The sequence below is a fragment of the Gallinula chloropus genome (genome assembly GCF_964237585.1).
Source record: "Gallinula chloropus genome assembly, chromosome: 10".
Lineage (NCBI taxonomy): Eukaryota > Metazoa > Chordata > Aves > Gruiformes > Rallidae > Gallinula > Gallinula chloropus.
The window spans coordinates 19,704,468-19,772,000 of NC_140095.1; the positions used below are offsets into that span (position 1 = coordinate 19,704,468).

Sequence of the window (67,533 nt, forward strand, 5' to 3'; positions counted from 1 at the left end):
AAAATTAAATGAAATGCTATTAAGAACCCTTACAAAAAGCACATGGTGGTATGAAATCAATTCTGGCAATAAGCAAACCATAGAATCCCAGAGGTACTGATGATTTACAAAACTCCCCACTCTTGCCCTGGGCTGTTTCAATCACAACCCGCTCGCTCACCAGTGCAGGACTGCAATCTAAATGCCTTTGCTGCTACCCAGTCCAGACTAGGTACTTAGCTTCTTCCCTAGCCTGTATTTTTCACACCTTATATTCATACCATTAACCCAAGCCATGCCCTCACACCTGCATCTTTACTATGATTTTTTGCTCCCTGTTTTACTCAGTAATTCCATTTACTCTGCAGAATGGCATTAGCAGAGCAGCTCTGGATTTCTCAGGATCCCACCAAAAACCAGTTGACAAGTCAGTAAACATCTCTGCACCACTGAAACACCATGTCTTAACAAATCTGCTTATATGTTGAGGAGTTCCTTCATGTTAAAAGTCTTTCCAGCTCTTCTACTAGTTTTCCAGACAAAAATTATAATTCTTCCACTCTGGCATTTCTCTATATGCCACAGGTCCCCATTTTGATATGCCAGACAAAGGATTATTGCATCAGGTGGCAGATAAATACTGGGAACTGATGCGGTGCTGAAAGCAGGGACACTGCTTGAATAAATACTACACAACAAAGGAAAAAGAAATCACATGAACACTTACAGAGTGTCTTTCAAGAAAGAATCAATAGGGTTTGCAAGGAAAGCTCTCCAACTGAGCTCTGTACACAGCTACGGAGAGGAATTACAGCACTGACACTATGATATACTAAGAACTGTGACATGATCAGCATGAAGCATGACCCACAATCTCTTTTTGTAGGACCAAACCATGCTGCCTTTAAACACCTGAAGATGCAGCAAAACTGGTATCAGAGAGAATCATGTGAGAAATTTGGTTTTGTTCCAGTAGCTACCAGGTATTTTCTGCAGATAGCAATAGAGCTATAGAATATCCTGTTGCACACATTCATAAATGTTCCATGGCTTTGTAAACAGCTGGTTTGCCACTCAAAATTATTTGTGGCACAGGATAAAAAATAAAATTGACATACATGTCACTGAGACACCTTAATGCCATAAATTCAGTGATACAGCTTTGAAGAGTAAATACCTTGCTGCTTTAAAATGAATGTTTCTTTTCTTCCTCATCATACGAATCTTTTCTTAGGCATCAGGACTATATTTAGTATGCATTACTGAAAAATTATTAGCAAAATAGATGATTTTTACCTAAAGACTAGAGCCCTGCGGAAATAAGGTAACACTCATTAAAACTCCCTCTTTTAAGCCAAGGAGTATCCAATTGAATATTCCACAGCATATTAACTTCCTCAGCCTATTGCTTAACTCCACTGGGACCAGCAGAGCATTATTCACTTCCCAGTTCAGAGCCTAATTCCCCCCTGCTCCCACAAAACCGGTGAGATTATCCACTGAAGTCAGAAACAAAATTCTTGTACAGTAACTGGCAGTGAGATGAAGTCCCAAGAGCCTCATAATGAAGATACAACTGTTTTGAATATCCTTATGTATTAAGCTTCTGAAAACTCCCTATAAAATAATAAAAAGAACATAAAAATATTCTGCATGCTACAGGTCAGCCAATACAAAGTTTTTCTTAAAATAAAATGTTATCCAAGTACAGTATGTAGATTTATGTTACATCAGGCCAACCTCTGCATCTCTGCACCAAGAATACCAAACCAGGCCACTTAGTTTCCCATGGGAAATACTTCAAGGCATAAGGTCCAGCGCTGTCAGTGCTACTGGGTTCTGCTTTCCTCAGGGCTTTAGGCCTGGTCTTTAATCTCATTTTGGTCTTGCCCCTTTTCCCCTCTTTAACTAGCCTAGCTCTCTAGATTTGATGTCCTCAAGTTAATAGTTATTCAGAATTTGGACAAATTAATGATATATGTGGCAATCTGACCCTCTGCCCACTTGCAGGTCTGTCTTTGGTACAATGTTCAATCACACAGGTGACAGCAGGTACCCGCTCTTCCCATTTTCTAGACAATTCCTGTGAAAGCAATGAGAAGGACATTTCTTGACCAGTACAGTGTGTTTTGTCAAACAAGGAGGACTGGATTATTTTGAAATTATTCATTTTACTACTAAAATAGCCTCCCTTAAACCATGATTTAAGCCTTTTGGTTTGCAAAGAATGCTGATTATCAGTTACTTCTATTTTTTAGAACAGAGTTGTTTGCTATCAAGGCAGATGAAACTCTACAAATTCTGGGGTACTTTTGATTTGCAGGTCAAAGGAACAAAGGGAAATCTTAATGTGTAGATTTACAAAAACAAATATGCAAAGCAATACAGAAAAAATAGAAATAAATCAATTCATGTTGACTGTTCAACCTCATGAGTGGCAGCAACTTCTGTCTCAAGTGATCAGAAAGTGTCAAGGAAAAAATAAAAGGAAGACTAAGCCACTGGGCAGCAATAGGAAATCTCAAAACTCTTGAAATGAAGGACAGGGGAGAAGTGATAATTTCAGAGGAAACTACTTTCAGCGTCCAGCAAGGCAGCGGACACAAGGTCCTCATGCCAAAGGCATTTGCAAACACATGTGCTGTTGTACAAGTAAAGCTATACATGTCTATATGGTCCTAAAGCATAGAGACCATACCTCAGGGTCTCAGCTGCATGTTTGTTAATGTAGTTGTCCGTGAAATCCAGACATGAACAAAAAGTGATGAGTTTTTTAGTGTCTTCACTAAAGTCCCCCTCCACAGCCCACTGAGCTATTTTGACCGGTGTTCCAGAGATACCTGGAAACTGAAAATCAACAACCATCAGTTTCTAAGTAATAAAAGGAAGTATAATGGAAGTTCACACAATATCTTTGCAGCTGTGTTATTCAATTCCATGCTAAAGCCTTATTATTTACCAACAATGTCCAAGACAGATTACATCAGTTATAAATCAGAAGCGAGAAGGGGAGAAAAAGACACTGAAGCACGACCAGCAATAGAAGATATTTAAGTATAATAAAGGCAAACTCAGCAAACCCAGATTAGCTTTTCTAGGCTCCCTTAATCAGCTAATTCATTGCAAAACAAACATAAACTTGGCCCATATTCTTTCTATTTAGCAACCTGCAGGTCTGTAACTCTCTTGGACAAAATAATAGCAACAATAACATCATGTTTCTGTCCCTATCTACTGTCACTTTTCAGTACCAAACAATATTCTTACTAAACTTGACCTTGATTTTACCCAATTTATATCAATGCAACACAATTTAAACATAAGTGAATTCTCTCCATGGTGTTCAGTCATCATAGCTATTCTGGACTGAGAAGTGGTAGAATGGTAGACACAGGGATATAATAGGGTTTTGGTCAAAACTGTCATTTTTCCATATCTTATGTATTTTCCATATCTTGTATCTCCATATTTTGTTATTCAAGATATACTCAGAATTTATGCTAATATGATAACTACAGACGAGGCCTTAATCTCGAGGCTTTTATTTTATCATTCTTTTTTAAACTACAGCTTTCCTCTTTGTTTTTCTTTCTGGTCTGGGCAAGTAAAGCTCCTTTTTGTATTTTCTACTGCTCTTCTAAATACCAACTTGCAAATGGTCCTAGTGTCATACACTAAGTTTTTTAAAAATAATTTTCAACTCTCAATGCTTTAAGCATCAACACCATCTTTTGTATGACGCTGTAGGAAGGAGAGACATGGACTGCAGATCAGAGCAGGACCTCTGGAAATGACAGATTATCTCTTAACTTCTGCCTATCAATCAGAAACAATCTCACCATGCCTGAACTGCCAACCTTAGTGGCTCCGTGGTTAGTTACGCACTGTTCCTTTAAAATGCAAATATAGCTACTCTGCTTTGCAATTGCTTGTGATATAATAAGAAATGACCGATATAATATATAAAATATATTATATTTATTATTCATATATGGCTTGTTAATTAAGAAGGTGTAGCAACTCCAGGTTTTAGTAAAAAGATCTGATTCCTATCTGTACTACAACTCAGGAGTCACTGAGTGTAGCTGATACCAACAGTGTATTGGTTTGCAGACATTTCTTTCCCCGTTTGAATGGGATGCAGGAATGGGTCTAACGTCCCCTGCCAGGACAGTAAGGGGAAATTTCTCCATGTGACTTCCTTGAATGAACTGGAAAACAGCAAAATGGAAGACTCATGGGCTGAGTTCTGGCTGAACGATGCTTTCATCACCCCTCATGCAGGTTTGCTCACTGCAGGGCCAGAAGGCTCCAGCCAAGAGAACCTCACAACTGCTATAGTGTCCTCACAGCCAGGACATATACATAACATACCTGTTAGGTATGAAGGATGAGAACTGCTGTACTTGTATTTGGATTTCTATTTCTTCCACATCATCTTCTGCAATATCACTGTATCATTGTCTACTCAGTTAGTCCTAATTTGATGTTTCTCCTTCCTCAACAGCAAAATGCTGTCCCCCAACACATGCACAGTACTTACTCACAGACAGGAGGGTTCAGCTCTGCAGCATGTCAGTAACTGTGGGGTTACTGTGACTCCCATGGTCCCCCAGCCGGGCAGCTCAGGCACTGCTGGGTTACGTACCTCAAGGCATCCCCCAGAGACACCAACAGGCTCAAAACACACAGCCAAACACTAGCCATCATTACTTGTTTGTAGCAGCTGTAATTTAACCATCTTTCCTTTCATTTTCTTTATTGAATTTTATTCTGCTGATTTTGGATTCTCTCCCTATTTCTCAAGATCTTTTTTCCCTGTTATCCTAACCCTCTTCTCCAGAAGGCCTCCAGTCCTTCCCAGCTTGATTGACTCTTAATTTTATAACCATACTCTCTATTTCATCCTCTACTGTTTGTAAACTGTGGGGTTTTTTTCCTATGTTAAATAGGTCCACGGGAATGTAAACAAACACTGAATGCTGGAAGGAAAGAAATCAGGAGCTTTAGAAATCTAATTAGCTTTAAAACCTTGGCATGCTGACTTGGCCAAGCATGTGGTAAAAAGAACCGCAGAAAGCTTAAATAAAAGTCGAACACATCCCTTCTGCATTCTCTGGACTGGTAACAGCTCTGGTCAGAGGCAGCTTATTACTTTTACAGGGAGAATTTTACTAGCTACACACATGCAGCATCTGAGCTTTCCCTGTTGATTCAGAATGGCCATAAGTCAGGCATTAGCAGCTACCAGCTGCGGCAGGGATCACTTCAGGGGGGAGGTGGTGGTTCCCAGCCTGGCCATCAGCACCCATCTCCTGCCCCGCACTGGGACAGCCTCTTGCTGATTACATGACAAAGCTGATCAAGCCACTTCTCACAGCAAGGTCAAGTTCCACCAGAAAACAAATTTCTTGCCAAACAACGCTCACTTTTGCAAAAGCCATCTTCTTGAGAACAGATTGGGAGACGGGGTTTGATGTTGTTGAAGCATCCTGTTTTTCATGTTTCAGAACTCTTCCGTTATCATTTTGTATTTTGCAATGTTTTTCATCACTACAGTGATTTTTAAAACATGGGAATTTTCTCTTGTGTGGAATGTTGGAAAGTTCAGATTTAACTCCAGTCAGAGTGACTCTAATTGGCACCAAAATGGAATCATTCTCTCCTCTGACTGAAGGAAGGTATGTCTGCCTTCCAAGGTTACCTTAACTATTTACATTTGAACAGTCTCTAACTAATCTTCAAAATACTTATTACCAATTTCTAACTATTTCTACTTTGTGATATTCAAAGAAGATTTCAGAACACCCCCACTCACTGTTTCAAGTTTTAAAACAATTTTCTACTTACTATGCATAAAGACAATTAGTTTCAAATTGTATGGCTTTTCTTTAATCTTAAGACAATGACAAAACCCCGTGCAGTGAAGCTCTCCTATCCCATTATCATTTCAGGACAGATTTTTATTGTAGTTACTTTGCTATTAGTGGAATATCAACTGACACACAGCAAAGTACTTAAACAACTCCAGACCATTTTGTTTCAATAAGAACAAATGTTGTGTTCCAGTAAACAGGAACAAAGACTCACCCTAGGCTGGCTCTCATCTAAGCAAAACTGCATTTGGAAGATTTTGTAATGTGATTCTTTGGAAAAGGCAGAAAATATAGCATCTGACAACCCAAAACTTATCCATAGGGACTTTTCCTTCTCAAATCCAGAAAATTCACAGTACTCTTCCCCAACTATCACTTAATCTACGTATCAAATACTTGATTGTGAACAGAACTGATGATTCTGTGAGTAATTTAGATAATTTATATCAAATACAGAATTTATTAGAAATGGATGTTTACTTAATAGGAAGTCAATTATCACAATGTAAAGTAATTAGAAAAGAGATTAGCCTTGGATTTAAAAACTAAGACATAAGGAGAGTAGAAATAAATATTTAAAAATGAAGAGGAAGAGAGAAAATAAGTAACTGGAAAGCGAACACGCCTGGGTGGAAAAAGAAAAAACAGTGATATTAAGTAGAAGACAGTAAAGGGGAATGTGGTTAATTTTAGGTAAGTAAATCATTAACACTTTAAAATTTTCCTCCCACGGATACAACTAATAAATATATGGCATTCATGAAAATACACAGGCAGAGAATACTTGCTCCCATGAAGACAGCTGAGATAAACATTAACTATTCAAATGCCCCCATCACTGCAAGCTGCAGCATATTATGCCCTTTCACTCAACAGTCACTAGACTTGTGTCCAGAGTACTGCATCCAGTGAGTCCAGTGGAGGCAGCCAAAATGATCACAAGGCTGAAGCACGTTGTGTGAGGAAAGGATGAAGGGATGGGACTTCAGCCTGGAGAAGTGAAGGCTTCAGGAACCTCATGCGGTGTTGACCATGATTAGAGCAGGAGGCTGGACAAGAGTCCCCGTAACATCCCTTTCCACTGCAATAACTCTGTAATTAGTTCTTAGCCTTCAGTCCTTTGACGTATAAATATATATATTCCTTGCCTGATGGGTGAAGGGAGGAAATACAAGCACACAATGGAACCCTGTGGTATTTCACAAATGACTGTTCTCACAAACAATTGTAGGTCACTTACACATAGTTGTTATTTCCTCTGTGTGGCTGGAAGTGGCACAGCGAGCAGGATACCACAGGTGTATCAAAGGCAATTTCAAAAGTCTTAGCTATTATCTAACATGTTATTCTTCAAATTTAAACTCCAGCTAAGGACCCTAGTATGTGACCACCTTGCACAGGCACACAACTGGAGCAGGGTTTCTCCCTTCACCTGGAAGTAGTCAGAGGAGTTTTGTCTGGTTGGTTGGTTGCAACACCAGGTCTAATTTTGATATGAAGTTCTTTCTTCCATAAAGTGGAAACTCAAAAATATCTTGTGTATTACACTTTTCTCAAGAAGCTCGCCAACTATTACATTAAGGATCCTTAAATAGAAGGTCTTAACTTTCCCATCCTCCTTTCTGTGCAAATACAGCAGCCAGTTGTGAGGTAGCACAGGAGCAGATATTTCGATGGAAGAAAAATAACAAAGCAGGAAAGAACATGAGAGAGTAGTCTGGGTGTGCATGCACAGGGTTACATTGAATCTTCCTTCAGTGAAAAGTTTTCCTTAATTAAGGGTATTGGGATCAAGTCGGTCCAGATTTTCCTGCTGCTCACCCTGCTATTTTAAGGACTCTTGTGAAGTCCACTGAAGTCCTTATGAGCCTTGACAAAGGCATTCAGACTGACTCCAGTGGACTCTGAATTTTAATATCTCAGTGATGTTCTGGACAGATATTCTGCAGAATATGTGAAGACAATTAATACAGCAAATTGTTTCCCACAGTGTCTCTGATTTAACCAAGGGCACTCTATTTACATTCTGCACAATAAAGCATTCATTATAAAGAACCAGTCAGACCCTAAATGAAATTAGTGTTTACTAGACAACATACTTCTTAATTCCTTTTTTATTATATTTGCTGTTGCTCAATGTATTTCCAATCTGAATAGCTCTATCAAGTCTGGTGAGCACAGTCAAAAAACAATCAAAATAATCAAGTTGCTGAGTTTCTGAAATATTTCCTGTTCTCCATTTGTGCTGGACACCGGCTTTGCTAAAACTTCACTGCTGTCAAAGGTGCAATCAGAGGTAAAATTGTGGTGCTATGTTTAATAAATCACAGGGTTTAGTGCAGAAAAATAAAATGGAATAGAAAATATACATTCCCTTACAGTAAAGCCGTTAAACATGAAGCATCAGGAGAGCAATCAGTTTGAGTCGGGAAGTCACCCTGGCTACCCCCAGCACAAGTAAATCACTGAGGAGATGCAAAATTTTCCACCCATTTTGAAATGCAATCTAAATCAGTACAGGGAAATACTTAATCTGTTTATCAGACTGTGATGGGAAAGTAGTTGGAGATTAGGGGAGGAAATAATAGCCTGATGTTTAGAGTGTATCTGGTAGGCTTAGCTTTATCACTTTATCGAGGTACCAAAATACCCCGAATTCATTTGCTCCTGACAGGTTTATTTTGAAGTAAAGCATCTGTACAGCTAAATAAAAGGTATTGTTGTTAATTCCAAGAACAAGGTAGGGGAAACAGTAATGTTAAAAATATACAAGTTAATCAAAATATTTTTCATATCTTTATATGGCAAGAGGCTGTAGAGCTTTGCATAACAGTCACCAAATTAAACTATATTTAGAAGTACATAGCATGTATAGCAACGTCCATGTAAACCACCTTCTGGATACTAAAGAACAGCTTCTCTCTCTGTAGAAACCACAGGCTGTGATTCCATCCATTGAGGAGGGACTGAACATAAAAACTCAGAAACTTTCCAAAGTCCTGAAGAGAATAAGTGTCCAAATAAGTATCTGTCTCGGACATTCCGTTTTTCTAACAGTTAATCCTCTACCGAAATAATGGATATATTTACCAAGGGGATCTAAGACTACAGTGTCAGTAGGATTCCAGTACTGCCAATGTAAAACTCTGCTGGGCTGCCAAAACTTAAGCCAGAAAATGTACTTGATTCACATAGTTATACTCTGCAGAGTTAATCAGGGAAAGTAGGACTAGAAGGACTCTGAAGAGGTCATTCAGGGCATCCTCCAGCCCAAAGGCTGGAACAGCTGCACATAAATCAGTAGATGTGTGTCTACTATGTTTTTAAGAGCCTTCAGGGTTGGATTTTTACACCCTTCTAAGGTAGTATGTTCCAGAATTTTCCTGTCTTGTATAATGAAAGTGCTTCCCAATGCACAAACTCAGTTTGCGTTGCTACAATCCAAATCACTGCACTTCATATGGAAAACAATTGAATTTCCTCCTTCTTTGCCAGTAACGTTTATGTTTTTTAAGAGAAATTGTCATGTCTCTCCTCAGCCCTTTGTCCTTCACCATGATGAAAGCTGTTTTACAAAACTACTACATTTCAGACCATCTCTAGCTTTTGGTGGCAGAAGATCCCTTCATTAGCCATGGGTCTCTTCCTAGGTGGAGTTCTGCTACTGTCATGTAGTCATTGCACACAGCCTGTGCTATGGGCACAGCAATGTATCTGATCATTTGCAGCTTCTGTTAATCTCGGGAAATATCCTTGAATGCTGCTTTTCCTGGTGGTGGTGAAGGTAGCAGGACCCACCAAATACACCACTTGAACACGCTGTACTACCTGCTGTGAATTCTAGTGCTTAAAAGAGTCGTGCCAGGTCTCATACCTCTATTCCTGGTACAATAAAACCTTTCCAGTGAAAATTTCTACTGGTGGAACTTATTTAGCTTATGACCTTTAGACGATTGCTTTTACCTTCCCCAAATCAGATTGCCCACTGGTAATGTGGGGAGGGTGGCATAAAGTCAGGGTGACTGGCAGACGAAAAGTACTATGTGAGAGCAAATTAGCTGTGCTCCTGGGTATGCACTTACTCCCACTAGGACCACAGTGACCTCCCTTACTGCTAGGGCCTTCTTGGATAATCACCTACCACCTGGTATTTGGAAAAAACCTAGGAAGTAATGATGCTTTATACCATAGACAAAATACATAGATTAAATTCGTCTCACCTCAAAGCAGTTGCACGTAACTATATATATATGTATAAAAGGAATGAGAGAGGAGTTAAGAATTCTATCCAGATTTAATACACCAATAAACCAGCATGAAATAAGAGCTATTAACACACCAGTCTATAATATAATCAGTGGCTTATTTATAAAATTAATATTCCTCCTTCAGAAAAGCATACTTCCTGCCCTTCTTCTGAAAACTTAAATCTACTAGTTTGTGTATAATAAAGAGTCAAGCAACACTTGCATTGTGCTGTTTGCAGATCCAGGATAAAGTAGAGAGTGAAGTAGGGTTTAATGATCAGCGTTTTCATAACTCCGTGACACTTATTCCTGAATTTCTTTGTTTCACAACTTTTCTACTATCGTAGCTAAATGCTGCTGATGATTTTTAAATCACACTGCCACATCACTTTCCAAACTGGTGTATTTCAGGTTTTCCTGTTCATGCCTCAGTTAGGGTCACGATAGCCTTTCAATGGTTGAGCAGGGCTCAGTCATTTCTCTAGGACCAGACCTGAACACAAGGTACCTCCATCAGTAGGGCTGCTATGAAGACATTCTCTGCTCTTTGTGTTACTGCCCTTTAATAAAAAAGGGCTTTGAAAATGCTTGCTGCAGCTGCTGAAAATGGCCTGCTGTCATTTTTTTTTTAAATGGCATTTGAAAAACAGATTATCATGAAAGATAAGAATAAGCCCTTTACCTTTTTTCCTTAAGGAACACACATGTCTTGAAGCAGTTTACACAGAGCAGCCATTTTTCAGCACTCAGCTTTTTATCTTTCTCCCTACTCGGTCTCTTAGTCTTTACTGTATGTAGTTATATTGGGTTCATGTGCATGCAGTATAGATTATACCAGCACAGTGCACTTTTCTGGTGTGCTTCCCAGATTTCTTCTCTATAGCTGAGCTCATTTTATTTGTCCTTTGGGAATTTCACAAAATCTGTCTGTAAACTTCCTTAGCATTTTTTCTTATTTTATTGAAAGCTATATCATTACATTTATTCTGTTCATATTCAACCTGACTTAAAAGATTTAAATCTGGTAGAGGAATGTCCTGTAGATTTTGAATTGTTAGAGTATGAGAGGAAGGCAAACCAACCGGTCTGGCAAAATGCACCACTGCTCATTCCACATTCATACATTAAAAAAAAAAATGGGAGCTCTTTAGCCACTTCACGAGGTTTACTGGGCTCTAAGAGCTAAAAATCATTTACAGTTCAAAAGAGTTCCAAAAAGCAACTTAAGAAATTTATCAGTATGAGCTCCAACAAGTTCCTTGTTGTACTTAGTCATGCTGTGTACTTGTTTTACGTCACAAAGCTTCTCTTTTCCCCAAACTGAAGGGAAAATATTAGCAATTATTATTTACAAAAAGAATCCTGCAAATATTTGCAATTGTGCATGCAGGAGATTTTAGACCATCTTCTTCATCTTGTGCAGTTATAAACTTCAATCAACTTTTTCTAAAGCTTCATTAGAATTTGACACCTATTTAATGGCTTAATCCATAGAAGCACAAGACTTGTCACTAAATCTTTCATCAAAGGGTATGTGACACTCACAAGACACAGTTAAGTGCTTGCATTAATTTCATTTATCTCTTGAAAACATATCAAATACAGTTCATAGTTTCTCAGATGTTAGACATGCTGTACTATGTACTTTCTGCAGTATCAATCAGAACAGATGTAGGATCTCCATCAGATGGGCAGAAGTGGCATTGGTCAAACCTGACAAATCATTAGCAGCAACAAAGCAATAAGGGATATGGGTTCAATGCAGAACAAGGAGCAAAATTCAGTGAAGTGCAGGAGTCATGAAAGAAATGCTATGAACCCTGTAACTTAAAACCTCCGTTTTAACTTTAAGGGCTAGTGTGGTGCTTAGTTCTGAGGCAACAGGTAGAGCTAGTGCTGGCACCATCCCAAAACAGTGTCGGGGTAAAAATCTATTACTTTTCATTCACGTGTTCTTTCTTGACTCCTATTGCCTAAGTGCAAGGGACAAAGTCTCTCAGCTATCTAACTGATGCCATCTCAGCATCTTATTTTCTTTTCTGAGCCAGCTCAGAGACTAGCTGACACACTTGAGCCAGTTGAGCAGTGAATGTGTAAGGAGTGACACATACTTACCTCCCTTCCACTTTCTTGTGAGTAAGGAGACTCAGACCCTGCAGTCAGCACCAGGCCAGAATTGTCATCTAGATAAACAGCAGTATCTGCTCTGGCATGTAAAAGCTATTTACCCAAGAAGCTAGGAAGTGGTTTTGCATAGTTTGGAGGCCCAAGCCATGGCCTCTACATTGCTATGAGATGGGAAATATGCCTAGAATCATCTCCCTCCCCACTAAGGCATCCTGACAGTCACAACTCACTCAGCTGCTTTCACAGCCCAGGGACTCTGAAACCACTCTGATGTAAAAGGTCGCTCTTCTCAGAGATGTGACATTCAGGCTTGAGTGCCACCTTCCATTTGAAAAACTCTTCAAATCTAACTCCAGTTCTTGACATAAGAATTCTCTTCTCAGTCCCTGCTCTCTGATTAATTGAGCCAGACACAAAGGTGTTTTCCCAGCTGGGTAACACAAATGCCTGTTTTGCTTTAAACAATTCATACATTCTTTTATAAAGCCCCTTTTACTAAATTTAGCTGATCAACTGCATGGTTTTAATCCTAAAAGTACATGAAGTGAATTTTCCAGTATGAATTTTTCATATGAGCAGCCTCTTTAGGGAAATTATTTGGTTGTGAACAGAAGAGGAAGTATTCATAAAATAATCTCTTTGTTTGGGTTACACCATTATTATGAATGCCTAAGATACAGGAAGTACCACAGTGAACTTCAGGTTTCAAGAGTTTATACTGTTCAAATAATCTAGATAAATGAGGTGATGTTTAGGAGCTGCCAGAGAACATACTTGAAGTCATAAGGTTTGTCTGAACACACACCTTCAGAGAGGCCTGGGAACAGTTAGATCTTTTTCAGCAGAAGTGACATTTGAAAGCTCTTTGGAAAAGGCACAACTTGACTCCACCTGTGCACTGTGCAGCAGCTTGGACAATGGAGGTTTGATCTTTCACTGGGATGAACAGATATTAGAGCCACAGATGTGTATATGTGAACACAAGGACTACTTCTTGGGTTTTAATTCTACATTAATTCTGTGATGCTTTAGCTTTCAGATGTCAGAGAGCATTCCCTTACTATCTTTAAAAATAACAAAAATAGCCTTTTATTACCAAAAGACCATAAAAAGAATATAACATGCACTGAAGTATCTTAATAAACAGATTCCAGCAGTGATCTGATGGGACATTTACCCTTCCCAAAGGCAAGTAAACCAGTTATCTCAGATATTGTCTCTGCTTGTTTCTTCTGGACAGGATCTCTGTTTTCGGCTCTGAAGCCCCCTGAAACAATCTTCAAGGTGATTTTTTGGCTTGGCTACTTTAACAGCTGCTTGAATCCAATCATCTACCCTTGCTCAAGCAAAGAGTTCAAGAGGGCTTTTATACAGATCCTAAAATGCCAGTGCCACCGTCGAAAGCAGTTAGGATGGTGGGCCTACAGCTACAGGAACTGGAACCGGTGCTCATTCGAACACCCTAGGAAGGACTCTCTGGAAGACAGCGGGAGTTTCCTAAGCGGCAGCCAGAGGACATTATCTTCAGCATCTCCCAGCCCTGGCTACCTAAGCAAAATCACTCACCCTCATATGGAGATGTGCACATTCCAGGAATGGAAGAACCCCGGCTCTTTCCTGAGCCCCTTACAGGAAGGCAGCAGGCAAAAGGACCCATGCCAGTTCTTTACCTTCAATCTCTTAACAGAGCGCAATGGGCACGTTCCTGCTGATAGCCAAGCTTCCAGCAGTGGGGACCACGAGGCCACCTGTGACACGCTGAATGGCAAAACCGACTGTAAAGTAAACATGACACTGGAATGAACAGATCGTGAACGGTCTGTTCTCTTGGTACACTAACCTGTTTGATGTTTAGCCCAGGTGAAGAAATGGACCTTTGCACAGTTTCTCAATATAGCACTGGAAGGAAGCCAGTGAGGAACAGACAGGCTCATGTCACAAGAGTGGCAACATGCAGGGGGTAACCTTATCCCCAGTTGCCAGAGGCTACTGAAGCAAGAACAGAATGCAGGGAAGGCATTGCATAAACCCAGGGAAGTGCACATCCAATTATTTAGCTGTCATGGAAGTGCTGTGGAACAGCCAAACACATATGTATATAGAAAGAATGTATAAATATGGGGGTGGGCATGGGAAATGGGTATGAATGTGTGTGTGCACATGTGTGCTAGCTGCATGTATGGATGCCTGAGTGTGGAAGTGAGCAATGCAGTGTCATTTGTACCTCTCCAGGGTACTAGCTGCCGCTGATTTTGCCTGTAATTTCTTATTGTTGTTGTACTTCACTGTACATTAGCACTTTAGAAATGGAAAAGAATGTCAAAGATTAAAGTAATTTCACAACAATTTAAATACTTCCACCTATTACTATAGGACAGGAATTCATCCACATTCCCTCACCATGCTTTTCACTTCAAAATAAACCACTTGCAATGGTTAAGTTTGCCATTGCAACTCCTAGGATGCTCTTGAATCTCTCTGCAATTGCTCCCTTTCTGTGATTCCCTTCTCACCAACATCAGTAACTCCTCTATCCTTCACCATGTTCTTTTTCAAAATTTGGAAACACCAGCAATGACAACAGCTCATGATCTACGTTTCAGTACACTAGGGAGTGTCTGTAAAGACACATGCTACCAGAGCACCTGATTTCTAACAGCAAAGTGCATAAATCACTCCATATACCTCATAAACAGTATCATGGACACAGCACAAAACAGCACTGGCCGCTGGACGCCCATAACCCAGCCTTAGGACAAATATGCTGAGCCCCTGGTTCTTTCAGCACACTTTGAAAACAGTATTGCACATTTAGAGGCTGTAACTTTGCCACTTAGATAAGAATATAAAGAATCAAAAGAATAGTGTAAGTTTAACTGTCATAAATATTTTTCAGCTCCATAGTATCATATAGCAACAGAAATCCTGAGAATATCTTCTAGGACATTTTAGGTCATGTTTGGAAGTTATTTTCATCTCCTGCAATTAAGTGTGAATCATGAAACTAATGACTGATTTTTTTACATGAAGTGGTATAAGCCGTGAAAATTGGTATTTACTCCTTCCTCCAACTGAGATCTTCCTTATTAGGAATTTCAGTGACATTTTTTTTAAAGCTTGAAACAGAGAATGAACCATAAACAGATGTACTAAAACCACAGAGGGACAATGTAACAATGCCAGGTCCTAAGGGAGACCCATTTCCTTTTGTTTCCTTAAATGTGTATTCTCTCATTAAGTTGATGGGGATGTATGTGGCTTGTGGTTAGATGAAGTATTCCCCAATTTAGAGAGCAACTATAGGGAAATTATGTTCCAAGGTCTTCCCATGGTCATATCTTATGCTAAGAACCAGTATATTTTAAGACTTACCCTGATTGAAGTTATGGCAAATGTCCTATTTTAATAATTCCATTTTGATTGTGGGGAAGGTCATAGCTTCCTCTTAAAAGGATGATTCTTATAAAATATAAAAGTATTATAAAACAGAAAAATAACTCTTGTTGCTCATTTATTGAAGCTGACACAAAAAACTTGCAATATACTAGTATGAAGCTATCCTCTTTGTGCCGCTAAATGCCAGGGAACTAATTTTTGGAGGGTGTCTACAGTAATGTCTGAATTTTGTAAAGAAGCTTCAAAATCACTTTTAATTAGAAATAAATTTCTTTAATCACCTGACAGCACACTTCAGCTAAATTTTGAGTCACACATCACTTGTATAAAGTAAATCCAAGTAATGTTATCCATATTTGAGAATTTCTAAGTCATACTGCAAAGCTTCAGAATAAATACCATTCCATTACTCTAAAGCCTTTAACTATGTAGCTCTCAGAGACCGATCATTCTTTTAATTAGTTTCTAGCCCAAACAAAGGCTGTGTAATCTCTGATTATCATTTAAGCTCCTTAAACAAAGACATAATTCTCTAATTACCTATGAATTCATATAGGCTTTTATCCCTTACTGAAGTGGCCTATGAGTACTTGTCATCTTTGTACACTTTTACATATAATGTTACAAGAACTGAAGAAAGTTCCCTTACTGCATTTTTTTTTAAGTCTGTGAAAGAGGAATTTCATTTTAGTACTGAAAAAAAGTTCACTCTAAACACTGTAATTAATCAGAAAGGGGTCACATGCATTAACATCATGCTAGTCCATGACATTTTGAATATCTAATGCCTCTAAACTTATGACTGGTATACCAAAATCATCAGAGAGCCAAAAACCCCAAGACACACGTCTTAAAAAGTGAAGAAGAGAATGCATTCATTCCACAGGCAGAGAGTAATACTTTTCCCCAAGAGTTACCCTGCTCTTCTGAAAGCTTGAGTCTGGAAGGCTGCTGGACTCCCAGGAACAGCAACACAAACTCCTACACCCGTGCTAACTTGCCTTCCCCCACAGCCAGCCCCAGCTGGTCTCCCCATGTCCTGCCCAGCGTGGGAGGCTCATCTCAGCTGCGTGCAATATATCTGTGTCTCAAGAGCCATAGGATCTCTACACTGTAGTGCTTCCCTTCCTCAAGCTCAAACCCTGCAAGTATTGTAAGGGCAATCTCCCTGAGGACATGACTAGGTTGTGCTGCTTTGCCAAGGAGACAGGAAACTAAAAGAAGCTCTGCTTTGGGATTTCTGATGCTAAGGAAAAAAGAAGGGTGGGTGGGGTGGAAACTATTCACCATGTTGAAGCTGGAAAAGAAGAAGTTGGAAATAATCATAGGCAATCAAAACAAATATATTCTGCCATTTCTAAGACAGACATTTAGATCAGGTCCATTTTTCTTTGCATATTCATTAGGCCACATCCTAAGGAGCCATCTCATAGAAACCTTAGCGTCAGACAGATGAAGGAATGACAAACTGTAGGCTCCAGCACAGCAAGCAGGGATAAGAGCAAGAAGTGAGATGAAGTTCAGGCAATACTTCAGATATCATTTTAACAAACTGTGTCTCATTCTTATCATTACCCAGGTGAATTTTAAGACTCTTCTCCAAGCTTTCTTTTCAGGTCATGTACATATCTTGCTACGCCAGGCTCTCCATATCCATGCATGATATTATGTAACTTCCCAAAACCAAGTAGGTGACTGCTCTTCTTCTAAGTTTTTTACCTTTTGTCTCATGAATTCCCATTTTTGTAGGGTCCCACACAACCTGCTTTTATATTAAGCAACACTGTACCAGTGAGGATCCATCCATGCAAATATGCTCAACTATGTAAAACTTAAAAAAAATCATGTCACATCTGCTCATAAGCTGCCAACACCACCTACTTCATCTCCAACAGCAGCTTCAACGCAGGTACAGGCAACAAAACTGATGGTAAGAATGGGCAAAAAATACATGGGTCTGAAGGAGGGACAACTAAGATTACAGAGGACAGAATCTAATATGCCACCTAAAAATATGAAACCCTTGCAAGGCCACCTGACTCCTTGAGAAGAAATCTATGCTAAATGTCCTTATTTTTACCACTGGCATCTTCTACGATCTCCACCAGGCAAAGCCAGCCCAAATGAGGACAAACAAATCATCCGCTTCCTTTTGTTAGTCCTTCATTTGTTGCAATGTTTTCCTTTAAAGGAAAAACTATTTCGGTCAGGGCATCATCATCAAACCTTGTGGGACAAGCCCATATTAGCCCATTTTTTTAGTACAGCCAAAATTAATCTGACAAGCAGAACATCCACAATCCAGCGAAATGGCAATTGGCACATGATGGTTGTCTATCAGATGTGACTATACTCCATCATGCATATTTTTAATGCATATTAACAGACCTTCTGATGAACCCATTTTGTGGGCAAACAGATTTGCCTCCAAAGAGGAGTTGCTGCCATTTAGCACAGAAGGTGTTCATAAAACACTGTGAATTTCTCCAGGTTAAGCTACTGTGTGGAGCTTTATCACTAACTAGGGGCTTGTACAAAGCCATTCAGTTGAGAGGCATGGCTGTAATGGCTCACAGAGTATTGTTACAGCCCAGCTGCACATAAATTAAACCCATTAGGCTTCAATGCACTCAGCTATCACAAAAGTGCTTCTTATTTTTGAAAAGAGTTATGGTAAAATCAATCCAACTGAATGAGACTGAAACTCTAGAGCATTTTACATTCTTTACTCTTTGAAAATGCAGTTTTCTATTATCTTTCCAAATGTGATAGGGAGAGAAGAGGAGACATTAATATTATAAAGTGCGGTTCTAATTTGGAAAATGTAAAAATAGCAACTTTCTATTCAACAGGTGTGGTCTCTGCTCTGTTTCTGTGCTTGACTTTCACCTGATACCAACAAGCACATATAATAAGCACAACACAGAAGGTGATAATCCACAGCAGTTATGGTATGAAAGTACTGGTGTACTAACAACTGCTGATTCCTCTTAGTGGGCACAAACTAACCAGTCATTCTCATGAGAATGAGCTGGATAATGTTTTGAGACACTAAACAATAGACCCACTTACCTTTTTCCAAACCATGCTGGCAATGCTCTGGCTCACACACTTTGTGGGGCAGGACATGGTATCACAGGGGTGATGTACCAGACAAAGAACATTACTTTCATCCTGAAGTGGTTGAAAGGAAATATTTCAGAATATAGACACATCATGCTAGTTTGAGTCACTTTAATGGAACTAAAAAAGTGTTTCCACCCACTATGACTTTTTGGGACTGGAAGGGGTACTAGCTACATTCCTTATGAAACATGTTATTTGAACAAAAGGGAAGTCCAAACCCAGTGAAAACACCTGAAGCAGTAACACAGTGGTCAGGGCCTAACAACTGTTTTTATGATTCACCTCCAAGCTGTATAATAATCTGCACAGACAGTACTCCTCCCTTACAGATGGCTGTGCACTGCACTGTAGCATGACATTCCCTCTCCACTGCACAACTCACCTTGAGGAGCCAGCTATACAGCTGCATGGCTTTTACAGGAAACAACTGGCAAAACTTCTTCTCTAGGGTTTAAGGCAGCCCCTAGATCAAAGAGAAAATGGAAGCCAGGAGTCCCTCTCACACAGTGATGGATACACCAATTGCCATTCTGTTACAGCTGGGCCTCTGCTTTTGTAGAGTGAGCTTTACTCTTCCCTCCAAAAGACAGTTGCAGGTGCCTGCTATCAGCAGATGTGGATCCCAAGTGTTTGGAGACACCTTCCTGCAGCATACAGCAAGGTCCTTGGACAAGGCACGGTTTCAGGATGCCTTCTGTTCTCTCAGCCATGTCCTAATACATGCCAGCAGCAGCTTTCAGCTTAGGTCGTCCCAGGTAGTCTGTATTCAATCCCACTGTCAAACACCTAACTCCATGCATTGCACACAATCCACAGACAACAGTATCCTGCTGTCTGTTGTTATCATCCCAGATAAGCCTTATTTATGCAGGCATATTTTTTCTTTTATCAAGTATATTTCCACATGCTAGTCTTACAAGAGCTTAATACTTTCTACCAGACCTATGTCTAGCACTCAGCAAATATGTTAAGCCTGAAAGAAAACCTCCAAAAGCTCACAGGAGAAAGGGGAACAGTTGTTTTACATTTAGGTGGCTCACTGGAACCATCTGCTCAGCTGACATTACAAGCAGACAGAAATGATGTATCTTCTTAAGTCATCCCTGTCCTTTACTTACTATTTTAGGTTTGTATACTTATACATACAAACAGCACTAAATTCCCTTATTATTCTCTTGGGATGTGTAATTATTGGTTTGCCAATGAAATGGAAGAGAAATTTCTCTCCAAGCATGCAGTAATCAAAGCATCGTTAGCCATGCTTTCTGGGGTAAAGTGTACAGCAATTTTTTACTCCATTCTGCTGCCTGTGCCAGCTGAGAACAAGCATGACGTTTGAAAGGCATCAACAAAGTTTACATATGTTGGACAGTGTGTAACATTTTCTGGGAAAATGAAATCTAGATATAAAAATTATGTGGTTTGGCCTATTTATAGAAAATTTTGGATTCAGGAACAGACCTTATTCCAATGCATTATGCAAAGCTGCTTTCACCTTTAATTGTAGATGAGAAAACGCATATATATGAAAGTTTGCAACTAATATACTGCTCATTAACGTGCATGAATCTTTACCCCAGTATTTTAAAGAAATGAGGTTCATACAATCACTCTATCTGTCCATCCATCCATCAGATTCCTTTCCCATCCTCTTCTTGCTAGCCTTCGTACATCTTCACTGATTGCTGGCAAATTAAACAAAAAGTTAAATTAAGAAAGATAATAAAGTCTGTATCATGGAAATTAGTGGCTGAATAGAGGAAAGGGACCCAAAATAATGCCTCCTCTCAGAAGACCTGTTTAATTCAGTCCCTTGACCAATTTCAAAGTGGGCTGGCTCCTAAGCTTGTACATGCTGACTAGTACACACAGAGCCCCAAAGCAGGTAAACCACATGCCCCCATTCACCTGATAAGACAGGGCAGTGTGGATCAGGGCATGTGGGAGGAGTGTGGAAGACAAATGAGGGTGCTGAGAATACCAAGTGAAAGGGAGAAGTGTTAAGAGAGAAAGGCTGCAAATCCATAAATCAGCCTTTACTCATCCCAATGGCACAGAACAACTTGTTATACTGCCTTTATTTGATTGGCTTGTAACTACAATGAGGAGATAAGTGAAACCCTCCTGTAGAGAAAAGCAAGACTATTATGTCAATTTATGTCACTATGACATGGACAGATGTATCTGCAACCCTCTCTTCTCTTGCCTTGGTTGTAAAAGCATAAGGTTAGGTTTAACTTATACTCAGTTCTAATCTATGGCTTGGCTTTTCCTAGACTATCTATAATTTTAGGAATATCACATTCAAATTCGACTATGCTGTTGTATTAAGACCCATCTGAATTATTTTTTCTGCTTTTTAGTCATTCACAGATATGCTTATTGCTGATTTTAATCAAACACTGGATTCATATTAAAGTTCCTTTTTTTATTTACCTGTGTAACCAGTGAACTCAACAGAGATTACACCTCTCAGTCACTTCACTTTACCATTAGCATCATTGAGGGTGAGTCTGACAGAGAAGCAGCACACCCCAAACAAAAGCCACTGGCAGGGCACACAATCCCACCAGATGATTTAGTGATTTGGCTATGGCAAACCCTGCTTTAGATTACTGTACTGATGTGAACTAGCATAGTTTTGAGCTGAAATGCAACAAAATCATTTACACTGGCTGAACAATAAGTATCCTGCCTCTAGAAAACACATAAATTGAGATAAAAGTAAAGAATAGTTTTAATTAACAGGTTGGACCCTGATTTTATTCCCTGTGAACTTCAGACAAGCTTATTAAAACAATAGAAAGCTTGAAAAAATACTGGGATAGGGTCACTCAAGTCACACAAGTGGAAAGTGACAGGGAAAGGAAATCTGGTGTTGCTCCTGGACGTTTCTTATATCATTAGCCTGACCAATGAAGAACACGCTCCCTCTCTAGTAACTCCCATAATCTTTATAGGACTCCAGCCAAGATACAGAGAAAAAGAGAATGGATGTTTAACATTATAGTAAGAATCCTTCACAATTTCTTTAATAAGTCAACCTAAAAAGCGGATGTAGTAAAACTTTAATTTATAGCTATGATTAAATAGCCTTTAATTGCCTATTTCACAATTTCCTTTAAAGTGTTCTTTGGGAAGCACAATAATTCAATTCCATGGAGACTTGTGTGCAAATGTTTAATTCTAGCAAAGAACATGAACTTTATGTGACCTCTAGAAAATGGTAATTATTTTTTCTTTGTTTGATTTGTTGAACTTTGGTTTCTTCACTGTGAAGATCAAAAAAGATGTCCCAAAAAGTAAATTTAGCATATGCTCTGGAGCCTGAGGTAATCATGGAACAGTTCATCCCTCTTCTCCTAGTTAGCTTAGCATCCAGCTAATGTAAAGCAGGGGAGATTAAACCCTGATTTCAGTAAGAACCGGATGACTTTTACAAGGAAAGAAATGGGGACCTGGCTTTGAAAATCCAACATCGCCACCTATTGGATTTCTATTGCGGGTGAGAGTCACAAATACTCTGAATCCAGCTGCGTCCCCTGGATTTCACACACGACGAATTCGGCGTCTCTGAGTGGATCGGGAAGACTTTTACTTAAGGCAGCAGGAACGCTTAGAGATCCCGACTTCAACTTCAATTCTCTTCCAGAAGTGATGAGTTCCCAAAGCTCAGTTTGCTTTCTCAAAACTTTTTTACAGTAAGATCCAGGATGTTAAACTGATGGATTGACAGTTTACAGAGAAGTCAACTAAATTCTTTAAAAATCCTCAAAGTACATAAAGTGGCAATTTGGTTTCCATAGAAATTCACGTCTTGAAGATTTACTTTCTTTTATTTTTAAAAAGAGGCAATTTTGTTTAAGCAACTTGGTACTACAACCTCTAAGACAAGACCTGTGAAAAGTACCCTTACTTTGAGTGAAAGCTCCCAGATAGAACATGCAGTTTCTGTTGGCAGAAACTCTTTTGTTAGGTCTTTGTTTCTAAAACAACTCACCTCTTGTGCAAAACACATGAGATAATAATAGTAGTAGAAGTATTAATAATAATAATAGAAGCAGCAGCAGCAGCTATTTTCCAGAATGCCAGGTTTCAGCAGCACAAGATGTCCTCAGCTGTGGTACACTGCAGTTGGCAGATCTGGGTAGCTTAGTGTGATGATCCCTATGCAGTGTACCAGTGCAGCACCCAACACGGCTGGAAGCACCTTGACAGCCACATGAACAAACTCTTGTTGAACCCCTGCTCGCTTCCGTTATTCCTGTCTTGAGCAGCACAAGCCTGATTATTTTTCCAGGAATGCATACTTTTAAAACACATCAGGGGCTACCTGAGGATAAATGAGCCATTTTCACCCAACAACTTGGTAAAACCAGAGTCCAGCTCACCTGTTTTACTGCAGCACTGAACTGAGAAGCAACTGAGCAAGCCTGAAACAGGTGACTGATGAATAATCCTTCTGATGTGCAGAAATTATAACCACAATTTGCCCCAGTCCTGTTGTGCTCCTCCTGCAAGCTCAGACAACCTGTGTAGAACAAGCAGCTCAGTCTGTGGGCCTCACGTTGGCTCCCCCTGTGAATCTTCTGCTGTAACTATCAGCATTTAAGAATGTCTAAAGCCTGCAAAATTCAAATGTATATCCTCATAGACTCTGGCTGTTTGAATCCAGGGGTTTCCTTCTGTCTACTGGCAAAATGTAAACCTCCCTTCAGGCTCAGATTTGAGATACATTAACAACTTCAATATTGTATGAAACCAGGATGATACGTGAGACTAAACAAGATTAGGATCACCTCAAAGTTACATGGGAAAACCCACATATTATTGAGACACATAAACATGAAATGTTCATCAGGGAAGCTCAGAACTGGAATAACTCAGAGTTCATGGAATCATTTAGAAAAACAATGCAACTTTCTGGAATGAAATATTAGAAAATAGTTATCCACAAAGACAAATTAAACACATGGGTATCACAAGGAAGCAGGAGGGAGTGAGAGCTTTGACAAAGAGCTGATTTTATTTATCACAAGACCCAGAATGTTTTGAAGATCATTTTTTCAAAATGCAAGTACACCCTTTTCATGATCAGCTCTCTTGTGTTGTTTGGGGTTTTTTTAATATAAATCAAGCAAATTAACAAACACATGAAATTCAGCAGTGAAGCATCACCCAGCATGCCCTTGAAATCGCTGTCATTATGCACACAGATTGGAAGCATCATTGTGTGCAGAGCTGTCTTGAAAGTGTGGCCACAAACACTGGGGCTACAATCTCCTAGTGTGAGGTTCAGTTGCCAAGTTTTGTTCTTAGAAGTTTGTTCAGCATAAAGTCATCTGGCCTGTAACAGTCAAACTATCATAGGTCTATTGTTACATTTTATGAACATTTTACATGCTCTACTATTCCTCCCAGTTGCCCTCATCTTCTATAATAGCATTAATAGCTATAAGAGGTTGGCAAAATCTAAGTTTAACTTGAAAGCAGTTTGAAAAAAGCTTTTGTATACAATATAGTAGGAAACCTTTGTGTCAGAAACAAAATATAAAACTTCTTTCACGTTGGTCCTCTCTATATTTCTTTCAGAACTACTGAGAAAGATAGAGTCAACATTCTTCACTCCCTGCAGCTTTTCTGTTGGCACACTACATTGTACTTGAGTCTGTTGATCACAGCAGGTAACATCACCATCACCTGACTTTGGGAAGATACAGGAAAAAACTGGAAATTCTTGCTGGAGGAAAGTACTGAGATATAGACTCTTTCTCTGTCTTTACCTCTTCAACTTAGGCCTGGCTCAATAGAAGTGTTGTAGCATTAAAGTGTTTCAATTCAGGTACCCAGTGGCCCTGGATTCCGCTGCAGAGATGTAAGCCCATCAAAACAAGGAGTAAATCTCAACAATACAGTCTAAGGATTCCATCACTGCACTGCACTCTTATCCAAACACATCTACTTATTCAGGATTATATGTTCTTGATTTTTTTTTTCAACAGGTGTTCCCTTAAACAAACATCAATGCTCTGAAAAATCCCTTGGCACCAAGAAGATTAAACAAATGATACTGAGTTTTCATTTTTTGTATATACACAATCTCCAGCTATTCATACACTTCCACTTACAGCAATGAATTAGAGGGTCTAACAGGGCAATTAAAGCAGTAACATGTTCCATGTTGGAACAAGTGAGATTTAGTGGCAAAAACTGGCAACTGCCCTCTAATCTCTGGGGTGTTTCTTACTAAACGCGTATGTTTGACAGTACTGTAAGACAACTCATTCTTGTCTTTCCCAAACACAAAGTAACCTATGAACACAACACTGCTGTAAGAAAAGTTAAACAGTGAAGGACAGAAAGTGAGACTTACAGATTCTAAGTTAGTACATGGTAACCTTAAAGACAGAAGTCACAGGCATTAACTGTACCCACACCAAACAAGGGGAGAGCAGCTCTCTGCCTCTTAATTTGCTAGCTGGAGGTGGGCAGAGAGCCTCTGCTCCTCCTGGTGGGTGTCTATTTCCCAAAAGTAGTGAAGCTTTTGGGATTTTACTTCAAGGTAGCACTGAGAAGCAGTTCCATAGGAGAGAGATTCAGACTTTCCCTGAGCTGCAGCTTGCTCAGAGCTACCTCAGGGGGACCCAACAATCCTAAACAGCACCCATGAGGATCACAGGTCACTCTGCTAACACAGACTCTTGGGGACACCCCCATCTTTATTAAAGTGGGACTGTGGGAAAGCTTGTGCTTATATCTACACCTAGGATAAGGATTCATAAAGGAATAACCAACCCTAAACCAGAGGAGGGAACTGGAGTTCTGGTGAGTTGCATCTTTTCCCCTGTGTTGTGTTGGGAGAAGCAAAATGCTGAACAGACTCCAGTTATAAAGTGCAGGGAGCTCCAAGGTGTCTCCAGATCAGAGGGGACACAGGAAGAAAATTCATATGGTAAAATCTGCTAGTTTTTTTTTTTCCACAGTTCTCTCTATGAAGTCAGTAAGATGGTATGTTTCACCAAAGCTGGGGAACTCTATTTAAAAATTTGATGATAAAGAAAAATTGTCAGTCATTTTGGAATAGTAACCACATGGAATAGGAGCCAAAGGCAGCAGATGGATTTTGGACAGTGTGCAACAGGGCTGGCCAAGGACTGGATTTGGAACCATGGCATTCCTGAAAAGCAAATATTCCTAGACCTGGCTCCCACTGAGTTGGAAGTTGTGTGGAAGCTAGAAACCCCCACCTCACATGGAGGCAAGGTAGTATCTTGCCACTGATCATCAGCAGCTGAAAACTTCCAAGGAAGTCCAATTCCTGTAGAGTTTTTTCTGGCAAAGAAACTCTTTTAGAAAAGGCAAAATAAATGCTGGCACACCTCCCTGGATGGGCTCCTGTCCCCTGATGTCCGGCATTATTCTTAGCAGTTCAAATCCTTCTGGAGGTGAAACACTGTAACTTATTCAAACCCCTGTGCTCTTTGCACAGCCAGAGGGGATTTAAATAGCATTTCAGCGAATTCAAAACTGCACGGACTGATCTTGCACCACAGCTGTAATTTCCCTCTCCCTTTTCAAACAGCACAGTATTTAGCAGGACAGCGCAAAGGTTCAGAAATAATTCTCTGTAAGTCAGAATAAATTACACACTGGTAGCAGAACGGCAGAAAGGCACATTTTTGTGGGCTAAATCATTGCAGCTGGGATGTTGCAGAATGCTGAATCTACTTTTTTTATCCAGAGAGAGAGGGAGAAAAACCAGCTATAGAGCTCCTGCTTGCTTTCACTGTAACTCGCGAAGTGACCGCGAAGTGTTCCAGCCTCTCAGTAACACCCACATCCATCACTGGCACCAACACATTCATCAGAAATGTCCATCTGGAAGCAGTAGTTAAACAAATGAAGACCAAAAATGAATCTGGCATCCAACTCTTCAATTTTGAAATGCCAAACATCCCCCAGGACCTTCAGGGAACCACCCTCTCAATGAAAAGATTGATTACCTTCTGTTTTTAAGGACCTGTGTTCTCTAAGGATAATCCCTGACCACGTCCTACCGATCAGAAAAGATTCCACCTAACCCAAACCTGGAACAGTCTATACAGCACAAGAACTTTTTGGTTGTTGGGGTTTGATATTAAATTGGTCTTTCTTAAATTAGAGCATTTAAGAACTTATTTAGAGGAACATTTTAACCTTTATCTTTCATTAGAACTTGTTTACTGAAAAGCCATTTAGACCAAGAAAAACCTTGTAAGAATATGCCATAACTGCCTCGTGGCTTGACATAGCTCAATAAAAAGGCACTGCTTCACATGCCTTCAACTTCAAAACTTGTGAAAGCTCAGTTTTGTTTCAAACCTTGGAGATTAACATTTGTGGGGTACACAAGGAACACACACAAAACAAGATGAAAGGCAGTTTTCCTCCAGTGCTTGATTAAGCAACTCAGTTTTCACATGTGCCTGGAACAGAAGAATCAAACCGCAAGTCCACACCAGAAACAACCAGTTCAGCTATCACATGTACACTAAATAGTCACTGGACAAGGGAACCACCACGTTTAAGCATTGCTGGCAAAAGAACCTGCCTGAAACAACAGCACCAATCTGCTGCTGTAGACACAATCCCCCTTTAGCCCACCTGCCAAGACTTTCCTATTATCTTCTTCTTTCCCTGCCTCAGCTGGTCACGAGGAAAGGCTGAGTGAATTGGGGCTGTTCAGCCTTGAGAAGAGACGACTAAGAGGGGATCTTATTAATGTTTATAAATATCTTAAGTGTGGGACACAGGGGGAAATGACCAGCCTCTTCTCAGGGGTCTGTGGGGACACAACAAGGGGCAATGGCCTCAAGTTGGAGCACAGGAAGTTCCACACCAATCTGTGGAAGAACTTCTTCATAGTGAGGGAGCCCTGGGACAGGCTGCCCAGGGGTGTGGAGTCTCCTCTGGAGATATTCAAGGCCCATCTGGACGCTGATCTGTGCAACCTGTCCTAGGGGCCCTGCTTTGGCAGGGGGTTGGACCCCATGGTCTCTGGAGGCCCCTTCCAACCCCTACGATTCTGTGATTTGTTTTCACCCCGATTCATCTCTTCATGCCAGGTAGTACGTGGCCGAGCCCACGCCTCTCCCACTACCTCCCGCATCACCCCTGGCCCTACCCTGCTTTATTTCCCACACCCCCATCCCTCAGCCGCTGCCTGGCGAGTCCGAGCAGCGGCCTTACCCCGGGCGGGCTCTACCGCCCCGCGGGCTGCCCGTCGCTGTAACCGTGCCTGGCCCCCTGAGGCGCCTCTGAGGCGGCCGCCCCAGTTACCTGCCCTGGTGCCGAGGGGGCGGTGGCAAGGCGCAGCTTCTAACCTTGCAGGGAGCTCAAGTAACTACAAGAGAGCCCCTCCCGGGCGCGCAGAAGGGCTGTGCCAGCAGCCCGGGAGCGGGAGCGGGAGCCGGAGCCCGGTCCGCCTTGCCTGAAGCCGCCCGGCCCTGCCAGACTGCAAACCCCAGCAGCCCCCGCGCGGCCCCCTCCTATTGGCCGGCGCCAGCAGGAAGTGGCCGGCGGGTTAAGGGTGAGGAGCAGGCGGCAGCCGTGGCCGGAAGGGAAGGTGCAGGTCTCTGCCGGGGCCGGGGGGCAGCCTGGGGTGGGCTGGCCGGGGGGGCTGTTGGCGGTGTTGGGAGGGGGTGGGGAGCGCTGGCCGCAGCTCAGCCTCTTCTCTCAAGGGGCTGGGTAGGGCTGAGATGACAGAGCCGGGAGCGGCTGCTCGGGGCCTGGCCCTGGAGGGGGCTCATAGCGGGGCTCATGATGGGGCTGAAGGGGGGTGAGGCGCGGGCGGGGCCTGTGGCGGCGGCGGGGGCTCGCTGCGGGAGGAGGGGGCCCGGCCAGGCGGGTGAGGGGTGCTGGGGCCTGCGGGTTGGCAGGTGTGCGTCACTTCAGCCCCGGCGCGGAGGACAGGCCGTGCCCTCGGGCAGTGCGTGCCGGTCCTGGGAATCGGAGCTCGTGAAGCAGCTTCTTTACGGGGACCGCGGTGTATTGGCCCCGCTTCGCTGTACGGCGCTTTATGGAAGCGTGTGCAAGCTGCTCCCTCTTCTGGGGGGTAATAGTTTCCTTCAGCTGATGTCAAGTGTCCTTCTAAGTGCTCCACAGATTTATTTGCTGGCAAGGCGTTTATGTTCTGCTTATTGAGGGTTGTTTCTTTCTCGTTTCTGAAAATATAACTCCTCCAAGGAGTCCGACATGGAAGAGTTTAAAGATGCAAGTTCACCTGAAGAATTGCTCAGTCACTTAAAGCTTGCTGATCAGAAGTCTTCAGAGGCTGCCCCCAAAGGGGCCCAGAGTCCCCAAAACGTTGAGAGTGGATATATAGCATCTTCAGCCAAAGATCCCACAACAGCAGATGAGTGTTTCCATGACTGCCATGACTCCTTTGATGCAAAAGAGCCTGTGCTGGATGATGAAGGGGATTTACAGAATGGTGAGAATAGCTCAAAGAAGCAGACAGAACTAGATGAAGAATACTTACTAGAACTAGAAAAAGATATGCCAGAGGAAGAAAAACAGGTAATCCAAAGTACCAATCTTGAATATAAAAAGATACCTTTTCACTGTCATGTTTCAGCATGGCCTGTGACAGGCATGAAAAGTGACTTTCAAAACTCTCATATGCACCTAGTTTCGCTGTTCTTAAACTAATTCTTTTAGGTAACAAATATTTTTGTTAGCTTTCCTTGCTGATCTTAATCATCACATTCCATTGCAGATTTTTGTGTACTTTCACCACTCTGTCAGGTTAGTGTGACTCAGGGATTATAAGAAACAAAAATCTCCCTGTTCCATGTTACTTGGTTTGTGTGCATTCTTTGTTTTCACCTGATTAGTTGCAAGGTACTTTTCCAGACCTCAGAGCAGGTTTCAGGATAGCTTTTGCATCTGAAGGGCTAGTTTACATAAACACAAGTAATTGAAAAGTATCCCTGTAGTTTACTCAAGCTTGAAATGTGTGGGTTTATTTACTTTTAGCATGGTTACACTGGACAAAATGTTTGGTTAACAAACTGTGTAATGTGTGAAGTAACAAAATGGGTCCCCTGGGGAAGTCCAACAGCCTCTGTAATCACATTTACTCCCCTGTAAGTCTGTGAACCATTTTCCCCCCCCTTCCCCCCACTTCCCAGTGGTTTTCAGGATTCTAAGATCTTGTGGTCATCAAGTAGCTAGAAAAAAGGAAAAAAAAATTCTAACGTTGAGAAAACTTGTTAAATCACTGTCAGCCTTGGCCTGTGTGCAATTGAGTAACGCAGGGAATTTCTGCTGGTACTTATGTTCTCACAGCAAGTGGTAGAAAGCTTTCTACTGATTTAGGGGTTCCTTTTTTCCTAATATTTTTTTCAACTTTTGTTTGTATATTGTGGCAAAGACATTAAACTAAAATCTACGTCCCAGCATACAACTCTTGTAGCTCTCTTTGTCTTTGAAACTATTTTCAATGTGTTATATAGTTTGGCCTCTTGAACAGATCATGTTTCAAAGAACTGGTCCAGCCTCTTAAAATCTGATTGAATCATCCAAATGAGGGGTTATTTGTACTGAAAATTGAAATAGTGACAGAACTTTGGAGTTGGAAAGACTGAATTCTGACGTGTTGTGACAGGAGAAGGGAGGACTCCTGTAGGCATGAGTTATATCTCGCTGTAATAAAGGAAACAGTTGTTACTGAAAGGCAAGCTGCACAGCTTGCACCATAGGTAACATACCTCATAACTGATATGATGAAGGAAGGAGAGTGGAGTAAAGAATGGCAGCTGGCAAGAGAGAGAGACAACATCTTAAGAAAGCATTACTTGGCAGAGAAAAAGATTGTGTAGTGTAGAGCTGTATAGTTTGTATTCTGGAAACTCCTAAATCATCTGGAGCAGTAGAGGAAATTACTATTGTAATGGACAAGTACTACTGAAATGAGGCATCTGATGAAGAAATGAAGAGTCACAACATTTTTAAGTGCTGAAAATATTATTAATTTATTGGGGCTTACCTGTCATACACAAGCAGGCTGATCTTTTCTAGTTCAACTGATGTGGTGAAGCTGGACTACCCTTTCTGAACTATTGGCCAGCCCTGTCTGTGTTGTATAAGTAAATAAATGCTGGCTCTGCATTGCCCAAAAAAGCTGGAAAGGAAGGGTGGCTTGGCAGTAACTTCACTCCTCCATGGTCTTACTGTCAGCTACTGTAAATAGAGAATGAGGGGCAGAAATATGCAGAGCTAAGATGCCAGAGGCAATCAAACATCTAAATTGCTTGTTACAAACCAATATAGAGAAATTTAGTCGAGCTGTGGCTTGCATAGTTCCCTTGCTGGTAGGGTGAGATTTCTGACCAAAACACAGCAGTGAAGGCAAAGTAGTTTTTCAGTGAAGATGTTCATTAACATCTTGTTAATATAGAAGTTCTTTGAGGTGGAAAAGCCATATGGGACTAGTGGGGAAGGGGAATGTGGAATATAATCTCTTTGAAGCAAGAATGTGACTAAATGTAACACTTTGCTGCTTCACCTTGTGGAAATCATTTCATATCTGTCTCTCAGTGTTGACATCTGTAAAATGGGTATAGTGAAGCCTGCAAGTTGTAGTACTTTGAGGTCTAATAAAGAATAATGGGGAGGAGTGGGGGGTGGGAATCTCAAGAGGTTTTGGTGCATCCTTTGTCCCAAAACAGCCTCTGGAGAGTTCAGCCAGTCCAACATCCTGCTCAAAGTTAGATCAAGTAGATCAGCCTGCCCAGAGCGGTGTAGATTTCTCAGAGCCTGGAGATTAGACAGCCTCTCTAAACCCCTCATGGTGGAAATGTTTTTGCCTCATATTTCATTAGAATTTCCTTTGTTACAACTTGTGACCACTGGCTCTTCTTTTTCTGTGTGCCTCCAGCAAGAGTCCAGCTGCATTTCCTCCAGTGATGAAGTCTCCCAAGTCACTTTTTCCTAAGGCTGAGCAAAGGATTCAGTTAGGTGCTGAACACAGGGCAATCATCACCTTCCTTGACCTACTTGCTACACAAAAAAACCCCAACACATTGCCCTTGCATCTCTTCCAATTTAGATTAAGCAGTTCTTTTTTTTTTTTCTGCTTGTATTGTTTGTACAACAAGGAGCATTGTCATCATAAGTCCTGATGTGGCTTCTGCAGCACCCTCTAACTTGAAGGCAGCTTGAGAGTTTCATAGCCAAAATGCTAAAACTCAGGGGGAATTATGCCACAGAATTAATCTCTAGTAAGAGCAACAGGCTTGGAAATTGTGTCTTAGTTTTCATGCTGCTCTTGTTTCTGTTACATTGTTAGGTAATCATTTAATTTTGCACATCAGGGTTTTTTTGCATGAGCAAAAGAATCATGAGTGTTGGATACTTGTATTCAGCTGTGTGTAATGCCATTGAAAGGTGCTGTGGGAGTGTAAAGCAATAATTGTTTAAAGCTGGAAAGATTTCCTTAGAGAAAGTATTGCATCAGCTGCAGTTGTCATCTTTCTGTAGGTTTATTTCCAGTGGTGTGGAGCAGTTGTGCCTTTCAGCCTGGTTTATATTCCATCTCTTAATATCGCTGTGACAATTAGATTGGTAATACCTATATTGTAAACTTCATATTCCATGGAGAGCTTTCTGAGGGGATGCTATAAGCACTCTTTAAAATATAGCTTTTTTTTTTTTCTCTAACAGAATATTGGTAGTATCTCTCATAAGCAGAGCTTGAGAATCCAAAAACTGGAGTTACTTACAGCAGTTATTCTACCTATTGAAGTAGCCCACTTGTGTGATTTCATCCTGCACCACTGTATGTTATTTGTGTAGTAAAACCATGGGGATCAGTTATTCCTGAATTGCTACTCCAGCTTTTGTCATAATATTTGGAGTTGATGATTACAAATTTAATTTTATTTTTAAAAGTGAAGTGTTCTATCTATTTTGATTATGACAAGAATCTGTGAAAAATTTTAAGAAAAAATACTGCAGTTTTGTTCTGCTCACAGCTGCCATCCATCCACCTATTCAGAACTTCCCAAACATTTTAAACCTCCCTCCAATTACTCAAAAGGTCATTTTTGAGAAGGGCAACATGAAGCTTTTTTCAGGTGGAGACAATGAAGCAGAAATATTCAGAACTCCTGTATTTGACTGTTTAGGTTGTGAGCAGACACTGGGGAGCAGTGCTGTGTGTGGTGCTCAGGCTGCCCTTGGTGAGGTACTCTCAGCCCCCTGCTGCCTCTGTGGTTGTGCTAGCACAGTCCTCTGCCTGAGTGCGCAGGGAGCCGGTTGGGGGAACAATCTGGATGAAAAATAATGCTATATTTTTTAATCAAGGGTGGTGCTGGTAGAAGTAGACATCAGATGGCAGCCTTGTCATAGCATAGGGGGCTACATGGATTCTATTTTTCCAACTGGACTGCTTGGCTAAATAAGAAAAGCTTCCTGTGAACTGTGCTTCCAGCACCAATGTAATGGTTTGGTCTGGGTGTTTGTGGAGTTTGGCTTTTTTAGTCTAAGCCTGTTGTTCTGTTTTAGCAGCTTTAATAAACCAGCTCTTTTAAGCTGTGTTCTCCAGGCTGTATGTTCTACTAGGCTGTAGAAAAGAGAGTCTGTTCTGGAGATGCAAAGACAGATCCTAGTCCTTGCTCTGTGTGTTTACGCGTATCCTGTGTGCAAGCTTTCATGGTAGAAGCTCGAAGTAGAAATCCTCACCCATGCAGAAGGTGCTGCAGAGATCAAAGTGAAGGACTATTCAGTGGTGTATTTTCTCCTGGTTATATTTTGAGAGCCCCATACAGTGAGATTTGTAACTTTAAACAACAGGAATTGCTTCCAGGGAAACAGTACCAATTCCGCAAGAAGTCTCCTCTGCACAAGGAAGCACAACCAGAACTCGAAGGGGTATTAAGACACAAACCTGCAAGAAATATTCTTAAAAGCAGATGTAACACAGAGCCTGGTTACTTGCCTGGGCTTGCAACTCTGAGCTTTGTAAGAACTAAGCAGCCTGAAACAAAATCCACTTTTATAAGATTTCATTGTTGTTTTTCTCAAGCCAGTTGCTGCCTCAGCAGAGGCACTGAGCGGCAAATTGCTTTTGATGCATTGCAAACAGATTTTTCTGGTTAGTTGTCACTGACAGTGATGGCTTTGACATTGGTCTGGTCTGCAGAATTAATCAGAAGACACTCAACAGCTGTTACATGGTAATTGTTTCAATCTGACCTGGTCCTCTTCTGGAAGGACACCCATTAATTATGAGTTTATCCAGCAGCACGATTCTGAATCCCTTGTGCTCTTCCATCATGACAGATGTTGTCCTATTCTTTGGGCCTTGTCTAGCAAAGACTTAAGCACCTAGCCTAGTAAGCTCTTGTTTTGGCCACTGAACACTCCTTTCTTGCTGCTTAAAGACCCTGGCATAAATATCTAACATTCCTCAAAAGCAGTTCCCTTCTTTGGGCTGTTGCATGTGCATTAGAGCCACAGTTGGCTATAATCATGCTCAGCTTCTATTTTAACACTAGGAAATGTGTCAGCAGGACAAGAAACATGGCTCTAATAGAGGAGATTATTGTTTAATATCTTGTTAGCAACTCTGTAAGAATTAAGTGAAACATCTTTGAGAAATAGTATTTTTGAGTCATATCTAAGTTCTTCAGTTGTGGGCTAAGCAGTAAAACTTTTCTGTCTTGGTTTTTTTCCAGAAGCTCTAGAATGTGTTAGAGAACATTGTCTTCATCATGAAATTTCCCTTAAATTGCTTCCCTCCTCACCCTTTCTTCCCCATGTTTCAGGTTGATCCCATTGTTTATCCGTAAGTTAAATCATCTGTACAGAATTTGCCTTTCTAGTAGTTGAAGAACTGTTCTGGTATTTCTTCTGAGCTGGCTTCTCGTAGGTAGTCACTCATTTCAGCATTTGGTGTTGGTCCAAGTTCCATCTGTCCATTTAGTACAGTAACCTTGGTTCTTCAAAGTTGCTGTTTTTTCCATGGTATTTATAAAATGAAAGCTATGGTATGAAATGGAAAATAGGATGCAACAAAGTGAGTCCCACTTTGGAGCAGTCCTCAGGTGCTGATCACTTGGTCTTGGAACTCTTCCCAGGAGGAATTACGTGGTTGGGCCAAAAACCCAAGAGATTAATACATGAGGCAATCCAACCGACTGTGCAGCAGTAACATGATTACATGTATAGTCCTTATTGGCATTTGTCAGTTATTTCTTTTGTTAACCATTCTCATCAGCATTCAAGATGACTTTGTATAGAAATAAAACTTGGAAGGCAGTTTTGAAGGTGTCTGAGTGCAGTCTTGTGAAATATAATAAACAGTGATCCCCTTATTCAAATGACCTACTTTAATAACCTGAATCCTGTGTTCAGTACAGCACCAGTACTAAATATGGTGTTGTTTTGGTCAAATAGGAGGAAAAGATGGATTGCTGTACTGAAACTGCCCTGTCTTCCAGCTTGCAAAATAGAACAAAACATCCCATTATGTTTTTCTGAGGTAATCAAAGCTTGGAGACTTATATTTGAGAAGTATATCTCTATCTGCTGGAACAATGAATTTCACATGCTGGTGAGAAGAACCTGGATAGAATCTGCAGCTGCAATCTCCCTGTAGTTAAGTGACATTTTTAAGCTAAAAAAAGTCTTTTGCTGGATTGCAGTTTAATAGAAAGAGAGGAAAAGGACCTATTCATCTTTCTTGCAGTGCTGGTGCCTGATTTTAGTCTTGCATCCTTTTTTGCATTTCTCTGGAAGATGCTGATACTGTCAAATTGAGACCTTTTCAACTTGTGGTGACGGTGAAGTGGTCAGCTCCACTCTTCTGCCCGAGGCTGTTGCCTCTGGAACCAGAAGGGCTGAGTGGCATGTATTGTCACTCAGGAGCAGTCACAGCTAGTCTGGCGTGTTAACTTAAACTGACTGTCAGGGATGGACGTGACCTATTGTCTCTGGAAGTGCTGCCTGCAATTTCAGGGGAATGGAGTGATTTGGCAGTAAGAGACTAACGTGTCTTTGCCACCGGGTTGAGCAGCGTCCAGCAAGGTTTGTTCCTTCCCCTCTGAGCACAGAGGGCAGGTTTGGCACAGTGCACACTGGAGCAAGAATTGGAAAGTCATTTTTTGCGTGACTACAACCTTAAATTCCAACTAAACCCCTTAAATGCAAGATAGAGCAATAGCTTCCCAAAACTGCAGGGGGAAGCAGATGACTACTAATGGATGGCTTAAAAATAGAATCGGTGTTTGAAGCTGAAAAATATATTCCTTATCTATTTAAATTCCTTGCTTCTGTGCACCCTTTGAACTGGAGTAATTTTAAATTGGCTGCTACTTGGTGACCTTACAGAAGGGTACAGGAGATGCAGATGTGCATTGTCGCAGTGTGTCAAAAGCCTTGCAGAGAAGAAAGTATGCATTTGCTGCTCTTGACAAAACTGGAGCCAAGAACTGTTCCCTAGCAAAGTTAAATCAATTCATCAAATAAAATGCATAGGAACAGCCAGAGGAAGTGTAGTTGGAAGCATTACAAACTGAGGGTGTTTGTCCTTCCGCTCTCACCAGCTATATTTAAGGATTTCACTTCCAGCACTTTTATTTTATTGGTGACTTCCAAAACAAACAGGGAAAATGTGTGGGTTGCTTTCTTCTCTAATTGTAGAATAATCTTTTAATGCTTTTGAGTAGCTGAGATCCAGAGACTTGATGGTTTTGAGTAGTACTTTATTGTCAGAAGGCTTTTCATTATTCTGGATCAGACCTCAATCTTCAGCACCCCTTGCTTGTCAGGCAGTTTTATACTGTTACTAATTTATTCAGAATGTGGATGATTATAATTCAGTATCCAAGCCTGTAAATGTTTCAAATCAGATCCTTTAAGTATGATATTACTGGTTAAATGTAGTTATTTCTTCTGGACTTTAAAAACTGGAATTTTTTTTATTTTTTGGTGTATCAAAACCTAATACTTGCCACTTGGCATTTGTCATCTGTATGTTGTTAAAACATGCAAAAAAACCCCAAACCTTAAGATTTTGCTGACTTTAAGTAACAGGAAATCATAATGTCGTGTAAGTTGGGGAAGTTGTGCCTGACCCCAATGTTCATATATATGAGCAGCCTCAGGGAACACAGTGGGTCAAGATGTCTTTTCAGTAGGCAGAGCATACTAGGAGTTCAGTCTGACCTACTTCCCTGGCTGAGGAGAGGGTAGCCTGCCCTGCAGCTACCTAAATCTTTTGCTGAAAAATGAGTGGGTGGGGACACTGAGATGACATTGTGCAAAATTTGTCTCAAGGACAAGTCACTTGCAATCTTTTCACTCTGGGCTGATATGATTGCAGTAAACTGATGACCAGTCAGTTTGCAATTGTCCATGGAAGCTGGGAATGCAGCATACTGAGTGAAGAGATGTCTTGTAACAGCACTTTAGGTTTTGGTGGTGGTTTGGTTCAGGTTTTTTTACCCTAAATTTGAAGAGAAGAGAGATTCTAATGGCATCTATTGGAGCACTCCTTTCAGGTGAAATGTAAATTCTTGCAGAATAATTGACTTTCCACTGCTTTTGTGTTTTATATTTCTTTAACAGAAATTCCTAGGGAAGAATAAATTAGGTATTTATTTCACAAATACATATTGTGCTTTAGAGGGCAGCGTGCTTAGGAGGTGACCTGTTAATACACATGTTTTACATTTTGTGGAAAAGCCAGAGGAATTTGTTTTTAGGGATAGCCTGCTACTATTTATGGCTTCTGGGCCATACTTCAAATGCAAATCCAGAACGATGTGTGAGATACCACTTAGACTTTACCTTTTTGAAAAATACTGTGAAAACTTGTACAGTTTGAAACTTAAGGGACAGCCTAAAACTTGTAGTACGGGGATATCTTGAAAATGTTGCTCAAGCTGTAACAGAAACACAGGTTTTGAGCCAGGACCACATTGCTGCTTCCCAGGATGCTGAGCTGTAAAACCATGTATGGTGTTCTCACCAATGCTGCTGCCTTCTGAAACAGGCTTAGACAACACCTTTACTGGTCAGGTAGGCAGAAGTGACATTTGTGTCTAATAGTTATGTGACTAATAGTCCTCTATCCTTCAAGCTCATGCAGCTGGATTTACAGGCAGGAGGATATACCAAGGAACAGGCTTTCAGAGGAGAAAAGTTGGATGAATCATCAGCTTCCCAGTGTGACAGTCCTTAAGCTCTGCAGTTGCTCAGAACTTTCACCTGCCTGTGTTTTCCCAGCAAGCAGGGCCATACAACCACCTTGGTCTTTCTTTGGTGCTGTTGAGACTGTAAGTCACAATTGGCCCTCTTGGCTACCTGAGAAGGATTACCACAACTGAAGGCCTTTTTTTGTTGTTCCTTTTACTCTATTTTTTTTAAATATAAAGCTAATTCTCCTGAAGCCTTCAGCCTTCTTGCTGCAAACCACTTTTTACATTAGTATTTAATAAACTGGGGTAAACACTGAATATTTTGTAATTATTTTCATAAATGATGTAAAACAATTATAATAGAGGCAAAACTTTTCATCCAGTATTCCTTTTAATTTTTAAGGTGTCTGCATCAGGTGACCATCATTTTATATGAAAAGAAAAATTTTGTTGTTGTAGATTTGTAATTCTGCCTTATGCAAGAGTGAATCAGTTAATGGCACTTAAAGGCTGGTTCTAAATAGGTCATGAGCTGTGAAGTCAGTGGGGCTAGTGCTTCAAGCATTTCTTCTCTTGAGTGAGGGTTGTCTGTATGGAGCTTTCATGTTTTCCAGTTAGATCATCAACTCCAAACCTGCTCTGTGCTGAAATCCAGCTGCTTTGTTCACTGGTATGAAAATTACTTCTGTTGTGCTGACTTTCTAGATGTGTTCAAGATGTTTTGATAATTTCTCTCAACTCTGCATGTGGCAGTGACCTTGCTAGAGTTGTTCTGCAGTAGGTGTTCTGTCTGACACTTCGACAGTTTGGGTGCAGCTTTCAAGTGCAGTTATGTACTCGCTGTACAGAACAGCTGAATCCTGCACATACGCAAAGAACTTGTGCTTTTAATGTGGCTTGTGCCTTAAATGCTCAAATTTGTTTGCATGTTTGTATTTAGAAAGCACCAACTGGCTTGTGTACATCAGTGTAAGTGACATTGTGGAAGGACCTGTGCAGGTTTGTCAATCCACCCTGGAGAAAAGCCAGTTTCTAAATAATGATGCATATTCTGTCTGACCTATGTTTTGGTATCTGTGTTGGGATTCTTAAAATGTGAGGAGCAATGGGTATGAAAAACCATATTTAATAGAGGATAGGAAAAGTGTAGTGAGGCAGGCATGTATCAGGAGGGCTGGGTGATACTGTACTATGTAATTTTGGGTGTCACAACTGAATGCCATTTCCCCGAGCCCAGTTTTCAAAACATTGTGATCTGTTACTGCTAAGATGGTGACAGTGGTCGGGTGAATTACTTTCCAAAACCAGTAAAAGCAAGAGGAGAGAACCTCTGATTTTGTATTGTTTGTCAGCTACTTGGCATAGCTGTGAGATGGTGCAGTGCTCCACAAAGAGTACTATATTTAGCTGTTTCCAAGGAGATGTTCTGTGCGATATTGATAATTGCATTAATCCTTGATTTACACAATCTGCAGGAAAGGAAACTGCTCCTCTTCCTAGTGTTGCCTTTTTAATTGCTTAATGATCTGTAATGTATGGACACCTTGATTTAAATCCTTTGTGTGTGCACATGTGGGGGGGGCAAAGTCAGTGGTCAAATGATCATTTTTCTACCATAGAAGTGATTCATGAACATGAGCATTGCTTTTTGGTGTTCTTGTCTTCTATTGCCTTGGTTTTACTTGTGTGAGGTGTGTCTGCATGTGAAAGACTTCCATTGTAAATAGGTTGAAGGAGATGGCTTGATGGCATCCTGTGTTTTCTGTGTCAGAGGCTAAGAGCATTCATGTCAACTTCGCCTGTATGCCAAGAGTACTGTTAAGATATTCATGCTTGAAAACACCCCTCTGCTCAGCTTGTGCAATTTTCAGTGTGCAACAGAACAATCTTCCTGTCTCTGGGTCTAATGGTTTAGTTGCTCTCTGCATAAGCAATCTTTCAGGGCAGTATTGCCCATGGACCTCTTTCTAACACAGTCAGTTCAGCGTGCTTTGGGCATCTCTGAAAGTAACTATGAATTTCTGGGGTGGAGTTATATCAAGTAAAACTTTTGTGACTCTAAATCAAAAATATATTCTATATAGCTGGCTTGCACTGATGGAATTAATTGAGGTAGAAAGGAGAAGCAAACAGCCAGCTAGAAAGCTAACATATTAGTAATTCACTATGAATGCTTGTTCTGAATACTGTTGTCCACGAACTGGAGCTTTTTAATTGCTTTGTTGGTGTACTTCAGTGTTTCATGGGTATATAAAGCATGTCATGTCACAGTGACTACATGTAAGTGGTCTTGGTACTAGTTAAAATTCTTCAGGTTATATTTTATTCTGATTTCCATTCATACTTTATTTGGAACAGCAGCTGACCTACTTGTTCATTTCAATTAAATACTTTGAGACATTGTCTTTTCTTTTGTAGAAGAGAAGAAAGGAGAGCACAACGCTGAAGGAGAAAGGAAATGAGCAGTTCAAGAGAGGAGGTGGGTTGATGAACTTTTAACACCATATGCATGTTAGAGGATCTTAAATTAGTACTTGGCCATCATGGTGATGTTGCAGAAAACCCATAGGAAGATCTTACACCCTTCATTGTTTAAATTTATCATCTATATCGTTTTTCATTCAGCTCCAGAGAACAGGAGGAGATAGCAGACCTCCTTAAGAGCTAACATTAAATCACAAAGACTTGGATTACTAAAGCAGGATTCTCATGAAAGCAAAGTGTTTAAATCCAAGAACATGATACAGAATTGACTGCCTCCCAAGTGCCAGGGTTTCTTTTGCTCATGAAAAGAGGCTTCCACTGGGCTCTGAGTTTCACTAATGCGTGTGCTTAGACTGGATGCAGGACTCAGTGGCTGGGTAGCACACAGCTACATAGCCACTGAGTCCTTGGCACATTTGCATGTTTCTTTTTATACACTTTACACTTTATTTATGTGTGTATGTGTAGGTATATATAGACATCTGTATATACATAGGCACACATTTGTGTACATCTATATATTCTTGCATGTACATCTATATAAATACATATGTAAATGTGTATGTGTATGCTGAGATGTACACACACAGATGGGTGTATACAGAGATGTACATGTACACACACATACATACATTTAAAAGTGATTTTTGGCACCTTTCTTTTGTTCAATGTCCCAGTGGCTAGAGGATTCACAAAGAAACCAGGAAATGCAGATTCATACTTTCCTCAGTTAGCAGTAACACCAAGAACTAACTATCCCTTCCCAGAAGTATACCCTGATAACAGTCACCTTCCTGTTGGAGGTGTTATATTGTGTTGGGAGCACGAGATTCATGAGGAATGATTTGCCAGTTCAGGGCATCAGAGAAGGCTGAAGGGAACTGCTCCAACCATGAAAGCAGCAAGTCTGTAACTTTGGCTAAATCACCTTGTGAAGTGTCACCCATAGCTTCTTCCCAAGAAATTCTTTGGCAGATCTTTTCAGTGTACCTGTGCCTGCAAAAGTGCTTACTAATCAGAAATACACATCTCTCTAAGCACATGGGTGGTCACCAGCTAATGTGCAGGGAAAGAATTGCTTTGGTTTGAGGACAATGTGCTTTTCAGCTGGCAGGGTATTGTTCAGAGTCAGTATCAGGCTCTGCACTCTTGACTCTACCTTTATTAGAAAACGAGTCATCTAATAATCCCAGGTGGTTTACCAGTCATCCTTGCTTTAGACCAGACTTGATGATGGATGACCTTCAGGTGATAATGAATTTGTAGTGATGACCTTTATGTCAGTCATTGAAGATGATGTGGCAAATAAAATCTCCCATAGCTGCTTTGAAGCAGGTATTGGTGCAGTGTTATGTTTTAGCACATGCTTCCATCAGATCAAGGGTATGCTTAATCTGTAGAGATTCTACCCCTGAGGCTGGTACACAAATAGAATCAAGCAATTCCAGGGATGAGAATTATATGCACATAATACTGCACTTGTTACAGTAATCTCAGGACTATATTTCTGGGTTTTGAACAGTGTTGATTTTGAAATAACAAATTGTTCATCTATGTACTACTTACTGATGCACTTTGTCTGGGAGTAGCTACTGATTCTGTTTCAATATTGCATTGTCTATTGAGAAATGTTTCCAAAGAGATATTGGGCATGTGGCTTCCTGACAGTACTGGCATTTGAAATAGATGCTCTGTTTTGGTTTTTTTCCTTCTGCAGACTATGGAGAGGCAGAAGACTCTTACACGAAGGCTCTGCAGGTTTGTCCAGCCTGCTTCCAGAAAGATAGGGCTGTTTTATTTTCAAACAGAGCTGCTGCAAAAATGAAACAGGTGAATATCCTTTTTATGAAACACCCATGTATGGAATATATGACAAATGTGATAGGAAGTCATCAGGGGTGCATGTAGAAGAGCAAAGGAACTAGCTGTTTGCAGATTTTGCTGCTCGCTGGGTCTGTCGTGCTCCAGTAGCATGCTGGTGCACTCGGTTTTACTGAGGATGAATACAAACCTGAAAGTTGCAATTGGAACAGCTGTTCAGTGTTGCTCTGCTGAATTACATTTAAAATACTGATTTTTCTTTGATTCTTTCTAGTTTAATGAAATTCAAAGTTCATGTGGAACAGATGTCTTTATGCATGTTTAGTGTTTGCAGGCCAAGTATTAGATTGTTCAGAATTGTAGACAGTGTTTTTTCTAACAGCCTGGATTGTCATATACTTATCTTCATTTAATTCAAATACTTTGAGGCATAGGCAGGACTTCCTAACTATGACTTTAATTCAGCTAGTTTGCTTCCTTCACAGCTGCTGTACAGTAAGACACACTGGTGCAGTGTGGATAGAATGGCTACAGCTTTGTATATTTTCTGTTCCTTGACCAGGGACAGGTGCCCAGATGTTACTGGAATCAGCGATGCAGTTAGCATGGAAGGCATAGAGCACACTCTGTCTGAACAGAAACTTTCACCTCTTTAGAAAGAGGAGATACTAAGGATTCAGGAGAAATCACTCCTCTTTTTTTTTGCCTTTTTTAAAGATCAAATTATAGAAAAATAGCACAGTGACTCCTATCCTCAGTTTATTTACCCTCCTGCAAAGGGAGCTTTCTTCCACTATTGAGACACAGCTCTGTTTAGAAATGCACCTTGCCATATTTAAGCATAAATAAATAAATTCTTACTTAGCACAGAGTATTCTTTTTTTGGCTAGAATTATCTAACTTGCTGTTGGGATACTGAACTGTTTAAGCAGAAAAGAGAAAAATGTGTTGGAATCTTTAATAACAGAAGATGGAACCTTTCAAATTTGGAAGCTGTAAACTGAAACACTTCCTCATAACCCAGATGTTAAACTATTCATATATCTGGGAGACTAATCCAATAGTTCCCAAAGAGCCCAAGCTGATGAAAGAATTGTGCATATCTTAGTGTATCTGACCAGTATCGATCAGTGGAACCTGACACACCAGTTCATTACTCAGAAAATATGTTCATATTATTAATAATTTCCCCATTAAGTTTGCTCTTCCATACCTGCTGCACTCATTTGCTCTGCACTACCATAGAGTCTTGTGAGGCATTCTTCTATAAGGCAACTTCTGTCTTACAGAGGAGAAAAAAATTCCTTGGGTGTGGAAAGATTACTACTCCTTAGATGAACAGTGCAAGCACAGACCAGCGTGGGGGTGTTTTAAGCCCTCTTAGTTTGGATGAAAATAGGATCTCTGAGCTCTTCTGCTTTTTTCTCCTTGTTTCATGGTATGTAGGTTGCCTGGCTCTCACCTTGCAACCATGGTTATCCAGGTGCACTAAAATCTTGTCCCCACTGCTTGTGGAAGTCGCCTGCGTTATGCCTGGCGGAGAAAGCTGTGTTAGTGCTAAAGGCAGTGTCAGCTTCCCAAATGGCTTAGTGCTGCAGACAAGAATTTATCTGGGAGCCTTGGGAACCATCTATTCCAACCCCTTAACTACTTGACAAAGGTAGAAGGCTGGAGCTGGCTGGAGCCAAGGCCTGCGGATGTGACTCAGCCTTTTGAGTGTAGCTGGCTCGGCGCAGAGCGGTTAGTGGGGCAGCCGAGCAGTCTGAACACTGGCAGCCTTCACAGAGAGAAGCTAATCACTGGTGGAGAGCTTTGCATCAGAAGCAGTGGTAGTAAAAGCCTTGATTACATTAACATCCCAGTTCCTGGGAAGGCCAGACAAACCTTTGTGCTTGCAATTGTAAATTACCTGTTTCCCAAGAAATATGACTTAAGTGTGACAAAACTGCTTTGTGTTCTAGGACAAGACAGAAGCTGCCCTAAGTGACTGCACCAAAGGTACAATTTATTTTTTTTCCTGTGTGCTGTGCTTGTGCCAGATCTTTCATACATAAATTACAGCACTTAGTGCCCTACTGCAGAGCTGTAGTTTTGGGCATAAGGGTCTTTTAAAGGATTTATAGAAAGCTGTGATGAAAAACATCAGAATCTAGAGTTATTTATATTAATTTATTTTATAAAATGGCTATCAAATTTTTCCTGCCTGTAATAATTTACTTTCTATTCCCTTGTGCCACTAAGGCTGCTGTTTGTACTTCTTTTTAAATAGGACAGACTTTTTATTATGGAAGCTGTTTCCTTACACCTAAACTCGCTTCCACCTGCCATTGCCCCCCAAATCTGGGTTTAATCCTGGATTCCAAAGAACCACGAGCTTTTACAGAATTAAAAGCATTATCAGCTCCCTTTTATTGAAGGCACTTGCTCTGTCACAGGGTCTTACTCTGTCCCATTCTTGTCTTGTATCATTTTCTCTGAAAACTTCTGGTGAAATCATTTCAGCTGTGCATATGCTGGAGTATTTGTTAAAGCCCCCATGTCAGCTGGGGGAGAAAGTCTAAATTACCAATCAGAAAACTAACCCAGTGGCTGCTTGCCAGTACTGCTTGTGCAGTAAATAGGAGTTTGTACATGCTAAAAATGTTCTTGAAGGTAACAAATTCTAGCTGGCCTCTGTCACTCTGGGCTTTTGCCTTGTTTTAGTAGGGATGCTGTTTGAAAAGCGCTTCTGCTGATTTTAGAGTGGCTGAAAGGGAATCAGTCTGCTTTGCAGCAGTGAGACTTAAAGCTACCATCTCTTGACTCTCCCCAGGGACTTGCAAGCTGCAATGCAACACTTGGAGCACAGCACAGCAATTCACACTAACCTCCAACTTGCTGACTATAGCATTGTCTTTGTCCTTCCAGAAGAAAAAACCCTAGAATATTTAGCTAGATAATCCTGGATTTAATTGTCTTGAGAAGCACTTTAATGAGTAATTATAAAATGGGCAGTCTTTCATACTCCCTCTTTCTGTGATGAAAAATGGATGAAGGCATTGTTGGGAAATTACTGTTTGCAGGTTACTGTTTAGCATTCAGTCTTAACCACATCTGTAAATGCAGTCAGGGCTGCCAAGAGAATAAGGAAAGGAAAAACTTAAATTCAGTCAGTATGCCTTTCTCCTAAATTGTAGAGTTAATATAACCACTCGTGGATTCCCCAAACAATTCTGACTGATAGTAAATTGAGAAGAGCACTAGTAATTCTCCTGGAGCTTGTCTCAACTTGAACTGAGATATAGGCTATATGTATTTTCAGCTTTATTAACTTTAGTTGTAATTTAATAGTATACACTTATTAAATACACAAAGACTGAAAAAAATCTTACAGGTCCTTTCTGAAGTGTCACTTAGAATCTCTGCATATATAGTATTAGGAAATGAAATGTTTATGCATTATAAATTGCTTCCCTCTGTGATAGATTGTAGAGATTAAATGAAATTAGACTTTCACAGACAGATGTATGGCTTTCTGAATTATCACTGAGCTTTTAAACTGTGGCTCTTGTTTCTAAGCTACATTATGAAAAAAAACCCTATTAAGAATTTAATACAGGCTTACAAATTCCAGAGGTGTGAAAATGTGTCATTACTGTGCTTTGTTTTTGTTTTCTAGCAGTGGAATTAGATCCTAACTATATTAGAGCTTTGCTGAGGAGAGCAGAACTGTACGAAAAAACAGAGAAACTAGATGAAGCCCTGGAAGATTATAAGGCAATCCTAGAAAAAGACCCATCAGTTCATCAAGCCAGAGAAGCCTGCATGGTAAGCCTTTTTAGTAGACTTTGGCCTAACTTTACAAAAGGAAAGAAACTTTACAAGTTTTACTTTAAACCTTGGTTTAAAGTTAGGCTTTTCTTTCCTCTGGTAAATACTCAGTGCTGTTTATGCCAGCAGCTTCATATGCATTGGTGACTAGTTTTTTTGTTCAAGTGAAAGTGTGATGGTTTCCTCATCTGATTGTATTTAAGCAAGGTAAGATTGTGTAAGATACATCCATGACAAGCCTCAGGTCTCTTTTACTTCTGTAAAATGAGGGAAGGTAAATGTGTGTTCTGAGCTGTATGCACAGGGTTACACATCTAGCTGTTGAAGACCATGGTACGTGCACACACAGAGTCCGGTCTGGTTTTCTGACTGGGGCTGTTCAATATGTGTATGTGTGTGCTAGAAGAGGTTGCCTGAACTCCTGCTATTTGTAGTAGCCATCACTTCAGTAAGGATCTGCAATTTGGAGATCAGAATACAAGTACCCTTCTTGCTACCTGTTCAATTAGTGTGAGTCTGGTTTTCTTTCAGTGAAATTATTTTTCTCATTGGTAAACTTGCAGTCAGATGCTTTTATGGCATAATTATAAAATCATTACTTTTTTATGACTTGATTATGTAACTTTGAGAGTGGCAGAGATAGGATTCTATCAGCCTGTCTATGTTTGCAGCTACTTTAAGATGTTGATATTTTTGTTCCTTGATTTAGCTGTTTTCTGTTCTTGTTTTTTGCCTTGTGTGTGTTGGCCACACTACTAGTTATTTTACTAATAGTGAGTGAAGTCTGATATTAATCTTCAAAACCTTGAAGAAAAGGGAACCTTGTGGTTGCAAACAGCACTTTCCTGATTCAGTTACCTTTTTAATTCCAAGAAAAAAAAATTCTGCAGTTTAGTACTGTGTTCCATTGTCCACTTTCAATCAAATTACACATACTTCTGGATTAAACATTTCTTGCAGAGTCTTTGCCATATCTCTGGAAGTGATAGGAAATACTTTTAAAAGTTTCCTTGGCCTCTAGGATGTCAGCAGTAAAGCCCTAGCACTTCTTGAAACCCCAATTTAACATGTAAATAATCCCTACTCAATGGGGATTTAAAGTCGCTGCCATGGACTGCTGATTTGAGGTTTTAAATAACTCTTTGTGTAAAATACCAGCAGGAAGTGATTTTTTCTAGTGATACTTAGTATGTTCATGCTCAGTGTGGAAAATAGCTGTGGATTTGACAAGTTCAGAGGGTCTTTTTCACAATGGTAGCAGGAAAGGAAATTTATTTTGTTCAGAAAACTCCTCTTACAGGCTGCTTGCTGTTCCTGTTTTTGAAAAGAGGTTATGAAGGTGGTGTTGAAAGGACATACTTGGTAGAGATGTGGCCAGACAGCATGTGTTTTTGGAGGAACATGTGCTAATGAAAGGTAGCCACTGTAAAATGTACAGTGACTGTTTATTGAAGTGGGAGCTTCAGGTCTTGGTAGGTGAATGGTTTGCGAGTGCTGAAGAGCCTGGAAAGAGCTGCCCAGGGAAACCAGCACCTGAACTATTACTTCTGCCTTAAGGTAAATTGATGCAATTTTAAAACCTAATTCTAAGTTGGACACCCAAATTCATATGCCAATACAGGACTTTATTTATACCTGGTTAAATTACCAAAGGGTGTCGTTATTTTAGTTCAGCTTCACATTCAGTGGAGCAGCAGTGAATGCCTGCAGCATGGTCTGTACCATAAAGGGACAGAAAATAAAATTGCTTCATCTGCAAAATTATCTCTAAAGCCACTTTGAATGTGTTGATGCAGAAATATTTTTGAAAGGCTTAGGTTTAATTGTTTTAATTCTCCATTTGGGGGAAAAAGTAATTAGTGGTGATTATTTATTTATTTTTCACGTGTGTCCCCCTTTTCCTCATACTGTAGTGTTGTGAGTGACAGATTAGAAACTGCTTTTAGAGCATATTAGACAAGAAGCCTTGCCTGAAATTACTTCCTTTGGGACTGGATTGGTTGCACTGATGGCAGAAAAATGTTCTGCTTAACTGTATAACCCCTGTTAGTGCCAAGGGTTCCTCAGAGCAGCTAAACCCACCTGCTGCCTGCAGAGCTGCCCTGTTGCTCTCCTCCTGCTAGTGCTGGTACAAGCTCTGTCTGACTGTAGGGGCTTGCTGGTCCTGTAGGAGTCTGGCAGACAACTAACTGCTCGAGGGAACACCAGCAACCAGCAAAAGGAGCCAGCAGTCAAAAAGCCCCAGAGTGAATACCTGTATATTGCCTTGGCTTTTGGCAGTCAGACAAGTCCTACTGCAAATCCTGGTGAGAAGAAGATGTGGTCAAGGCAGTGCAGGAATCGGGGCCATCCCTTTTGGTAGCACAGACTGACAAGGTCAGTTTACTGTGAAACAACCCCCTGATGCTGGTTGCATGCATCTGGTTGAGAACAGGAGAATACTGTATCACCTAGCTCTTGGCAATGGCCTCATAAATGACAAGCTTGTCAAACATCATTACTGCATGGGTAATGAATGTGATGGGTCTAGCACAGTGTAGAAAAGAGTATTTGTGTTGGCCTTGTTTATGGTCTCCTAGCTGAGACTATGGCTTGTTTGATCTAGGAATGCAGCCAAGGAGTCTGCTGACATTTCTGAAGGAAGCAGTGGGGTTTAGTTTCTGCAGCTTGTAGTCTTTTAGCATTAGACTAGCTCCAGGGTGAGGCCTAGTATAATCTAGGCAGTTCCTTGGTAAAACAGTATTAGTGTGTAAGTGTGTTTTAGCAGCCCATTGTACGAAGGACAACTGTGAAGATCAGTCAGATTGTTAGGATCCACTGGTCAGTCAGGACTCCACAGATCAAGATTTGGGAACACTGTCAGCAGTCAGAACAAAATGCAAATAGTTTAAAATACATCTCTCTTGGCTGTTTGGAACCCCCTGAAGGTGTAGATACTGTACTTGATACCTCCTTCAAACCACAATACTGAGTGAGTATGCCTCTAATAATCTCAAAGAAGAGCCCTTGCCCAGTAACCAGTGGGGTTTGTGCTAAAAGAGAGTTATTAACAGTGCTGCTGTTCTTCCTGGCCATGTTTCAGGAATGTTTTAGAATGATCAGTATTTTATTCTTAATTTTTGTAGCTGGGAAGTACAGAGGTTGACTGTTCCTTAGAACTTCTGCTCCTTGACCTCATTTTACTAGGCAGAGGCTTTAGGCTCACATGTGGTGCAGAACATGTACAGAATGCCCTCAATTTACACTGCAGTGGGATTGAGGACATTCTGCCCTGAGCTGGTCCTATGCTTTGTCAAGTTTCAGGGTAGAAGCAACTGTTAAGGAAATACTGACAGCTAGTTTTATGCTTTTTGTAATAGTCATAATCTGTAAATTTCATTCATCAAAAGAATCTGAAAATTGGCTTCACTCACTGTTAGAGCAAGTCTTTCTCCTTCCTGTACACAGCAAATATTTCACACACTGCTTTAGGGGAAATGTCATGATCTTGGTAAATGACAGTTTTAAAATGTTAAACACACAGTAGTTCTTTGCTTTGATTCCTGATTTGGTGGCTGCTCTAAAACTTCAGTTCTACTTATATTTCAGGAGTACAGTGCTGGTGTTTTCATTTAAATCATGGTGTCATACACTTCAGTTACTTTGGACATTTTCAATGACAAACAGTTTGTAATTTCAAAGATTTGGGGTCAAATAGTCCCTACCAATGCTTTCCCATGCAGTGTTTGTTGTATGGTATCAGTCTTCAGGTTTTGGGTCCAGCAGGTGTGTAACAACTGTAGCTTCAGTACTGCTTTTGAGGGCTTGGCATGCCAGGTAAACTTATTTACCAGAAGAAGCTGTACTTTGAGACAAGTATCACAGACACCAGATAAAGAGCTGTCCTTACAGATACCTTTCCATAGATAACTAACCTCACAAATACATTCCTGGAGTGAGACATGCTGAGTGATTGGAACAGCAGTGTTCAAACAATCTGGAGTATTTAAAGTCAAGGATTTGTGTCTTCATTTCCTGCTGAAGCCTTATGCCCAAATGGGAGAGACCCACTCTGTATATGCCAAACTCCTCAAGGCTGAGCCAATCTCACAGCCACAATGCAAACTGAATTTAGAGCCTGGAGATATCCACACATGTTTTCATGCAGACAGCTTAGGTCCAGATCTGCACCCAACTTAAAAACCCCCTCTGGGTCAGCAGGAGTCAGATGAGGTCTGACTGAGCTAATTAGAACTGGCTCACTGGTGGTGATGCTAGGCCTGGGCTGGCTTCAAGATTAGCCATCCATGTACATCAGCTTTCTATTCCTCAATACTCATTTATCTGTTGTTTATTTTTCTGGGGTATACTACCTCTCTTCCCCATCACTAAAGAAAATGAAGTGTATTTACCTGTGTTCACCATGGTATCCTGCTTTGAAGAGGAGAGGAACAGAAGGCAGCCTTGTCAGCAGGCTTTACCTTGAGATGAATGTCTGATTTCACTGTGGCAGTGATATTGGGATGAGAAACCTATCCATGATGACTGGAGCTGTAAATGACAGGAAGGAACAAGATTAGGAAATGAATTCTTTAACTGTGTTGAGAAGTTAATTATCACAAGGGAAGTGTATCAGGAGTGAATTCTGCACCTGTTACCAGAGTCTGCAACTGTAATTAATTCACTGATAACACCATTGCAGCAGCTCTGTCTTATTTCCTATGACCTCCACAAGAAGAGGCAGCTTGGTTTTGCATATGATGGCATGCTGAAGTGCCAGGATTCTGCAGTAATAAGCATAGTAATAAAAGCTTGAGATAGTACTTCTGCAAATGTGAAAAAGATGTCTAAAAAGTAACTGTCATTTGTTACATATTTCAGTTTGCTATGGTATTTCACACATATAGAAAAGGCAAAGTTTAATTTACCATGGTGTTGTGGTATTTTGGTTGCAGTGGATATAAAGCTCTATGTAAAAATGATGGTTACAAACATGGAGCAAAACACATGCATGTGAAAAGTTTGTTTGTGATGGTGCAACAGATTTTAGCACTGGTGCCAGTTCTGAGAAGGCAAAAACCATGTTAAGGAACTCTTTCCTTGGACTAGTCCCTTGCTGGGGATGAACTGTGTTCCCTCCCTGTGAGGAGCTGCCAGCTCAGGGCCCACGTTTCTAATACCCTGTCCTCCTTAGAGCTCTGCTTTATATTGCATAATAAGATGCTGCTCATGAAACTGTGTCCTGAAGTTCACAGACAGTTAATTTAGTGATCTTCTGATAAACTATTTGTATTTAGAAGTTCTTCATGTTTTCACAAAGGGTTTCCCTGAAAGCATGATGCTGCTGAGAACTGACTTTATGGCTGTTCACCTCATGACACCCGTGTTTATGTTCAGAAGTCAAATGCTGTGTGCTTAGTTCCTCCAGCCTCTCTTTAATGCATGCAGCAGAGGAAATAGGGCTAAAATGCAGTTTAATTGTAAGTCTCCTAAATTCCATAAGCTTTTCAGTTAAAATTCCAAGAAAACAGATCAGATCTGGTTTTCAGCAGTAAAAATGTATGAAACCTGCACTTACAAGTTATGACTTACTGTTTATGTGAACTGATGTCATAGGATGAATTACAGGCTTCCAAAATAAGATGAAAGCGTGGTTTGACATAAGGATTCCTTTTAAACCATAAACACTGTATCCTGGCTATGCATGTGAAAATTCCCTGAGCTTGACCTACAGTATTTTTGAAAGCATGGGTCTGATTCCAATTTCTCTCTCTCTCTCCACAGCGATTACCTAGGCAAATTGAAGAGCGGAATGAAAAGTTAAAGAAAGAAATGTTAGGTAAGTGGTGTGTACATGTAACTTGCATAATAATCTTAATTGTCTACCAGAAAAATAATAATGCATGAGTAGAATCCCTTGAATAGAATTTAAGGAAGGTAAATCTTAAAGGAAATACTGGCTTTGTGTTAATCTCCCGATTTTTTTCATAGTTCTCTATTTCACCTACAGTAGCCAAAGAATTCTCTCCTACAGAAAAAGGCTATTACTTAGAGAGAAATACTCACAGCCCCCTCAACCAGTGTAGTATTGATGCATGTAAAAGCAAAGTAAAATGGTCTGAAACAGAGCAACTGCTCTGCCCTTTCTGTCTGCAAATAAGTGTTGGAAGGCAGCATTCCCATGAAGGGATGAAACAGGGTTTTCACTAAGCCTGTACGTAAAAGAAGTCAAGCAGCTGTAATAACTGAACGTGTTTGAGCTTGTGTCTGCACAAATAAATCTGGTTCTTTTTGTAGCACTTCCAACCTATGGACGTGCAGCTCTTCATATTTATATAGTACTTGGGTTCTGCTTGTGTGGAGGCTGAATTAGACCTGCCTGGTGTTACAGATGTGCACCTGGCCATGCTAAGAGTGGAGTTAGATTTCCTAACGGCATCTCTCATTCCTTTCTACACTCTATACCAAAGGATACCACTGCCTCTACTTGTTTGTAGAAAAGAGAATTTCATTTATATAACCCATTTGAATGTAGGTGCCCCTGTCATCCTGCTGTGTGGTATTGCTTGGATAATATCTTAGCTGGATTGATGTAGTTCAAAAGAATAACTCCTTAAATAAGACTGCCCAAGCAAGACTGGCTTTCACACATAACCTTAAGTACAAAGTGCTTCCTTGTGCCCTCACAGGGTTGTGGTTGAACTAAGTTTTGGGGGCAACCTCCCACCCAAAGAAAGCTGCTGTCCACATGGCCTGTGCTCTCCTACTTATCAGGTTTGCTGATTCTTACAGGTTCAGACACTACCTAAGCCAATCTGACTTCCTGGTGCTTTTTGCAATGAGGGTTTGGGGGGGATGGTGTTTATATATAATCTATTCATTTATAGCCTAGAAAATCCACAGAGAAATGCAAGGACAAATGACAGTATAAGATAAACTAACTGTACCTAACCTCTTACAGAAATAGCTTTCAGTTGTTACATGGTTTTTCATTCTGGGTGTGACACATACTAGATGAAATGCTATTTTTAGATGAGTGGGCTTTGAGGGTTTGGGATGGGAAAGGGGATGACCATTTTGCTGTTCTGCAGAAAATCAGGTTAAATAAGCTCTCTTGCATACTGTAACATAAATTCTTAAAAATTTGGGGAAGAGACTGTTTCAAGGGCTTATGCTGAAGCTGACTTTTTTTTCTTGCTGTGCAGGGAGGCTGATTTGCTCTTGCTTTGTACCTGTTTTGACCTAGTGAGGTTGCAGTGAGGCTTTCAGAGCTTTACATAATCGATTCAATTTCCACCCTTGTACTTAGAACAAGCCACAAATAAAAAAGGTTAAGTGTGATAGTGCTATAAATAAAGGGGAAATGCAGAAAATCTCCAGAAGGATCGTGCCCATTTGCAGGGCATGGGATGGTTTTATATTTTAAGTAATATAATCATCAGGGACTATAATAAATCCAGCTTTATAAACTGTCATTACCAACCTACTTCCATACTGCTAATTTTTGCTAGTTTTCAGACTAGATGTGATCTTTATAAAAAGTGTTAATCCTGTGGCATTTAGGATTTCAGAACTGGTCTTTTGGGAACCAGTTTGGGCTGTTTGTATTGGGACTCTGAAGAAAGGAATCCCTTCTCAGTGGTGTTACATACGTGCAGGGAGACACACAGATGTTTACTGGTATAAACAGCCAGGAAAACCAGACGAAGAGCATGATAGTCCAGCCCATAACCCTGTGTTCATCCACAACCTCTGCCTGTAACAGGATTCAGAAGTTATCACATGGATCATTACAGTTACAGGTGTCAGTTGGGCAGGCAGGATTTTATTCTTAGCGCTGCTTATGATCAGAAGTGTAATGCAAAGCAAGGGTTTTCCCTGTAAGACATTCTCTTAATAGAAGGCTTTAAGTTAGGAATATGGGCAGTAACCAGACTAATTCTTCTTTAATTATTACCAAATTTCCTGTAGCTGGTCAGTAAGAGACAGAGAGCAGTGATGTCATGGATCTAACCATGAAGCCTGGGAAGTAAATGCTTCCCAAGGTTACAAAATGCTGCTGTTCTGCCAGAGGTTAAGGAAGAACCCTTGCAGCTGAACAAAGGGGATTAGGTGGGAGTTGTGGAAGGAGTGAAAGGCAGACTCGATACTCTGTGGTAGTTAAGAGCTTTCTTTTGATGTTTTTGTTGTATGATGTTTTTGAGCTGTTTCAACTTCTCTTTTTCTCCTCTTGCTAAGGCTGCATTCCAAGTACTGTGTCAGAATAGCCAAGTGCCTGTGGTGGTCTGTTAGGAGATGAGCTGACTACTGGTTAAACAGACTCATTCCCCTGCCTTCTCACCAGGCAGTAAGCTCAGGGGTCTGGGTGGTACCTCAGAATTTTTGATTCCAGGAGAGCAAGTTCAGTGCATCTGAATAGTTTCAGACTAGACCTGGTCCAGGCACACTGGCACTAAAATTATGTTAATAGCTAACAAAACCTTTAGAGCTTCATGCTTTGGCTCCTTTGAAGTTTCAATGTTGAATTCAATTCTTATTTTAGTCAGTAAATCGCTCAGTAACATTGTTTTTCTAGGCTTTTATTCTTTCAACTAAAACTAAGTCCTTGCAAACCCAACTACCCAACCCAGCTGTGAAAACTGGAGCTGTGTACAAACAAACCAAACAAATGGGGTGCATCTTCCTCCTTCCCCAAGTGCATTTCCTGCTTTCCAGTGCCACAGCTCATTGCCACGTAGTTTGTCAGAAGCTGAAACCGCTTCTTAAGCGACTGTGTGTAAATAAGTCAGAGTACACATTCTTGGCTGGGTTTTTCTTCCAGACAACCTAACTGGGAATTCTTGTGTGTGAGTGGTATAGTGCATGTGATCAGGGAAGCCCATATCACTAAAAGGATCCCGTTTGGTTGCCAGTCTGAGTTCATTTCTGCTCTGTGTTCTGCAAGGGTCTGATGTCTGTATGGATTTTGGGATTTCCCATTCAGCCTGTGCAGGTCACGCTGCCGCTGGAGTTTGCTCAGCCCGAACCAAGCCCGAGTTTCCCACTGAAGGCAGCTTACCTTACACAGGCTTTGAAAGCAGCTTTCAGATCCACGTGGGCCTTTCCCTTTGTGCTTGCATAACGCCAGCATCCTTTGCCCTAGTAACTGCCCAGGATGGGAGCATCTCCTCACCATTTTCTGTTCTTTTTTATTTCTCTTCCGAGTTCAAAGCCAAAGATTTCCAGCTATTCTGCAACAGCTAGTCTTGTTTAGAGGAACTATAATTTCTGTGACAGCTGGGACCAGCTCCTCTGGGGAGAAGGTGTTAGAAGAGGGGAAGTTTTGGGTAGTTTGAGCAAGGTTTAGCGGCTTGCAAGCTGGGATGACTAATGTTTTCTGCGTGGCCACGGGGGATCCAAGTACATTGGCTATAAAAAACATGGGATGGCACCTATGCCAATCTCTGTAACCCATCTCCAACACACAGAGTTCACAAAATTGAATAAAAAACTACTGGGACTTTTGGCTTAGGCTATGAGTGCATTCCAGAAAACAGTGACATGTCCCTGATTGTTAATGTGATTAATGGGATGGCCTATCAGAGCATATCACCTGAGTCTTTCTGCCAGGAGGAGATTTTCCAGCTACTCAGGTCATTTATTTATTTATTGGGCTTAGTGCTTGCTGAATTACTTTCTTCTTTTTTATACTGAAGGGTATGTTGTGTTTGCAGCTGAGTAGCTAAACCCCAACGCTGTATATAGGGTGTCAAACCAGAGCTGATATACAGCTACTTCTAGTTCAGTCCTTGCCTTCTATTTAGGGAAGGGAACAGGATTTGTCCTCGCTCTTCTAATTGCTTAAGAAATGTTGCTGTTAATACAGAAAGCTACACAAAGATGAGACCTCATCAGGAAATTTGTCTTTTATCCAAAAAAAAAATCTTAACACAAACAATATATGGCTTTTCAACTTCCAATTGCCAGGAAGTCAGAATAGCAATTAATTTTGGCTGTAAAGAGTAAAAATGTAATGTAAATAGTGAAAAATCCTATTGAGCATCTGCCTTTTGCAACAGGATGTTATGCTGCAGTTTAGGTGAGTAATGAATCCCAGACTTCTGAGCTCTAAATCAACTTTTACTGGTTAGTTTCTGTGTTAACCCTCAAACATTGCCTTCCTGTAGAAACTTAACATGCTGGAGATCCAGGTGGAGAGTAGACAGAGGGTCTCTAAAATAGAAAGAAGAAGGTCTATGAAAATATGGTCTGGGAGAGGAGAGTGTGACCCTGCATGGGGACAGGGGAGCTTTGGACTGCTGAGAGCTCTGCAGCTGAGTCACAGCTCCACATGCTTTTTTCCTTCCTTCAGGCACAGGCTCTGGTTGAAGAGAGCTTTTCTTTGGGGGAGGGGGAGGTTGGACTTAACTACAGATCTTAATTTAGGGATGAAAGAAGAGAGTGGGGGAGGAGGAAATAACGCTTCCCTACAATGATGGGTTTATGTGCGCCAAGACAGCAGGAGCAGTGCTTTGGGCTTTGAGTTCCCGGAAGAGGCAAAGGCTTTCTTTGCTTCATTAACAATTCATTAAATGTGGCTGCACCAAAAGGCATCGCTGGCTGTGGATTTAAGTGATAGAACAGGAAGGTGACCTATGACTGTATTGTTTTAATTATTCAGTCGCGGTATTAAATATATAGTCTCTAGCTTCTCCCACAGAGCTGGCCTGGCTACCAGCAGGAATACCAAGGCAGTTGTTGTGTGTTTATTGGCTCCAGTCTGACCGGAAAAGAGCCGTCCTCCTAACACCAATTAGAAAAGACCTTTCACAGTTTCCTGTAGCAGGGAAACTCGTCTGCCGGCTCTCGAGCCAGCTGCAGCGCCCGGATAACTCGGGAACTGTTCACAACTGGCTCCAGCAACGCCAGACTATGCCAGGATTCTGTGACCGGCGGACAAAGGCACTTCTCACCCTGAACCTGAAGCTGAGCAATGACCAAATGTTTGCCCAGAAGTACAATAGCAGCTATTCAACCCAGTGATAGGGATGCTGCTAACAGCTTTATACTTTTATAGCCAAAATGGCTTTAGGATGCGGTATGAAATGATGAACTTAATGGTTAGCTTAAAGAGGGTGTAGTGGTAAAAAGGAAACACTGCCACCAGTACAAAGCAGCTGATCCTAGCTAAGATACTCACTGGAGTGACTCACCAGAGCGCTCAACCACCTCATCCATTAATCCAAAGAGAAAAAGAAAATCGAATTAAAGAAAACCTCTGCCTTGCTCACCAGCTGCCCTTGTGGGCTGAGGTTGCCTTTTTCCCGTGTACGGTCGCAGAATTTCCATGCTGACTCCCAAAGACCAGATTTGCTTTAAAACAACTACACAGACCTCTGAAGGATACCTGGTTGTGAACCAGCACTTTGATGCCAGATCTCAATTGTTGGGCGTGTTCAGGAGCACTGCAGTAATGCTGTTAGCTCCTTTGTGCCAGGCTGAGTCGTTCCTTAGGTTGAAACCTTTCCATAGCTTGGTTTTCTATTTTCTCTCAAAGTGTTCAGATAAGCTCCTGATTCAATTTTGGAGATGTGATTGAAAAACCAATAGCATGTTTGGGTTTCAGGTGCTGGTGTTTAACCTGTTGTGAACTGGTGCAGACTTAAGAGATAAGGTGTCTCCTTCCCCAGCTAAGTTGGGACTCGAATACGGTTTCTGGTTTGAGTGCAGTAGCAGGGCTGCAGTGTCATGCAAGGCAAAGCTCTTGATCTGCCTGTACTCCATTTGTGCAACAGAAATACTGCTTGTCTCTTTCTGCAAGGAACTTACAGCTTTGCTCCTTATGTGTCTGCACTTCCTTATCACTGCTGTGAAGCTGCTGCTTCAGTACGGCTTAGCAACAAAGCCTGGATGAAGTTCTGGCTGATATGTTGCAGTGAGGAAACCTGTAGTAGCAGCAGAGGTATAATTGCACTGCTGGGCAGGAACAGGGGGCTTGGACAAACCAAAGAGCTTAGGAAAAGCAAAGAATATCCTGCGTTGGAAGGGACACATAAGGACCATGGTGAGTGTTCATACAGCTCTGCAGTTAGTCTAATAGGCCAGCTATGGAAACAAAGGCAAAGAGGACCAGAATATCAAAGATGCTTCTCGTGGCTTCAGGTGGCTTGTGGAAAGCACACACACACAAGTAGGAGGAGGTGTGGTGCTTGCATGTTGTAGGTACAGCTGCAGTTGCTTAACTGAATTTCCTGTGTGCTGGCTGTTGTCATTGTCACTTTTTCCCTGCTGTTTGCACACACAGAACTTACAGCAAAACAGAATTCAGTGTCTTGAAGATCTGGTAGGAGGTAGAGGGCTTCTTGAAAGGTGGTGTGCAGCCTGTGGAGGCAAACGTGGGGTAGGCTTCCACTTGCAAAGTATTTCCTGTTTGCTCCTGCAGAAATTAGCCTACAGTAGGAAGCCAGGAGGAAAGTAATGCTTTCCTTGGAAAACCAACCATCATCTTCCTTTGTCTCCTCATGCCAGTGACTCAACTGACTTTGAGTTTAGCCAGCATGGCAATTGTTGCCTCTGCTTCCTGTTTAAGGCTATGCATGTTATCTAGTCTATCATCTCTGTTCAGACAGGAGTGTTTAAGAAGGATGATGGCCTTTTGTTGCCCTTTCCCTTTTATAGGCAGCTGCAAGGTCCATTTTCTGGACTCAGAAAGCGTGTATGTTACATATAAAGATAGAAGCCTTTAGATGTTAACTGTTATAGCCTAGGTATATTTAACAATGTTTGTTAAATAATAGTTGCTCAGAGCTCTTTGCAGTGCTGAATTAGCCCTGGAGAGCTGTAGTTTTGAAAGATGTCATGCAACATCGTGGCCAGGTTTTGTTTTGTAAGCAAAAAGGCTGCAAAGTTGTATGCTTCAGGGGGCTGCCTGGCTTGCAGGTGCAGCCACAGTTGCAAGGATGACTTGGTTTTATTTTTCTTTGTCTCAGGATACACAGTTAGAGAGGGATTTTTTCATGATAAATGAGCCATTTGGGTTGTGCTGTGTCCTTTGGGAGTCTCAGAAATGGGGCGGCTGTAGCACAGTTGGGTGTTTGTAGAGCTGTGACTGTGCCTGAACCAGCAACTTTGTGTTAGCTGCTGATACTCACTTCTGTCAGTTATATCCAGCCTCAGTGTAGGGATCACCAGTACATCATCGTGAGCTGTTAAATTCCAGTGCCTCTAGAGCTTGTAACTGAGGTAATGAGGCGCCTCTGTCACCACACAGCCCTGATGTTCTGCAGCCCCTGGCTCATCATCAGGGCTGCCTGGCAGACCGCTCAGTTCCACCATGGAACTTCTCAATCCCAGAGCTGACAGGAGCTACATCACAGCTGAGATTGATTCTTTTGAATTCACGTGAGAGCCTAAATATTGACAAACTGCAGAAATAAGTGAGTAGGGCTGGCCTGTGTAGTTGGACATAACTCAATGGGGAGTTTCCCTTGCTTAACATTTACTGTATTCTCTCTCCTTTTCATTGTAGGCAAACTGAAGGATCTTGGGAATCTGGTTCTTCGCCCCTTTGGTCTGTCAACAGAAAATTTCCAGATAAAACAGGATTCATCAACTGGTTCATACTCTATCAATTTTGTTCAAAATCCAAACAACAATAGATAACGTTAATTCAGGCAAGTTCTGCTGGCTCTCAGGCTTTGTGACCATGTGCTTGCACGTACCAGTAAAGGGATTCAGCAAACGTTCTTCACGCTCACCAAGTGAAGATAAGACTCAAGCATATTCATTTCCCTGCTTGTGAAATTATTTACAATGTGGATGTAAAGCAAGTCAGGTGACTTCTCTTAGTGATAACAGTGTCCAGTGTGTGGGTTTGGTTTGGGTTTTTTGGCAATTTTTTTTTCCCCTTGTGGCATTTGGCTTGTCCAAGCGTCAGGCTCATTATTTTGGCCCATTCGATGCTGGCAACAAGATCTAGTGAGCAATTCAGTGGAATCAAAATGCCTGAGCACCTGTAACTGGGACCCCAAGGCACCATTAGGCTTTGGAGCTGATGAACCTAGCAGCAGCACTTCACCACACCCAGGAGGTGACAGGACTGACAGCATGCATGGAGGGAAGCCAACCCCTTCTGTGGAATAATTTTTCTTTGTAATAAAGGCTTGGTATTTCTGATGGTTTGGTCTGTGAAGTTCTTGCCTTATTTGAGTCCTTCCTGTGGAGGTGCTGTTTTTAGATGTGTTTATATCTGCCCACCAGTGTGCAAGGGTTTCATTTGAAGCATGTGATTCTTTTTTGTTTGTCTTGCAGCAATATCAGTAAATTAACCCCAGGCCACTCACTCCCCAGCATTACTCTCTGTTCATTCTTCTGCAGGTAACAAGGCCTTTGTGCCTCTGTGTGTGTGGTGCCACTCCTTTGCAGTGGTACCATAAAATTCCTCTTGCAGGTATCCATAAAGGCAACAAACAAGCGAGGTTAAAGTTGAGTGCAAAAGATCTTTGCTGTGTACTAGACCTTGGAGACTCCTCAGTATCCATGTGGGTGCTGTTAGTGCATTTGGAGTCTGGAGAAGGGTGTCTCTTGTAACTCCTGTGTGTGTATTGGTGCTGAAATGTTTACATTGCAGGCAGATCTTTCAGTTGTCTCCATGCAGATTTCAGTATGTGACTAATTAAACCATTAGTGGTGGCTGGCTGTTAGTTGTCATCTTAAATTTATTTCAGGAAGTTTCTTTGTACTTAAGGACTGAAGTTACAGAGCTCCAGTCTGTGCCTGGAAGGAACAGTCGCTCAAGTGAAGGTGTTCTTGGGTCACCTTTGTTTTCCTTTTGTCTCTGTGGAGGCATTTTACTGGTGTTTAACTCTCTTCTGCTGTGTGTTTAGTTTGACTTTGTGGTTACCTGTTTGTTTGTAGTCTGCAGCCAGTGTGTATTACATCTGTGGGAATTGAAGTGTCTCTGTCCAAAGAAGAGAGAAGCCCAAATTCACAGGGAGGCCTGTGCAGCCTTTAACATCTCCTGCATAATTAAAATGTCATTTAGCTAAATCACAGCAACCAGCCTCTAGGATTTCCCTGTGCTGAAGCTGCTTTACTTGAGTGAAGTTTCTAACGAGCGAGGCTGAATTTCCTTACTAAATAAAGTTTGGGCAGTGTGGGAGGCATGTGACAGGAGGTTGTAAAGAAAGATGTTGCTCCTCAGAGCAGGAACAGGGCTGAGCTTCCCCAGGCACTTGCTGGGAGGGAAGTGTGCTAGTGCCCAGATAGGCTAAACTAGTGTAAACCTACTCTTCTGAGCTCAGCTCTTCAGAGGCAGGGAAGGCTTATTGGGTTGTGCAGAGTGGTGGAACTGGTGTGAATGTTAATAATCTTTCCTGAGACCTGGAATGCTACAGAGCTGCTTCAGAGGAGTGCTGGGCTGAAGCTCTTAAGCTTGGTTTGTGCCCGAACCCAGCCAGGGGTGTTTGAATTGTGCTTCCCTAGAGCTCCAGAGTCAGTTTGGGTAGAGGTTCAGTGTGTGGCAGGCTGGGTGCTGCCTGGCAGCAGCAAAGGTGGCCATCCTGGGAGTGGTGCCTTATGTGCCCGAGCCAGGCACACCACTCGCCCTTGGTTCATTTGCTCTGGAAAATAAAAGCACAGCAAAACTTCTGAAATTACAGCTTGCTGTGCAAACACAACAGCAGGTAAGTGTGGAGCTTCTCTGCCGGGTGCCTGGGGGTTCCCATGGTTTTAAACTGAAGGGAAGAGCCAGTGAAGCTGAGGGATGGGAGCTGGTTCACTTCTTACACCCGTGTTTGTGCCAGAGGGGACTGGGAACACCGTTACTGAGGACTCCAGGTCATTCCTACTCACAGTGCCACTCTCCAGCTACGATGGAAACCTCTGAGGTGTGTTACCTGCCATTACAGCAAGTTCTCCTCCAGGTAAAATTCCAGTTAATTGCCTGAAAGAAGTCTTTTTGCATTGTCCGAATCCAAATTTGTTTTGCTTTTTATTTTTAAGGGTCTTTTTAATGTCTAAAGTAGCCATGAGGGCTGCCAGCAGAAGGGGAATTGGTGCTCCTCCCGTCTGTTGTTGTTGGCCACAGCTCCACCGCAGTGCCAGCATGGTTTGGGTCACACGTGGTGGGCTTACAACCCCTAGTAGGAAAGAAACGTTTTCTGAAATACGATCTCTCACATAGAAATGCTCTTAAACCAACAGGTCCCTTGCTAATGTGTTCCATTACTGTAACAAGCATGTGCCTCTGTTCCACTTTGAGTTGGCCTCAGCTCCCAGGCTTCTGTTCTTGCAAACTTACTGCCACGCAAACAGGTGTGGGGAGAGAAGGCTGGGAACTAAAAGGGGTCTGTGTTGAAGGCAGAGTTTGCAAGCTCTTGTGTTTTCTGGTGGGGCTGGTAGTCCTGTTTCCTGAGCTCACTGGTACGTGCTGGGTAGCTGGTTTAGTCCACAGCATTTAAAAACGCTGCTGCCTGTTCCTGTTCTTACTCTCAGCCTCCTCAGTAGGAAATACCCAGTAATTGCTGGGCCAGTCATTTTGAGTTTCATACTCAAAAGCTTAGATCTTTTTTCCCCTCGTTTGTGGGTCTGTGCAAACGTCCTTATTGTACAGGAATGAATATTAGGAGTAAGAATGAGGAACTAGAAACTTCTACGTGCTCTCTGACAATTCAGTAGGAGTGAGATACACCAGGGCATTACAGATTGCATCACTTCTGTTACCTCTTCATGTGTGATGGGAGCCAGGTACCCACGCGAGCTGTGTCACCTCCCGCTTCTCTGCCACCGCTTAAGCCAGCTCCTCCTCCTCCTGAGTCAGACCTGGGCACAGAGGAAGGTCAGAGTGGGTGGTTGGGTTAGCACAAAACCTTAATGACTGAGAGTCCAGCAGGGTTGACAGCTGTCCTCAGCCCACCCGGCATGACCTTCCCTGCAGCAGAGCTCTCTGTGCCCCCAGTCCAGGATGTGCAGGGCAGTATGGCCACATCCAGTGGCTGCCTTCACTTATTGCAGGGATTGGAAGACTCCCTGTGGTTTTACAGGGACCTGTGTGGGGTGCCTATAGTCCCCCAAGCTCAGCAGCTCAACCTGTGCTCCCTACAGTGGTTACCCACAGCCACAGACCCCGGCTGGGCCTCTGCAGTCCACCTGGCCCCATGTCTGGGGGCAAGACTCCTGTCTTGCTACAGCCCCAGAGCTTCTGAGACCTCTGTCCCACAGTGCCAAAGGGTATACAGCCGGCTCCTCAGAAAGCAGACACCCACTGTGTGCCCTGAAAAAGCCTGGCCTTGCTTCCTCAGTGAGGCAGAGGAGGGCCCATAATCTGTCAAAACCCTGCGTGCTTTGACAGCACTGCTCTGCAGTGGGTGGGGTGCCTGAAAAAGGTCTCTCCCCAAAAAGGTCTGACAGAGCCCTACAGGCTGGCCTGCAGGGAAGTGGTCAGCTCAGCCTCAGCAAAGATTTGGGGGATTTAGCATCTTTGGAAGAAAAAAGCCATAAGTTCTCCATTCACAGTGGGAGGCAACGCTCTAGGGCTTAGAAGCAGCCATGGGACTGCCCATGACATCCCAGAACCACAGTGCTGCTGATCCCCTCCTGCCCAGCTGTTAAGCAGGGATCTGAAATCCCTCTCAGCTCACAGTGTTGGGATATTTGGGATTTGATCAAGCACCGTGCTTGGCAGCTGCATCCTGCTTTCCCCGATTAGCACATTTCAGCACAAAACTACCTACCGCTGATGAGCACAGGCAGAGCTAGAGAGAAAGGAGAAGCTGCTGGTCACCAGTTCCTAGGCTTTAATTAGCTGTGTTATTCCCAAGGGATTATTGCAACAGCCAAGCTCCGTTGCTGGCTGCTGCAGCCAAGAACCAATTACATCAGAGTGGCACCTCTTTTTAACAGGTAAAGATGTGCAGGGGCAAGTTCAGTGAGCATCATTACTGCATTTCTCACTCACAGTTTTTCCTGTTCAGAAAAATCCCAGCATTTTCTTGTTCAGCAGCTTAATTTTTCTTTTAAACCTGCCCAGCCTCCTGCTCAGGAGGATGTAGTTGCTGGGGAGTACCTTTTATGGGCAGAGGCTCCGGTCAGCCCGTTTGTCCACACAGGCACAGTAAATTGTCAGGCTCTTGGCTGCTGTGGCACCAAGCCCATTACATCCTAACCTGAGAAAGCAACATCCTTCAGATTAGAGGTCCTAAACCAACTGAAAACTACTGACCACACTTTACTGATTCTGCTGTTCAGTGGCGATTCCCCCAGTTGGAAACTTCACCATCCCCAGCTCAGGGTACCCGTACCTGCCCGCTTCTCATCTGCCGGTCCCCGAGAAGGTGATTTACGCAGCCGGTGTTCCCTGTGAGGACGCAGCAGCCACAGGTTTGTCCTTCCCAGCCCAGCTGGGACAGATACCCTGGCCCAGGCTCCCAGTGCCGCCTGCACCACATCCGCCAGCTCAGCAGTGTCTGGGTGGGCACCACACTCTGGGAGCACAAGCATGGGTCCCAGAGGGTCTGCCTGCAAACCTGACCCCAACAACCACAGCAGAAGAGACTTAAAGAGCTCAGGCTTCAGCCCTGACCATTCACTGGGATTAACATGCAGCCGGGCAGGATTTTTCTGCTCTTCTTTCTATCCCTGGTCTGTGAGATGCAGCCTGGCCCAATCCAGCTCTGAGCACGGTGGTGTTGGAGCCATTCCTGAGCAACACCCTCCCTGCAGACCTACAGGGTGCTGGGGTGGGGTGTCAGGAAGAAGGGGGGCACACATGGTATTATCCAGTCTAGGTGGTAGCTTTTAGCCCGGCTGCTGGAATAGCTTCCTAAATGTATTCGTGCTGGCGAGTGCTAAGCGATAAAACAGGCCCCTGGAGAGGCGGTGGGGCTGTGGGCTCTGCTCACCTAATTGTTCTCTGCTCACCAAGAGCACAGCTTCTGACAAGCACATCCTGCTTTTGCTGGGTGAAGACTGACACGTTTCCACTACCTTGCTTGGCTGTGGCCTCCATCATGGGGCACTTTTCTACCCAAGGAAGGAAGAAGGAAGAACTGCAGTGTTCGGAAACTTTGGGGAGGGAGGAGGCCGGAAGCTGAAGGATTTACTGCCTACAGTGACAGCCCCTGAGCTGCCCTTGAAGCAACAGTTCTGTGTCCCCATGTACTTGTGTGTGTCTGCTCCAAGCAAAGATACAGCTGAGCCCACGGCCCTTGCAGCCAGCAGCAGGATTGCTAAGCCAAGATGCGACCGACAGCTTCCGCGATGATGCTGCAGTGTTAGTGAAAGACAGACGCCTTCCCCAGGCCCTGCTCTCACAGCTGCTTTGTCTGGAGGCAAATAGAGCAAACTGAGTTAGGTGTCTCTCATCTGTAATCTGGCTGTGCAGTATTAGTGTTTCTGAGATCTTACATTTAGTGTAGTTCAGTATTCATCCTTTCACAGCCCCTCCCTTGGATGGCTCGGAGAGCCTCCCTGGCTGAAGGAGCCCTCTAGCAGGCACAGCCTCACTTTAATATTTAATGACCAAGCCAACACATTTGGAAACGTCAGTCCCTAAGCTCTTAAGATGCAAAGCTCTAAGCTGAAAATCTGGACTTAAAAATGAGAAGTACCTCTCCTGGGCTTTGAATATTTACCCCACATTCAGAACACCCCGTGAACTTCTGCAGGGGGGTCCAGCCTGCCCAGTGCCCACGGCTTGTGCTTGTTACCCAGCCAGGGAATAAAACACAAAGACCACAGAAACACTCCAGGAAAAGGCAGGAGCAGAATCATAAAACCAGGCTGCAGAATGCGAATAAAACCCAGGTGCCAGCCCTGTGTGCAGCAGCAAACGTGATTGATGCTTTTCCTGCTGCCACTCAGCACACACTGAGGCTCACCACGCACGGCCTTCAAAGCCCTGACACCGCTCGCCCTCCCTGCACGAAGAGGGAGAATGACAAATCCACCTACAAGGACTTGAACAAGGACAAGTGAGCAAGAGAAAACACCGATGGCAGAGAGCAGCAGGCAACGCCAAGGCCACTTGCGCATTGGCTCGCTCCTGCCCTGGCAGCTGCTCACAGACCCGCTGGTGCTGCTGCTGCTACTGACAGGCTCTGCGCTCAGGAGCATTTGGCAGTTTGAGGGGGGCTTTGCCTTTGAGGAGAGGGGTGAGCTGCTTCTCAGAACAGCCTGGGGTCTCTGCAGCACTACGGCTACTCCTCGCAAGGTGTGACCACACCTCATGTGTCAGGGAATGGTTCCAGCCCGGTGGCATTCCCAGCTTCCCAGGAAGTGCAAGTGCAGGAGAAAGCCCTCACCATGGAGATCTCAGCAGCCCCTTACACCCTTAGCAGCCCGGGAGGATACTCTCAGTCAGGAATTACCCCAGGGAGCACAAAGGTAATGTGGGAGCATCCCCGGCGTGTTTTCCTCAGCCACTGATGAGGCAGGTGACTGCTTGTGTCCTCACCCTGCGCTCCTCAGCACCGAATGGTTACACATACCAAGTATGTGAGAGCGTGTAAATTGATCCACCCTCTAAATTGATCTACCATCTAAATCGATCTGCTGCTGATCCACCTGCTTTCATGAAGAAATCTGCCCACCGCTCTCTCCCTAAAAGCAATCACAGTTCTCTGTGCCCATCCCTCACACTTTAGCTGCCAAGCTACCACAAAACCCTCCTGCGCCGGGAGCTGCACCGAGCAGCTGCTCCGTGCACTTTTGCCCTCATTAAGTATCACCCTTTTGATGCTGCGGGGCAGCAGTAAACACTATTACTGAGCAGCATTGTGTGGGACTGGCTTCGTCACTGAAGGGTGGGTTACTTTTATACTTTTGTCACCGAACTACTGGAGTGGAGATTAATCAATGGAGTAATTGCCCAAGTCTGAAATCTGCCTGGCTAACCTCTCTTGTGGGCTTCACCATCATGCAGCAAATCCAGCAGACTCCCACAGCGAGAGGCTACCAGCACAATGTCACAAAGGAAAAGCCATTAGTGAGCAATTACATTTCAGCAAGATTTCCCCTCTCCACCACAGCCTAATGAGGATAACCGATTCAACAGGAACTGCTGCAAGATGAATGAACAACGAGAGAAAGAGGATGGGAGTTTCTGTAATCTGGACAGGTTAAGAAACAACCTTGTGAGGGAGAAGAAAAACACATACACTGCAGCTCTGCCTCAAGCAACAGACAGATGTGGATGTTCGCTCACAGTAACAGGAGGCACCAGCTGGTTTCAAAAGCATCACAGAGACCCAGGGCCAAGACAACAGTTGCTACAGAGAGAGTGAGTGCGTGATCCCCTCACTCCAGAAGTCAATTCAATTTTGAGGAAAGAGTTCCAGCTGTCAACAACAGGTCTGTGCAACAAAACACCCGACACTCAAAAGGCTTAGTGCCTCTCTATCACCCACCAGGCCCCTGCATACTGTGCACCATAAAAAAAATAACCCTTCCTTGACGTAAGGACTTGCTGGGATCAAGTTTACCCAAGCATCTTATTTTATGTTCAACCGAGGAGCTCATGTAAGATTA

General features: G+C 42.1%; 2 protein-coding genes across 2 annotated transcripts in view; both read left to right on the forward strand.

Moving 5' to 3' along the window:
- Nucleotides 1-15,859, forward strand: part of ADRA1B (adrenoceptor alpha 1B) — a gene marked incomplete at its 5' end in the record, with an annotated part of 19,237 nt that extends 3,378 nt beyond the window's left edge. The window contains one exon of the mRNA XM_084268495.1: nt 13,470-15,859. Within this exon, the coding sequence (XP_084124621.1) occupies nt 13,470-14,032 (563 nt within the window). The 3' untranslated portion in view covers nt 14,033-15,859. The remainder of the gene's footprint in view (nt 1-13,469) is intronic.
- Nucleotides 15,860-28,350: 12,491 nt separating this feature from the next.
- On the forward strand, nt 28,351-60,183 carry TTC1 (tetratricopeptide repeat domain 1). The gene is made up of 8 exons (XM_084268798.1): nt 28,351-28,361; nt 28,976-29,308; nt 40,354-40,414; nt 42,137-42,249; nt 44,202-44,238; nt 45,899-46,047; nt 51,814-51,868; nt 59,537-60,183. Exons 2-8 carry the CDS (start codon nt 28,985-28,987, stop codon nt 59,668-59,670), a joined length of 873 nt encoding a protein of 290 aa, XP_084124924.1. The 5' UTR covers nt 28,351-28,361; nt 28,976-28,984; the 3' UTR covers nt 59,671-60,183.
- The last annotated feature ends 7,350 nt before the right edge of the window (nt 60,184-67,533 follow it).

Excerpts from the sequence above, each read along its gene's own strand:
- TTC1 (XM_084268798.1), top strand. The coding sequence starts at position 28,985 with ATGGAAGAGTTTAAAGATGCAAGTTCACCTGAAGAATTGCTCAGTCAC. Across the intron at positions 40,415-42,136 it reads TGAGCAGTTCAAGAGAGGAG|ACTATGGAGAGGCAGAAGAC; the intron begins GTGGGTTGATGA and ends TTCCTTCTGCAG. Across the intron at positions 44,239-45,898 it reads CCTAAGTGACTGCACCAAAG|CAGTGGAATTAGATCCTAAC; the intron begins GTACAATTTATT and ends TTTGTTTTCTAG.